Source organism: Amblyomma americanum, chromosome 4, assembly GCF_052857255.1.
Source record: "Amblyomma americanum isolate KBUSLIRL-KWMA chromosome 4, ASM5285725v1, whole genome shotgun sequence".
Lineage (NCBI taxonomy): Eukaryota > Metazoa > Arthropoda > Arachnida > Ixodida > Ixodidae > Amblyomma > Amblyomma americanum.
Genome location: NC_135500.1, coordinates 147,863,537 through 147,928,760, shown reverse-complemented (window position 1 = coordinate 147,928,760; position 65,224 = coordinate 147,863,537). Strand labels below are relative to the sequence as shown.

General features: G+C 47.5%; 1 protein-coding gene and 1 non-coding gene across 2 annotated transcripts; one reads left to right on the top strand and one right to left on the bottom strand.

Moving 5' to 3' along the window:
* Window positions 1-5,147: 5,147 nt before the first annotated feature.
* Window positions 5,148-5,221, bottom strand: TRNAS-UGA (transfer RNA serine (anticodon UGA)). The gene has a single exon. It is a non-coding gene; the product is annotated as a tRNA-Ser (tRNA).
* Window positions 5,222-18,866: 13,645 nt separating this feature from the next.
* On the top strand, window positions 18,867-48,433 carry LOC144130400 (dachshund homolog 1-like). The gene is made up of 11 exons (XM_077664326.1): window positions 18,867-19,228; window positions 22,793-23,001; window positions 34,054-34,217; window positions 35,518-35,731; window positions 39,541-39,641; window positions 42,121-42,237; window positions 44,932-45,156; window positions 46,390-46,473; window positions 46,824-46,964; window positions 47,640-47,705; window positions 48,161-48,433. The coding sequence occupies exons 1-11, from the start codon at window positions 18,911-18,913 to the stop codon at window positions 48,220-48,222; spliced, it is 1,701 nt and encodes a 566-aa protein (XP_077520452.1). The 5' UTR covers window positions 18,867-18,910; the 3' UTR covers window positions 48,223-48,433.
* The last annotated feature ends 16,791 nt before the right edge of the window (window positions 48,434-65,224 follow it).

Sequence of the window (65,224 nt, the reverse complement as noted above, 5' to 3'; positions counted from 1 at the left end):
GGCTGATATATGCACTGAAACACGTTACCTAGAAGTAAACATTAACAAAGCCCGCTCGCTAACACTGAGCTAACAGATCCTTTTCTGCATGCACTGGCTTTTACGATTGAAACTCCTTGTTTTCTCATAAACTTTGATAGTTGTTATGGACTTTGCTGTGTTCAACAGCACGAAGATTAAAATACCACAGATTGCTTCATATTGTTCTCGAGCTGCGACAGTACCCCACAACTCTCTCCGACTCCCGGGCGCTCCTTTAATCGAGTTCTTTTCTCTCTGATGTTGAGACGTAGCACGCGCGCTCCCAACGACTGCAAAGGCTTTAGATATTGTTTACCCGCGAGCACAATGCAGATTTAATGCACGTTGGCTTAATGCCAGTCGCATTCGCGAACACCCGTAGGACATGAAGAGTTAAAGAGCCGCTTTAGAGAAAAAAAAATTAATTAAACCCCCCTCGCTCTCCAGTCGGCCAGATTGAAGAGCAAACCTGCGAGCGACTGCGTCACAAACCTCCGGGGCTTGCGCCATGTCTGGGAGAATAGGACTAGAAAGCCTTCACAATGATTAAAAAGGAACAAAAAAACTCTGAGGGAAAAGACAAAAGAAAACACCGTCCTCCTTCTCCCTTATCAAAAGGGGGGGAAATACTCCTTTCACATGTAGTGAGAGAAAACGACGAAAAAGATAGAAAATGCCGGGAATTGAAAAAAAAAAAGGAGGAGCGACATCCACTCCAGCGCTCAAACAAAAGAAGTGTTACCAACTCGCGAGCATTCGCCAAACAAAGGGGGGCCCTCGGTACGTCGCTCGCCGGGCGTATCAGTCGCCTTATAGCCTGGGCGCGGAGAACAGCGAAATATTTTAACTAATTAACGAGGAGTGGTGAAAACTAATTAGTTCTCCGAGACGTAAAGCTGCTTTTGCCTCTATCTTTTTTCCACCCGCGCACACACGCTCACACAGATGCACACACACACACAGTAGTGTTCTCTCCTTGGCGTTGTTCATTACAGACAGAGAGAGAAGCGAGACGCGGACGAGGTGACAGCGCAAGGCCTCACCTACGTGGACCAATCGCATTCCCTCCTCACCCCTTATCCTCAACCCCCTCTCCCATTTTGATCTCCCTCTTCTTTTCTCCCTCAGGGAAGTAACAGAAAAACGCGCGCCAGAATCAACGCAGAACACGGGCTGAGAAAGCGCCAGAAGCGAAGGAAATGCTTCAACTCAGATGCCGCACACATACACACACAGCAACAACGGCCTGAAACAATTGGCCAAGCGAGCGAAAGCTTTCATGAGACCTGAAATGAGCCCTGCGGTATCTCTCTCTCAGTGTTGGACGCAGATCCCGTTACTTGTTTTTCTCCAGTGAGACTCAAGCGTCCGGGAAATTGGGAATAAAAGAATAAGGAAAGAAGGCAGGAGATATGCGAGTATACTGAAATGTTGATGGCTTAACGTGAAGCGAACTTCTTGTGTTTTATGTGGAAGAGTTAGGTGTGCATAACTGCAGTAGGTGACTGCCGTTAGTAAGGTTAAATAACAGCCGTGCCTCGAGGCAGTTTGGTGCTTACTTTTTTTTTCACATGAACAGGAAAACGAAAGGAGTTGGAAAGAAAAGCGGAACACTTTTTGCGAGAATATTAGCGTTGGCGCAACTGCGTATCGGAACCAGTGGTATAAATTTTTTGATCATGATGAAGAGCTCTTTGACAAAACCAGTGTCGGAGAAACGGGCAAGATGAGGTGCTAACATCCAGGTTATTTAGATTTTTTTTATGTAATGTGTGCACCTGCTTCATTCCCGACTAATTAGGAGCACATCTGCTAGGCTTGCGAGCGCAAGATATGTAATGAAGAAGAATTATTAAAATTAGTTAACAGTGAAAAATAGCATGGCGTAAATTTTTGTACTATATCGTTTCCAACAACGCCCACTGTCGTCTCGTCAGTCGATGAAATTATGCCTGATAGATAATCAGGCTCGAGTATCAACCGGGTGCAAGCACCGATCGCACACAACACAAGCAGCGCAAGCGGAAGTGTTTGTCTCGTTCCCTTCGTGTCGTCTTAGTGCTGTTATGTTCTTTATATACAAGTTGTCTGGCCGTCTCCGCCTGGGCCCCTCTTCCCATAGGTGAAATAAAGTGCAAAGAAGCTGCTGCCGCTTTGTTCATTCAACAGAGCCATTATGTTCCTTTACCGGACTTGAATGTCTAGCCGCTCCTCGTGCAGCTCTGCAGTACATCGATACACAAATACCCCAATAATGAGCTGTGTCCTGGGATTCTAAAGCTTCTCTACAATGTCTCAGTTCTGTTTTAGGCAATCGCGACCACGATCAACTCGTAGCAGAGATAAGACATCTTCAACACCAGTCACTGGAAGAGGGTCATGACATCATCTTCCAGTGGTTACCGGGACACAGTCGCATTGTCAGAAACGACGCAGCTGACGCTGCAGCTCGATCGGCCCACGGCAGTGCCAACGTTGTCCAGATTCCACTGACAAGAGCCGACGCAGCAAGACATCTGCGAGTGCTTGGCCGAATTGAGACTTTAGTGTCATGGTCTACTAAATGCCGTTTGCACCACCTCTACCTCTTACTTCAACTAAATCCTACGTCAGGGCTCTTAGGCTTGCGATGCTACGCCCTTGTGTCGCCTGTGACTGAGAGTGGCGTTTAGGAATGCTTACTCCCACTTAATCGCAATGGCAGACTATCCTGAGTGTGAGAACTGTGGGTGCTTTGAAACAATAGAACTCCTACTTTGTTGTGATTGCCCTCTATTTGAGCGTGAGCGTGTCCTCCTGGCTGCAAAGCTCCGTCGCTCAGATCCTTGTCCCCTAACAGAAGCCAAAATTCTGGGTCCATGGACTAAACCTTCATCTCAGAAAAGAGGTGTGAAGGCGCTTTTAAAATTCTTGAAAGACTCAGGATTGAGTTCAAGGTTGTGAACTTTCAATGTGTGCCCTGTGTACCGTGTTAGTGATGGCCTACGAACGCGTGGAAAAGTGATCTCCCTTTGTTCTCTCACCTTTCTATCTCTCGCTCCGTTCCTCTTCCCACGTGTAGAGTAGCATACTGGGCGTCGCCTAGTTAACTTCCGTGACTTTCTGGTCTTCTTCCTCTCTCTCTCTCTCTCTTGGTGTCCAACTTTGAACGTGGCACCTTTAGTTGCCAATTGCTTTCTTCCGATTCTGTTAGCCACGTGAATGTAGCTAGACCTTTGCGGCGACTGTTGTAGGCCTGCTTAGCGGACCTATACTTCAAACGTGTTCAGGCCTATTGTAAATAAAGATTCTGCATGTCGAGATACATGCTCTCAATAAGAACAAAAAAAAAACTAAGCCAATCTCCATGCATTGTACCCAAGAAGGTTCTCAGAACGCTGACCTGAGAGTTGATTGATTGATTGATTGATTGATTGATTGATTGATTGATTGATTGATTGATTGATTGATTGATTGATTGAGCCGGTAGCCGGAATGTTTATTTCAGAGCGCCGGCGGCTATCGCTGCCGCCTTGACCCAGTTGCGCTATCTGCTGATCTTCCAGATCACAGCTGAATAGTGCTGCCTACCACTGCTCGAACGATGCGCGCGGTGTTTTTGGATATCATAGTTTACCACTAGTCGTGAACGCCTCTCATCTGAGGAAAACAGACGCTCTCGGGCATGGTTTTACAGCAGCGCAGGGGACAAAAAACGTGACAAGTGCACAGACACGGCACTGACGTCATGTCCTTTGTCCCCTGCGCTGCTTAAAACCATGTCACACCAACTTGCCCAAGCTTCTACAGTATCAGCTCTCACGCACTAAGCCTTGAAAATTAATGTATGCTCCACCAACCTCCCATCTGATCCCTGCTCCGCTGTTCTCACCTTAGCACCCTTTTTAAGGAAGAGTACACGTGTCCTGATTTCCCTTCGCTCACCCCCCCCCCCCCCCCCCACCTCCGCGCTCCATCATAGATAGGGCTCAAACTTTTCGGCTTTTATTTTGTAGAAAATTTAGCGAAATTTTCGCGGTTCTCGTTTCTTTTTTGGCGAATATTATTTCCTACGGATGAATTAGTGGCCCTTTCAGCGATATATGTGGTATTCTTGAGTGGTCAAAAGTCATTTAAGTTTATTTTTATTTTTGTTAACCTGTTCATTCGATTTATCAGTAATTAACACACAAATGTTCGTCACTTACTTGTAAAGTACTTGATGCAAAACACGTTAATTACTACTTGTAATCAATGTATCAAATGCTATCGATGCTAATGATGTCCTGCTCCAAGGCTCTTAAGCGTTTTAAATGGCCACAGTGATGTTGAATAAATGTTTTCGCGTCGTACGAGACCGACAGGTCTTTCAAGGACGCAGAAGTGCTGCGTGCAGGATAATGAGAATGTTAGCGAAAAATAATTTTATTGTATGAGGAGAAAAAAATCTTATCTGTTAAAGAGTTTTTTTTTAGTGCAGCCTGAAATATGCGTGTTGTTTTGAAATAATGAGCAGAAAATAGCACATCTTATGTCCACACTTTTTTAAAAGAGCTGTTGTCGTAATTATTTTTTCCCGCAGAAAAAGAACCCGAGAAAACCCGAATTATGCAATTTTTCTTACTGAATAACGCGAATAAATTTGACCTAAAAATATCGCCCGATTTTTACACCTGAATTAGGAAAAAAAAAGTCCCACCTTGGCAATACGACAGCGTTAGAAGATGGTGATGCCTTTTGCCGCACGTAGAAATAAAAATATGCCTGGACTCTTTCCTATCTGTAGATCACTCCGCATATTACTACGTACCACTCCGCCGATGACAGAGCGGCAAGCCGGCACTCGAATAGCTGAAAGGCCTTCCACGCGTTGGTTCATTCTTCCTATATATATATATATATATATATATATATATATATATATATATATATATATATATATATATATATATATATATATATATATATATATATATATATATATATATATATATATATATGAAGGGAGCCAACAGTCACCGAAACCAAGGTGCATAGGGGAACGTTAATTTTTTTTTAATGTGTTATGCTTATCAGTGGGATAATAATACTTAGATTAATAAATAGCTTAAAGAAAATTACTTATAAAGCAGCAGAAAAAACAACCATGCCGCCGGTGGGATTCGAACCCACGACCTCCGAATATCACGTCCGGTGCTCTTACCAACTGAGCTACGGCGACGGCTGTCCAATGTCGTGGGTTCGGATCCCACCGGCGGCATGGTTGTTTTTTCTGCTGCTTTATAAGTAATTTTCTTTAAGCGATTTATTAATCTAAGTATTATTATCCCACTGATAAGCATAACACATTAAAAAAAAATTAACGTTCCCCTATGCACCTTGGTTTCGGTGACTGTTGGCTCCCTTCATAAATTTGTCAAACGGGCCCCTCATTTCCTTTAACTTGTCTGCTTATATATATATATATATATATATATATATATATATATATATATATATATATATATATATATATATATATATATATATATATATATATATATATATATATATAATGTGTAAAGCGGGAGCCGGGACGTTCAATTCGATTTTGTAAGGAAGTCGGCCGCACAGGGCAATGATTCCAAGTTTCTAAGAATGCCTTGAGCGTGTACGTCGAGTTCCCGCGGTAAAAAGGCGAGCTCAGAATCCTCCTTAGCGCACCTTTGAGTTACAGCGAGAAGGCGCACGCGGCGCCGTTGCCGACCGCACACACAACAGCGTCGTCAAGGTCGTGGAGGACGAAGCCCGAGCAAGCTCGCTGCAAACGCTGTTTACAGCCGTTACGATGGGGCGGCGTCGGCGGTTACATTCCGCGTACTCTCTTGAGGCAACGCGGGCTGGGTTCCCTGCCCGCTCGTTTAGTTTTTTCGAATTATTCGCGTTTCACCAGTGTCATAGCATTAAAAAAAAAAAAACGTCCCGAACTCGACCTTTTATCACATCGCCGTAAGCTTTCACTTCTCACATTTATCCATAGACTGCGTCATCACCCGTCGCTTCAGGTCCACTTCTTCCAACTACCCTCAGTCGTCTTTACACGTCGTGATCACTCCTACAAAGTAAGGCGCATAATGTGCCACACATTCCGTTACTCTAAGTTATTTATTCAACGCACAATAGTTGATTCGAATAACCTGCCATCTACCATTGCCACCGGAATAAACACATCTAAATTTTTAGATTGGTTTATTGGCTTGGTTTATGGTGGTTCAACGTCCCAAAACGACTCAGACAATGAGGGACACCGTAGTAAAGGACTCTGGAAATAAACTTCGACCACCTGGGGTTCTTTAACGTGCACTGACATCGCGCAGTACACGGCCTCTAGAATTTCGCCTCCATCGAAATGCAACCGACGCGGCCAGGGTCGAAGCCGAGCAGCTGAGCACCATAACCACTGAGCCACTGCTGCGGCTAAATTTCAAGAACTTATTCGCTCAGTTACTGGTGTTTAATGTCTCCCACAATTGTTGTTGTTTGTGTTGTACTTTTTTGTATTGCTGCATATATTGTACCTTGATGGATATGTGATCGGTTTTCTATAACCGCATTGTTATCACATTATTTTTATGTAATAAGTATATTTATGTGTTATGCATTTTTGTATTGCCACCCCCTCCCCCACCTTTTTTTTTTCATGTAATGCCCTCCTTCGAGGGCCTCTGGGGGTGTTTTGAATAAACAAATCACATAGTACTCGTCTGCTGCTAGGTCCTTTGAATCTTTGCAGCCACCGAACCTTCATAAACAGTCTGTGGTTTAATTAGTTACACGTTCGTGTCCCAATCGAGAGTTCCAGCTGTCAAGTTAGGGTTCATGCTTTCACTTTAATTCCCACGGCGACTTTCTCCTGGAGGCGCACACCGATCGGTCGATGTAATGGTAGGGGGTGTTTAGCTACAATGAAAAACGGTCGCACCGTCAGAGCTTGTCTCCCGAGATGTACGAAGCCTCAGCCTCTCCGCAAACTGGCGAAGCGCTTTTCTCAACTAAACGCAAGATTGGGGCGTTCAAGCGAAAGCAAATGTGCAGTCACACAGCCAGCGCCGTCCTCCCTAGCTGCAGAAGTTTGGCTCAGCTGCATTTGAATAAAACATTTTCTTGGACTAAATGCACAACGGCCCGAAATGGCAAATGATAAGTCCTGATGAAACTCGCTTGTGGATGTAAAATCGTTTTACGTTTCGAAAAAAAAAGCAGCTTTGGTTACTCTGCTTGCGGCTGAACCTTCTAGGCATTTGTGTAGACACATCTTGATACCTTAATCTCAGCTTTGAGGTTTTCATATGATCAAAAGATAGTCCGAATATTATCGCTCCTCAGAAAGTGCAAATCACTGCAAACTTTGCCAGAATTTCAGAGCCCTCCCGGCAGGAAATAAGTTTGACGAATCGATCATGTTTATGGCGCAAGGGCATCTGTGGCCAAAGAGCGCCAAGTGCGCGAAGCTGTCCGCTCGTTTTCTTTTACAGCGACAGCTGCTAAGTGCCCTTTCTTGGGTTTCGCGTTGCAGTAGTGGTATATCGTAGTCGTCGGCGTAACCGGTGGGTGGTTACCACAGGAACCATTCGGAGGGGGGTTACCGTGGAAGGATGAGGCGGGTCACCATGGAAGAAGGGTTTATGGAAGGCGTAATCAGAGGCTGGTTACAACGGTAAGCGCACGGAAGGTGGTTACCGTGGGAAGAGGAGGGTCTAGCGGAAGCGGAGAAATACTCATTCGGAGGGTTATTACCATGGAAGGCGAATGGTATGGCGACGGCGTTAAAGTTCAATAGAGTGTTGTTGCGGGCTAGTAGGTTTAACATTGCTTAAAAGGGAACAGCGCAAACACAGGACAAGGACAGGAACGTACAACACAGGCGCTGACTTACAATTGATGTTTGTTCGAAAGGTGCACACACGTATTAAGTAGTCTGGAGAGAAGCTGTCAGCTGAGTCAACGCCAGGGGCGGTGTAGAGGGCCGGATAAAAGCGATAAATTCTTAAAAGGTATAAAAGTTTTAACAAGGAACGATGCCTTTGGGAAGGGTGACATGAGAGAGTTTGGGTTTATGGGTTTATGGGGGTTTAACGTCCCAAAGCGACTCAGACTATGAGGGACACCGTAGTGAAGGGCTCCGGAAATTTCAACCACCTGGGGTTCTTTAACGTGCACTGACATCGCACAGTACACGGGCCTCTAGAATTTCGCCTCCATCGAAATTCTATCGCCGCGGCTGGGATCGAGCCCGCGTCTTTCGGGCCAGCAGTCGAGGGCCATAACCACTCAGCCACATCGGCGGCCGGTGACATGAGAGAATGAAAACAACAAGATGCAGGTGAAGAATGGATAATGGGCATGCATGCGGTCGGGTAAAAAAAGAACGTGGCTAGCACTTTATGTGAAAGAGTTAAGAAGTTAAAAAGCGAGATAAAATTACTTGTGTAGATAGGCAGTCTCCTTAGACATCAGGTTAATGGATGGACTGCTGACACACGTGTCGCCACGATTCCGAATTAGTTAAGCTTCATGTATCTCCCGTGCGCGCTTTCCGTAGTATCTTTTCAAAATCTTTGTCTTGTAAAGGGCTGGCACGCAAGAGCATCTCTTCGTCCTGTGTTTGCGGTGTTCCCTCTTAAGCAGTGATCATTAAAGCAAGAAGGCTATGGTTCTTCGGGGGTGATAAGTACTATTTTAGTCCATCTTCAACACTGGCTTAAAGGAAAGCAAGAACTAACAGAGCGTGTCACATGATCAAGGCTGCACCAAGAATCTACGGCGTAGGGTTGAAAGAAAAGAGCTCGAACACACTTTTAAGTATTATGCTCTTAGTATGAAACTAGTGAAAATGCGATTTTAAATACGCGCCACGCGTAATCACTCCAGGACAGCAACGTCGACATGCAGCCGGGACAAAGCTATCACGAAAATGGCTTAGAAAGACAGAAGAGACAAGAGAGAGAGATCGGTAAATGACGTTACTTCATTATCGACAGGACGCTCATGGGCGGCGCGCGCGAAAGAGCCTCTGCTGCGCGCTTGGCCGAGCAAGCACAAACCTGTCTGCGCCCTCCACGAGCGAAGCAGCCTGTCGCCTACATCCAGCCTAACGAGTTGTGTGCACTTCTGTAAAGACGGGTCCGCTGCTTAACAAATAACGATCTACTTCTCTTTGAAGTACTTGTATCTTTTATCTTTTTTTTTTTTGCCGCGAAGAGTGCTTTGTCATATTCCTTGTTTCTGACCTAGCCGGCAGAAAATATCTGGAGTCGGAAAACAACCTGAATGCAGAACTAACCCCGTCTGCGCAGAAATGTTGGAAGATGTTTTCCGTGCGCAGACCTGTTCGACGATGCACCGTACTGGACTTGTGCAGTGTGAGAAGGCAGTATGGGCGACCAGGTGTTGGCAAAGAAAACGAATAGAAACGAGGTGTTGAGACAGAACAAAAAAAGATAGAAAAGAAGGTATAAGCACGTGAGCAAGGTTCACTGAATTAGAAGAAAAGGCGGGATTTGATCAGGCCGGCTCGTTGGAGGACGATACCTCAGCGCCCTCTAGAGACCTGTGCAAGAAACGTGTCAATAAGAGGGGTTCAAGCGGGGAGAGCCTTAATCTAGCGGCCTCATTCAGCGTAATTTCCGGTTGGAGAGTAGGAAGAAAGCGAGCCGTGAGCAGATTGATTTCCAAAACAGGCGGCTCAGATATGGAGGATAATTAACGTTACGCCAGGCGTCCATGAAATTCATTAAGGCGCACTTGTTTGACGCGCCGCGAGCGCTAGGCGATGTCAGCGCAGGCTGGTGGCGGAGTTAGGAAACATGTTCATCTCGACGGTCGCTGACTCAATAACACTGATGTCCTGTTCCCAAACTTCGAGTAGTCAAACACGAGCATATACGCCTGAGCACGTTGTACGATGGCCTGAGTTCCGAAGCCCTGTTTGCGGTCTCGAAGTCTCCTGGGTTTGCTTTATTTAGGCGAATTAAACAAATTCGGAGATACTTACTCATTTCGTAGTGATGACACGTTGATGTCCAGACGCAACATACGTGATGGACACAGATAGCTGCATGATGGCAAGGGATGTGAAAAAGCACAAGTCTTATAGTGTCGAAAATCAAACAAAGTGGGTCCGTCCTTGTCGGTTAATTAGCTTGTAGAGTGCATACCTTTAATGAGACAAAAACAGGAAAAAAACGACCAGAATAAAAGCGGTGTTAATGGCATCTGAGTCAGTTTGCACGCCATTCATTCCAGGTGCTCACACAAATTCACCCCTGTTTTGCAGCACGTCAGAAGAGGCTGCGTTTTGTTCTTCACTACACGAATCTGTGGATGCGGTCTAAAAGCATCCATGGCAGTGTCAAAAAAAAAAAAAAGATTAAGCGCTAGCAAACGGATACTACCCATATGTCTTATACGTTGCCTTTCACAAAATCTAACGTTCGTGCAACATGTTGCAGCACATTTGCTGGTCTTGGAATGAAACGTGCATTAAAGAGGCTCTGACGACACATTTAAGTTGGCTTGTTTGAACGGATTACCGCACTCTAAAGACATAGACGCATTTCTACCGAAAACGGAGCTTTTATAAACCAGGAAAGGCTGGAAAATTAAATACAGCTGAACTTCGTTATAACGAAGCGGTTTATAATGAAATAATGGATATAACGAACGAATAAATTCCCGTTGCAAGCTCGGTCAACACAGGCTAAAGCGAAGTTACGGTTATAAAGAAGTAATCGCTGGGCCTCTTCAACTTAGTTATAACGAGATTCAACGTGAAGGTGTCGCCGTCACCGGGCAATTTCACAAGTAAACTGCGGCGCTTTGACACAGCTTTCTGCGTGCGAATCCCAGAGGCTAGGCTACATCACCATTCAATTCGAGTCAGTGATCACGGAGCCTTTTTTGATGTAGACGTCAATAATTTGAATCAAGCAGCGGGAAATTTTATATGCAATTTTCTCAGCAATAAATGTGTTATTTGCTACCGGACAAATGTCAACATGGGCGGAAAGTGTCGTAGAATCAATCATTAACTAGATCGAGAATTGGATGGAGTTCTCCACAGTGTCTCAGTATAAGGATCTTACCTTTGTATCTTTCGTTATTCTTAACCTAAGCGTCTCGCTCTCTCGCGTAAGTCGTCTGAGTGCTTTAGCTCGTTTGAAGTAAAGCGAGATCTGAGTCGCGGAAAAGTTGCATCTGTGACTTCTCGCAGCTATCCTATTGCATTATGCCTGCAACTACCTCAGCAAACGACACTAAAAGTTCATTCAGAGGTGTTTCCGCTTTTTAAAACAGCTTTAGCATCAGCGCAAAACGGACAAGAGTGACTGGGTTATGACCAGCTACCGGTGTCAAACAATGTTCATGCTGACGTAATGTCTAAGGTCGTTCACAGCACGAGTAATTCCACGGACGAATTCGTCGTTTGTGCTTTCGAAGCACGCATACGCGTCTGGACAGCTCTCTCCAGATTAGGCCACAGGTGTACTATGCAGTATCTCTGTATACGAGGCTGGAGATTAGCCATCTTGCGATGATCAAGAGTGTCACGTTACAACACGACGTTGAAGTAAAAGTGTTATGCTAATGTTGGTCACAACATCGCTAGATATCCACATCCTTGAAGCCTTAGGTGCGAGTTTTTTTAATAATGAACATTATTGGAATCTTTGTTTTGTTCATCGCTCAATAATATGTTTAACCTGTTCTTGTCCGAATGGCGCCCGCACATACCAGAGACGTGCGAGTGCATCTTGTAGACAAGATGCGGTGGCACTGTCGTCACCAGCTGTGTACTGCTGGAGACAACAGTAAGATTATTTTTCAAAGAAGTACATGTAAAGAAACGTTTTCAAAGCAGTTTTCTGATTTCCCATTGAAACTATCACAGTGAGCGAAAACAGAATAGGTCCTAGAACAGCATGTGAAAGTATGTCAGGTACTTTCAAAAGGGTGAGGGAGTCATCACCAGCGCAGGGTAGTCACCAGCGCAGGGTAGTGGGCGGAAGCGGAGGTCATTGAAACATGTAAAGAAAACTTTGCCACATATTTTTCTTCTTTGAATTGAATTGAAGTTTATTTCGGAAAATTTATACAATGCATATTTGAACCAACATCTGGATACCTAGCTGAAAGCTAGTTGGGATCCACGCAAAACAAAAGAAGTGATACTAAGTGCAGGCATCAGAACAATTTACAATACACATGGTGAAGGCTCTTGCATTCAAACAGGAAGTTGAAACCTTCTTAACCAAAGAAGGCATAATCTGAACAAATATGTGTATACATACATATACAACGTCTCTACAAAATCCAGCATACAGAGAAAAAACAAGCAGCAGAGAAAATACACTCTAATCAATCTGATTTAAAGTATTTTTTAAACAGGGGTGGAAAATTTCTGCTTAGCTTCACATCATCTGTAAGGGCATTCCACAGCTTCGTCCCCACATGAGTTATGGTCCTTTCTCCGTAGACATTTTTTGTCTTCGGAAGAAGGAAATTTCCACGCGTAGCGTTACGGGTGCGATTAGGGTACCTACGAAGGCGGCTGCTCGTTACCAGTTGACAAGGTCTTTGAAGAAGAGTTATAACAAAGTGTTCAAAGGCATTTCAATCTGATAACTTTTAAAACGCCACAATAAACGTGTGTTATGATGCAGGAAATTCCCTCAACAGGCGCTCTGTCAGCTGGGTGGTTCCCTGAAACTTACTATCTTCTCATAAAGTCAGACATGCTACCGAGTGCGCGACAATTGCTCACTTACCATAGTCGCTCAGGCTAGACAGCCTGGACATGAAAAAATTGTCAGTGGCTTAGCTGAGCTATGCCAGGATATACGTAGCAGAGGTACGTTTCCCTGGCTGAGCTTGCTGTAGTCACTGTATGTTCAGAAATGAGAGACATCGGGCTCCATCTCGGCAGCTCTGCGCTGTCTATTACTCTCGGCAGTCTAGCATCTCCGTTTGGCAAGGGGTTCCTCTCTGTTCGGGCGTCTCCGCTGCTCTCTTCGCCTTCTGACGCTCATTCTCTCTTCGTTGAGTAGCCAACTTCCAGGAGACAACCTGAGGATAGGAAGAGTTAATATTATTTTCTATATACCGCCGTTTACCAGCGGCTGGAGTATCCTTTTATGCATGCATATCAAACGTTGTGATTCGACTACGTATTTTATACGCAATGCTGCGCATGCGACGTGCGGTTTGGGTGATAGAGCGGCGTGCGGCGAGGCGACGACGAAGAACGCGGCGCAGCTGTGGGGTCTCCCTAGTTACCATGGTATCGGTGCATGCGCACAACTGCTGATCCGCGTGACGTCACGCTCGGCTCCGACAGTTGAGCGGGCGCGCGGCCGCGGCTTCGGCGAAGTGCATGCCGCACCTTGCTCCTCTCCGGTTGCCATGGTAACGGCGCATGCGCACAACTGGACTCTACCATGCACCTCGAAATGCTCGACTGGTAGCCCAGTGTAGCTCTCGCTACAAAAGCATTCTCAAACTCCATGGTAAGTGAACGAAAGCGAACCGCGCACTGTAGCAGACGACGGCGCAGACGAAACGCCCAGCCGCTTCCGAAGCTTCCGCGAGCTCCCCCTATGTTTGTAAACGGGCGGTTTTCGACTGTAGCGTTAATGCAATTACACAAACTCTTATTTAATTACGCCGTTTTATTTTTACAGCACACTACAAAGTACGCCCAACGTGGTCTCGCCGGCACGCATTTACGTCCCACCACATCTGTTATCCGGTTCAGAGCAGCCATTCACGCGCCTTTAACTAACTTGTTCGGAATTTTCCCGCAGCACGACAAGCTGGAATAAATTACCCAGCGAAAACACGACGTTCACATCAAAGGTTGCGCGAAATGCGAACTTCGGTATATTTTGAAGGGGCATGTCAGGGAAATTAGCTGAAAGCCGCTTTCCGGTATTTTTCGCTTACTGCCGTCTTTTGCCAAACGCGGCCTCCTAATTCTCACTAATCTGCCCGTAGACAAGAGCTACCAGACTTACCGCTAGATCCGCAGAGAAGCATGGATAGCGAAATATATGTTGGAATTACGACTTTCGGCTAGCCGGTTCGTACTGAATTGTAAAAACGAAACAGCGCAAGAACTGACGGGAAATAAACGAGGCACAAAACTGACGAATAGAGCTTTACAACGCGCCTGCTTTTTCTCGTTTTAAGCTTGAAATGTTATATGCTTTGAGATACCATTCTCGGCAAACTGAGGTGAACATTACTCCTAAATCACGGCTATGTTGGCGCCGAGCTGACCAACCGCCTCCATAGCGGTGCAATTTTATCGAGTTAGTCGAGATAGCAAGTGCTTTCTAGAGAGAGGATGCTATGCGAGTTTGACAATGGGGCGGGAAGGGCATCGACTATACCATTCCGGCACGGCAGCTTTATGTCACTTCACCAGAGTCAACGCACCTCGGCCGCTCACACAAAGGTGAGAAGGCGGCCAGGGCGACCAAACGCGTTGCTAAGGCTGAAGAAAAAAACTGGTGAACGCTGCGCGGCGTCAAGCAGGAAAACAATTAAGCGCGCTGCCCATCGCGGTTGCATGTAAAGCACTAAAAGCGGCGCGGGACGCCGAGCGCGCTTTACAGCTGAAAAAGAAGCGGTTGATGCTGATGGCTCCTAAAGCCGCGAAAGCAGCCGGTGAGACCAAGCGAGAGAAGGTGGCGGTGCGTCCTTTAGATTTTTTTTAAAGCGCGAAAAGTTTTAGCACTAATTCTTGCCAAACTCTGGCGAGTACCGTCCGAAGCTAAACAGAAACATGAGGTCAAACCAAAAGCAGAACACGAACTCGAACCTGCAGAAGAACAAGAACTAGACCCTATTCAAAACACTTCAATCTTTTTCATCTGGATGCCTGGGAACAGAAAGAAATTTATCGAAAATATGACCCCGAGCGGGATTTGAGCCACAGGATTCGCTTCCCGCTGCCTTGGACTACTCGAAAATCACATCTTTTTTTTCCTAGACATGGTGCTGAATGTGGTATTGCATTAAAGACGTACCTAAATCCTAAAATAAGGTCAACACGAGTGTGGGAGGTTCCTCTAATGCGCGTAAGGTTGGAAGACAACCCATGGAGCATCAATTAAACATGCATTTTCAGTGCTCTATGAAAGCACTGCAAGGCTGTTATCACATTTCTGACCAGGCCCAGTATACGGTAATTTGGGCCACACGCATTGTTAGTCTCCTATGAGTACAACGTAACGGTCACAGTGTAAAAAATTCCCCCCAAAAGCTGCTCATTGCACCATCTTTGAAAGCATACAATTTGATCAACCTCCGCAATTCGCCGTAATACAACTGAAAGTCGCAACATACAAGGCATCCCTCTTCGTCGACTCGGTACATAAGATCAGAATAAGAAAGTCTCTTTCTTAAGAATAGCAAGCAACCTGCCGAAAGACGTGACACGCAGACATTGTAATCTGATAAGAAAGGCCGCAAGGCCCTTTCTGTCCCTCGTCACTTTCTTAGTCTCCTCTACGGCAACAAAGACCAGCCAACTGCCGGCAAACAAATGGTGCAGCTGTGCCTGCTTCTTCTGAGACCGGAGCCCATAAACCTTCAATATTGCGATGATTAGCCACTCGACGCTCGCCACGATGACCACTACAAATAGCATTTAAGCCAGCCATCCACAATGTCTGGAGGCGCGACAGAGGGTGAGACTTGCATGGGGGCAGCATTGTTTTTCTTTCATCTCGACAGCCGAGATGCTTCTTGCCCTTAAGAACTATCAAGGCTTGTGTCTGGCGGGTACAGTGTCCTCAAGCTCCTGAGACGAGGCAGGACTCGGCGACACATTGCGCTTCGCGGCCATCACCGCAGCCTTTCGTCCCCCGTGTTTATGTTGTTCTCGTGGTATGCTTTGGACATAACCGTCCTGGCCTTTCATTCGTTTGTTCTGCGGAGCGTATGTTCACCCAGACCGACAACAGGGAAATTGGTTGTGAGTCAAGGAACGGCGCAGTAACTTTCTCACTTCTCAACGAACACCTGAAACGTGCCTTGAGAGTGGGGATGAAGAAAGGAGTGAAAGAAGAAAAAACTCGCTGGATGGTTACAAGTGTATAGCGCGAATGTCTGAGAGCTATGTGGGGTGCGACATCAAAGAAAAAAGCCGGGCGTCGGGCCAGGAGACTCTTGTACCCATCTTTGTACGGCAGTTGGATTTGAGCCAGCCACGTACCGCAGTCGATACGCACGCACAAGCAACTGAGCCACTCGTCACCTGCCATCGCCTAACCCATACCTCATCTTCCTCGTATCCCCGAAAAGTGGAGAGAGGTTCCCTCTTTCCACTTTGCCACCTGCCAAGCGAGGCAGGTGGCGCTGCGCACGCTGGCGTCGACTATGGCGCGAAATTAGGGAACGAGCTAGTAACAGCTAACGCTCTTATTAGCTATAAAAGAGAAATTAAGTGTCGCAGTGAGGATATTAGAATCGGAATCTTGCAAGAACGCGGTCCTCAGTTTAAGAAGGGGGACGCCAAGAACTTGAATTACAAATCGAACTGCTTACTGTCCGTTGTTTATAATGTATATACTAAGGTAATCGCTGATGGAATCAGAGCAACATTAATCTTCAGTCAACCAAATGACCAGCCTGGCTTTCGGAAAGGGTACTCGACAATAGACCATATTCACACTATCAATCAGATGGCAGAATAATGCACAGATTATAATTATGCGCCATATACCGCCTTACGAGAAAACATTTCAGTCAAAATCGCCGCAGCAATGCAGGCATTGCGGAATCAGGGGTAGAAGAGGCATATGCAAAAATACAGAATGATATCAATAGCGGCTACCGTCATCATTGCTCTCTATAAAGTGATAAAATCCCCATCAGAAAGGTTGTCAGGCACAGAGACACAATACCTGCAGTACTATTCACTACGTGCCTGGAGGAGGTATTCAGATAACGGGATAGCAAAGAATTAACGGGGGCCTAGACGGGCAAAGGAGAACACTGTGGCTAAAAATTAATATAAAGAAATCTAAAGTAATGTTTAACAGCCTCGGAAGGAAACAAAAGTCTACGATAGGCAGCAAAGGACTGATAATAGTATGAGAATGCATCTGCTTAGGGTAGACGGTGACCGCATATTGGAGCCACGAGACTGAAATAACAAGGAGAATATGAATGGGTGGAGAGCATTTGGCAGGCACTCTCAGATGATGAATAGTAGCTTACCAATATCCCTTAAAACGAAAGTATATAACAGGTGGGTCCTACTGATACTCACTCACGGAGAAGAAACGTGGAAGCTAACGTGTAGGCTTGATATTGAGTTAAGGACAGCTCATTCTGCTATGCAAAGGAAAACGATTAGCGTAACGTTGAGAGAAAGGAAGACGGTAGAGTGGTGCAGAGAGCAAACGCAAAAAAAATAAAGATACACTAGTCGAAATCACGACGAAGAAATGGGAATACTCAGGGCATGTAACGCGAGGACAAAATAACTGATAGAACCCTTAAGGTAACGGAGTGGGTCTCGAGAGAAGGCAAGCGTAGCAGGGGGCGGCAGAAAGCCACGTGGGCGCAGGAGATTAGGAAGTTAACGGGTATAAGTTAGCCGCACCTGGCACAGGACAGGGTTGATTGGAGAGATAAGAAAGAGTCCTTTGCCCTGCAGCGTACTAGGTCAGACTGATGGTGATGATGATTAGTAGAGGATTCCGAATTAATTTCGACCACCTGGAATTCGATTGCACAAACGTGACCACATTTTCTTGAAGTTGCGTCGACGCACGGGTCAACGGAGCGGAGGCGGCGGCGTTCAGCCGAGGTGAACGTTCCAGCATTCTGTGCAGCACGCGCTGGCGCCACCACCTCCTCTTCAGCACGTGGCGAGCGCTGATCATGCGGATCGCCACCTACAAAAAGCGGCGAAGGAAGTTGAGCACGCCTTCCTCACTAAGAATACCTTTGAAAAGTAAAGTGTCTCACGAGGGAAGCTACTCAAGACTCGAGTGAGGCAGCAGCGTGAACCGACTAGAATACGCTAGGCCTTCCTGCAGTGCATTTCTTGCTTACATCTACCCTCAGCGAAAGGATAGACGGCGAATTTTTTGTCCCCGTCAGTTTCTTGTGCTGTTTCGTTAAACATGATGATGGTGATTCTCAGCACGCACAGGCACCTCGTAATAACACGTACAAACAGCCAGAGCGCCCTATTATAGCATTCGCCAACGACATGACCTGCGTGCCAGTGAAGAAAGGCGTGGCAATGAGCAATACTCTGCACTACCGTGACCACAATATGGTGGGAGGTTTAGGCGCAAGGAACAGAACTGACGCAACAACGATCTCCTCGTCAAGCGTCCGCTGCGGCCTTCTTCCTTCCAGCGGCCATTTGTCCCGTCACTTCCTTCTTTTCATTCCCGCCCTCCTTTTTCCCCTGCCCTTGCGTTGCACACGAAGGGGCGAGACAGATGTAGGCCGGCATTATTTCCAAAGGACGGCTGCCCTTCCCGCTCCTCGATACGGCCGCCCCGGTGCAGGAAAAAAAAAGGAGAGGAGCGCGCTCGCCAACATCCCGCCATCCCGCGACGGGACAGGCGCCGCTCAACTTTGCCAGCGCACCGATCACTCGCCGGAAGAAAGGGACGCGAAGGACGTCTCGGCGCCCTCCTCCCTGCGATCGGGGCAGGGAGCATCCCCGTCGGGAGAACGGGAGAGGGGGACGGAGGGAAGGTTCCCGCGCGCCCCGCCCCCGGGCCGGCCCCGCCGGCGCGCGCGCGCGCGCGCTATCGCGAGCCGCGGCTCCGACCCTGGGCCCGGCGCACGGAGCACGTGCCCGCCTCGTCGAGCGCGTCGCAGGCAGTGCCGGGCGCCGATGGAACCTGCCGGCCACGCCGCCGCTGCTGCTGCCGCCCCGGTGGACCTGTCGCGCTCGGCGTCGGGCCTGAGTCCCCCCGTGCTGAACGGAGGCGGCCCGGGTCCCGCAACGACGCTGAGCGGCGTGGGACTGTCTCCCCCCGGCCTGGGCGCGGGACTGAGCCTGTTGCCGAGCCTGTACGCCGGTGGCCGGACCGGAGACTACGGGGTACCGAGCAGCGGTGAAGCCACCGAGTGCCGTCTGGTCGAGTACCGAGGGGAGCGCGTGGCGGCCTTCGTCCAGAGGAGCGGGGAGCTCCTGCTGTGTCTGCCGCAGGCAAGAGGCGTACAGTCGCTTGCAGACTTAGCCAGAACGGGCTAATGGGCGCCTTTATTGGCTTTCTGCAATGTGGCAGTGAACATTTGAACTAGCACGCGCATGACACTGCCATCAAGAACGTTTAAGCTCCGTACGTAGGAAGAGCAAAAAGGTGCTTAAAACGTGTTCCTCTTAATCTGTGCAAGATGAATTTAGCACCGTGTATGCTCACAGGCGGTGTCGCCGATAGGTTTCTTATGCCTTATGCTTGGTTTTGTGTGAACGAAGCAATGTCCTCCTAGGCGTCTTACGATAAAGGCGGTGGGTCAGTAAAGTTCAGGAAAAAAGGATAGGGGATTCATGTGGTATTCAGTGACTGGCCTTTCTACTTCATTGTTTAAATAATTTGCGTCTTTATTAGAAAAGAAAAGGTGAAACCACTATTTTACACGGCCGTCAAAAGCCAGTTCAAATGAAGTTGCTATAAAAAAGTCCAATAATTTTCATTTTTTATAAGCGCCTATTCGTGTAGTTCCTTGTCGTTGTCATACCAATGAAACCGACCACTCATGCACTAGAAAATTCAAATAACGTGCTTGCGTATGTCGCTGTTAGGAAAGGCGGAAACAGCAGAAGAAATGCCGCAGGCAGCATAACCGCCTCCGTGCGCGGGAGACTTCTGGAGAGCCCAACAAAGTGGGTGTAACCTGTGACGTCACAACAACTGGACGATTTTGTCTTACGTTCACAGTGCTGAACATCCAACGGCACCATGAAAAAGAAAAACGTCCTTATAGAGAGAAGAATGCCGGTGTCTCAGTTAATTCCGTCCTCAGAATACTCGCACGTGACAACGTGCACGACAAATTTACAAGTTTTTGCCCAAGAGATGACCATTTGTAGGACTGAATCAGACACAGAAAGGCACGAATAAAACAAATCTAACACTTCGATGATGCCACTGAGCTGTTTATAGACACACGATGTAAGCACAGTTAAAGAAAACAGCAGAGATACTGTTCTTTAGCCGCAACATATACCAGCGGGAAGCGTTTCTCCTATAGAATACAAGTCTCTCCTGAAGTCTTGCTTATGTGTTCTCAAATCAGTAGAAATTTCCAGCATGACTTCGTGATAAATATGCTAATAATTCACGTTTCAGAAGGAGAGCGCAAAGTGAATTCAATCAGGCTAACTGACACTACCACTAAGCTTTTTCTGCATTATTGCTAAACACAAGAACGTGGCCTAGCGCTGGCAGTAACAAGGGTCAGTGAAGACGCCCTCGGAATGAAACAGTGTGCAAGAGTGCGGTCGGTTAAGGAAACTTGACGTTATTGCGACTCATATCACTCTACGTATCAAGTACTGCGAGATTACTCGGCCTACTATATGCATAGTGCTGGTAAACGAGGTGTTTCTTCAACTTGTCCAAATAGGTACGAGACTCTCGGTTGAAATAGATAGGGTAGAGTTACACCTATTATTTTTCTCCCCATAGCTCTCTGCATTGTCCCGAACTTAAGCTGACCCCTTTTCGTTAGCCTCCACGTTTCTGCCCCGTAGGTGAGTACCGGTAATATACAGCTGTTGTATACTTTTCTCTTGAGGGATATTGGTAAACTGCCATTGATGATCTGCGAGAACCTGCCAAATGCGCTCCACCCCATTCTTATTCTTCTTGTTATTTCACTCTCGTGATCCGGATCTGCGGCCACTACCTGCCCTAAGAAGACGTGTTCTCTTACCACTTCCCGCACCTTGCTACCAATTTTGAAGTGCTGTTGCCTTGCGAGACGGCTGAAGATTACTTTGGATTTCTGCATGTTAACTTTGAGAACTTGTAGATGCGTAGAATTACTAATGACTAAACTAAGTTAAAAGGGCGAGAATCTCCATGTCTTAGACTTTTTTATTACGGTGATACATTAAAGGGTTGATGTCGTTTGTGGCTGCGATTAATTAGCGGAGTAGTACAGCACCCTGATGCCCATGGGCTTTGGCTGTCAGATCTTTTTTAAGTTGTATCCTACTATAGCATACATTCTAAGTAGACAATCAAAGTTTTCTTAATGGACTATTTCAGAACGCAGCTTGGTCGCGCCGCGGCGCTGAGCGTCATGAGAACTCACCCTTTCCAGTACACCACATCACGGCCACGCTTCTATCAGAACTGGCAGAGCCGCCGCTGCCGTCACTATCGCCGAAGCTCAGCGCGTCGCAATTCTCGCAAAATGGGCATAACTAAACTATAGATATGAGAATCAGGATTTGTTTACGAACGTTAATCATGGTGCAGGACGCAGCAACTTCCAGCTACAAGCCCAGTAGGTATACGAGTGACAGGCGTGAGACTCACAGACGTGTCGCGGGAAGAAAATACACAAATAGAGTTCACGTAAAATGTCGCAGCATTCGCGAAGTTGCGAAATCTAAACAGGAACCCCTGTGAGGCCTCGCTGTATTCGTGGAATGGCGATAAGCTCCGACAGGTGCGCCGATGCGGCCAGCGGTAGATGAGAGTATGCTCCCATTTTTCCCACAACCGAATCCGATTCGATCCCCGTGGCACCTCTTCGCCTAGAAGTGGTCCTGTTTGCAGCTGTGACCGTGGCCTAAGTGCTTCCTCTGCAGCTAAACCCCCGCACTTGGACAAGCCCTTGGACAAGCACTTGGATGTCCCTTTATTAGGTCGCGTCAACCACATTGTGCCGTTTCAGCACATTTAAGAATTCCAGTGTGAGCGGGGACCCACTAGAATTACAGAATGTGGGCATATAATGCCTACTTGGAAGCTATATTAGCTAGACTGTGAAGCAACCGATTGCCATGACATGTGCGCTGAATTCTTTGAAGTGCCTCGAGAAAGCAATGACAATAAAAGCCGGAAATACAAGTAGCCATTGGGCATATCAGTGGCAAATGAATCGCTGCCTGCTCTGCTAACGCTCAACTTGCTAAAGCTGATAAAGCGCAGATTGCTAAAGCTGAGGGCGTATCACTCACTCACTCACGCACTCACTCACTCACTCACTCACTCACTCACTCACTCACTCACTCACTCACTCACTCACTCACTCACTCACTCGCTCGCTCGCTCACTCACTCACTCACTCACTCACTCACTCACTCACTCACTCACTCACTCACACTCACTCACTCACTCACTCACTCACTCACTCACTCACTCACTCACTCACTCACTCACTCACTCACTCACTCACTCACTCACTCACTCACTCACTCACTCACTTCATCGATCCATCGAACTTCGCCTCCTCTTTTAAGAGACTAATTCTCTCGTTCTCCCCTGCCTCCTTTAAGAGACTGAAGAAGTTGGCGCGGAAAAACGAGGACAAGCGAGACAAACAAAGACGGGCGCTTTGTCTCGCTTGTCCTCGTTTTTCCGCGCCAACTTCTTCAGTATGCATTTCAAACAACTAGCCCAACTTTCTGCTCTCCTTTAAGAGAACCTATTAGTTCCATAAATCACTCGCTTCGTGTTCGCTCCTGATTTCCCATATCGCAGCGCGTATATCCTCGAAGACTAGTCGAGCCGTCTGTCGGTCCCCTCTGGTGCAGGCCTTCGAGCTGTTCCTGAAGCACCTGGTGGGTGGCCTGCACACCGTGTACACCAAGCTCAAGCGTCTCGGCATCAGCCCCATCGTGTGCAACGTGGAGCAGGTGCGCATCCTGCGGGGGCTGGGAGCCATCCAGCCCGGCGTCAACCGCTGCAAGCTGCTCGCGTGCCGGGACTTCGACGCCCTCTACCGCGACTGCACCACGGCCAGGTGAGGAGGCCGCTGCTGTTCGCTGGACTGCCGTTAGTCCTCCCACACCTTGCGCGAAGGCAGGTATGCACAGCGCAGGTTGTCCGCCCATGTACACCATGATTTGGTTTAGACCGGTGTTCCCACACTCATTGTCAGGACACATTTACAGCGTCCCATCCCCGAACGCATTACATCTGCACATGTGTCCGGATACACTGTATACTGGAGCAGCATAGTGCAGCGGCAGTTTTCGTGGTCATCATTTTCAACACGGGCGCCGCCGCGGTAGTTCAGAGTTATTGTGCTCGGCTGCTTACCCGAGAGACGCGGGTTCGATCCCGGCCACGACGGTCGCATTTTGGTGGGGGTGAAATGCTAGAGGCCCGTGTACTGTGCGATGTTATTGCACGTTGAAGAATCCTAGGCGGTTGAAATTATCCGGAGCCCTCCATTACGACGTCTCTCATAGCCTGAATCGCTTTTCGACGTTAAACCCTATAAATCAAAAACTATTTTCAAACGCTGGCGAACTGGCGAGAACAGTGAAGGGGAACGTTAGGAAGAAAAAAAACCTTGCGGCTGTGCACACTTCCTGTCAGCATTTATTCCATGACATGTAGTTGTATACAGTCTGCATTAGTAGGCATTGAAGAAGGCAGGCTTCTGTCGAAACTGTCGCGGCGCCAACTTTCTACGAGAAATAAATGCCTCTTCTAGTATGTCTTGCCGCCATATTTACTAAGCTCAGGAACTGGCTTGCTTAATGCATAGAGTCAGCCTTTTCGGCCCTTCTTCTCGGAGACCAATACAGGGGTTTCCTTTAGAGTAGTTAGGAATAACAAAAGATAATATTCGTCATTTCACAGTCGATGGTCAGAGGCGACAAATGCGCCCACGTACCCTTACCAGGTGGCGCTCCCTATCTGACACGCTGTTATGTCTTGAGGTAGCGCCTTTCGCGTGGTGTCCGTCAATAACATCAATAACAAGCAAAGGAACAATAAACAGGCTAGGTATAATGTGGACAAAATAACCACCAGAGAGTAAATAAAAAATCGGGCGATAAGAAACAATATAATAGAAAGAACATGTTTAAAGTAAACGATTAGGCATAACGGAAACGAAAAATACTACAGTGTACGTATTAGGCACGAAAAGAACAGAAGTAATCGCAAAAGTACAGCAATTGAAAAAAAAAAAGAAATCATTCCAAAAATTCCGAAGATTTCAGACATTTCAAATGCCAACGTCTCTGCGCATGAGAGCAAGAAATGTGGAGGCGTTAGATTCAATGGCTATGTGCGCTGGTAAATTGTTTCATTCTATGATAGTGCGTGGTATGAACGACTTGGCAAATGCAGATGAACGGCACTCGATGCGTTTAACTTTGTGCGGATGGTCGAGACACGGAAAGAAGGCTGATAGTGATTGTCAAAAATCGTGGTGAAGCGAAGGATGGTGATACCGTTTATGGAAAAGTGCTTGTCGTGATAGTTTACGGCGGTAAGACAAGTCTCCTAATTCGGCGCGATTCTTTAGGGCAGTGGCACTGGTAGTATGTGAGTAGTCTGAAAAAATAAAACGCGCAGCACGGTTCTGCAAGGACTCAGTGTTAGCTATGAGATAGGCTTGATCAGGATCCCAGATGGCGGACGCATATTCAATCTTCGGACGAATGAGTGTGATGAACGCAAGTTTTTTTCAGGTGCGGGGGAGCCAGTATGAGGTTATGCTTTAGTAGGCTGAGGGATCGGTTGGAGGGTGCTTAAGTTAGATTAATGTGGTTAAGCCATGTTAAGTCTGATTGCAGGTGAACTCAGAGCTACTTATAAGTAGTTGTAATTTCGACAGATTCGTTATTTAGGAAATAAGTTGTGCGAATACGAGAACTGCGAGTGAAAGACAAAAGCTTAGTTTTAGAAGTATTAAGTGGCATGAGCCATGACGTGCACCATGCGGTTACTGCATCGAGTTCAGTTTGCAAACATTGTTGGCCAGTGACAGAAGCAATGTTGCGGTATATTACGCGGTCATCGGCAAAGAGCCTAACTCGAGAAGACACAGCGTTAGTTGAATCATTCATAAATATATTAAAAGAGGAGGGGACCCAGAGAACCTCAGGTAATCGAGATATATCCGGAGCACTCCACTACCGCTCCTCTTTCTTCTTTCTTTCCCTCCCTCCTTCCTCCGTTCCCTCACAGCGCCGGTGGCGTGTCCACCGACAAGTGAGATTTACGTACTGCATCTTTATTTTTACAAAAACATTTTTCATAGCGAAGAACGAATGAATGATAGATGACGAACACGGCGATATCCAATGCGAGGTGTGAGAGGCCACCACTTGATAGCACAGCGTGAGAACCTGCGGTGATGGCCGAGTGGTCTAACGCCGCCGGTGGTTCAGATCGCGCTTGGGATTGAAGATGTTTCCTACTGGATGCCGTTCGGGCAGAATTGTTCAGAAGTTTTCAGATAAGTTCAGCCTCCGGTTTGGATTCACTGCAAAGCCACAGTGCCTGCATAACAAGGCAAGAGCGGATGCTAGTTGGTGCTACATAGATACCACATACACAGTGCAGGAACATACGAAGTGCGTTCGTCTCTTCCTGTGTATGTGGCCGGTGCCTGCATGTTGCTTAGGCTGCGGCCGCGTCTTGCTGTATCCCAACGTTGCGAACAATACTTATACGCACGCTCTGCCGTGGAACGGAAGGAAGATGGCTGTGGCCGTGAACTCGCCGCGGTGGCTCAGTGGTTAGGGCGCTCGACTACTGATCCGGAGTTCCCGGGTTCAAACCCGACCGCGGCGGCTGCGTTTTTATGGAGGAAAAACGCTATGGCGCCCGTGTGCTGTGCGATGTCAGTGCACGTTAAAGATCCCCAGGTGGTCGAAATTATTCCGGAGCCCTCCACTACGGCGCCTATTACTTCCTTTCTTCTTTCACTCCCTCCTTTATCTCTTCCCTTACGGCGCGGTTCAGGTGTCCAACGATATGTGAGACAGATACTGCGCCATTTCCTTTCCCCCAAAAAACCAATTATTATTATGGCCGTGAACTACAGCAGCTTAGCGAAAACACGCGAAAAGTACAAGCGGAAGAGAGAGAGGGAAAAAACTCTTATTATCGGCAGAGGTTGGAGAGGGCCCCCCGGTTCGTGGAACCCTTAGTCCAGGGCTCCATTTGCTGTAGCAATCCGGGTGGGCCGGGCGATCAGGTCACGCTGGTCGTCCAGGGCTGTGCTAGACAGGGCGGTTTTCCAATGAGAAGGTGAGGGGTAGGGTATGGGGGGGGGGGGGGGGGTACTGAGGAAAGATTGGGGCATTCCGATATGGAATGGTAGAGATTTGGATGCGCGCCACAAAAAGAGTAATTTGTGGGGTATCGTGTGGGGTAAAATGTGCGCCTAAGCGAAAGTTGGGGAAAAGTGTTAGTCTGGATTTGGCGCCAGGAGGTCACCTTCTCTCGTCGGAGTTTTGTGTGAGGTGGTGAGTATGTTCTGCGGGAGAGTCGGCTATGTTGGAGCATGTGCGAATAGGTGGGTGGGTTGGACACCGGCATGTCTGGGTTGGGACAGCCTTTCACTGTCGCCCGGAGGATAAGTTCTTAGGTTGTCACATAAACGCGCTCACTGCCGGGGAGACACGCATGCTTAGGTGTCCAGACGTGGCGGGTTTTGGGAGCTGATTTGTGGAGTGTAGAATGCTATGCGTGATAGGGGAGATACGTGCCAGTGTGTAGTTGCGACAGGTAGATTGAGAGTCAGTGATGATAATTATTAATTAATCTGGTGGCCTCGCTCGTATTGCCAGGGCTATGGCGCATTCTTCCGCCGCTGTGGTATTTCCAGTGCGTTCTGTGGTTGTGGTGACTGTGTCACCCTTCCAGTCAGCCTTCGCCAACGTCGCCATCATTGCCGCACGTTGTGTTGCGGCGTCCGTGTATACACAATTTCTTCATTATTACCAGATCTGGTAAAGGGCTTTTGCCCTTGCTTTGCGTCTTCCCTCGTGGAATTCCGGATTCATGTTTCTCGGTATTGGAGCGACGGAGATGTTGAGTTTTAATTCTGGGCGATGCCTTTAGATTTGCCAAATTCATGATTGGAGGCCGGGTACCCGAGTTGCTGTAGTACATGTCTGCCCGTGGGGGTGCGTTTGACTCTTTCAAAATGGTTTATTTTATGGGCTTCAGTGCACTCGTCGACAGTAATGGCGCAAGGCAACGTGATCTAAGCAAACGCACCGGCAAGCGATCACGAGGAAATGAGTAGGCGTTTGCGTTCATAAAAAAACACCTTCACGCATGAAGGTTTCTGCATAGGCACATAACTTATAGGGGGCACTAAAAAAAGTTATAAAAATAATATAGCCCAGCCCGCGCCGTCTAGGACACAACAGGCTTATGCATAGATGCGCTTTCTCTGAACTTCTCGGGGTCGGCCTTCAGTGTACGGAAACCATGCTCACCGCCCGCTTGGCTTCATTTGCGAAGCCGCTGTCAGAAGAACGCGGGCCACTATGCGAACGGCCGGATCATGCAGAGGGCCTTCCGTGCCGCTTCCGAAGCTCTTGTTTCAAGTGTTTGGGAACGGCGTCCCTGTAGTGACACTGTAGGAAACGCACTGCACGTCCCGAAGATGCTCCGTCCTCTTCCGGAAGAGGCTTTCATTCTTTTCTCAGACTGTACGCCCGGTAAGCACCAGTTAGGATACCTCTCACAAAGTACAGAAGGGAGGGGAAAGTCTCAATGTGCTTGCCAACGTTTCGGCAAGGGGACCTGTCTTCGTCTGGGCCAGTGATGAGTGGCTTACCTTTGCTGCGGCATTTTGCATTGCGCTCAGCCTGTATCTGCTTAAACTTCAATAAATAGAAAAAAAATCAAAATTTGTGAAATATTCATTTAACTTCTGAATTCAGAATGAGCCTTTTATTCGTGGAAGTAGTTTTCTCAACACCGGCTTTTCAGACGTGAATGCTCTACCTATTGCATGTGGTAAAGCTTGGAATATTTGACATCGACTAAGTCACATTTTGAAGTCTAGCTTTCGTCGACATCACTTTTAATTGTGAGGCGACTATGGAATAATGAAAAGATATGTGAAAAAAATTGCATTCGTAAACAACCTTTAGTTGAAAAAATGAGCTTGGACAGAATTTCTGGGCATGTCATCACGCCGGGCGGTTTTCTCATGACGATGCGGAAATGTTGTTTGCTTTTTTTGGGAAATCACACTATAGTCGATGCGGAAGCATCTTTTCACAGGTTCCTTAGAAAACTGTCGGCTCTTTCTCAACGCAACGCTTGCACAGGAACAGTTAAGCTCCTCAAGAACGTACGCTAGTGGGAGCAAGCTTTTGTACGTTAAACTTTTACAGTTAGTGAGCAAAAAAGTGATGTCCTGTACATGTAGGACACTAGGCATATATAAGAGATAATTCTGTCCAGTTATCAGTCATTCAGTCTAGTTATCAGTCACTCAGTCGAGCTATCAGTCATGCAGTCAGTCAGTCGGGCTATCAGTCAGTCAGTCAGTCGGGCTATCAGTCATTCAATCGAGCTATCAGTCATTCATGCATTCAGTCGAGCTATCAGTCATTCAGTCGAACTATCAGTTTTTCAGTCATTCAATCGAGCTATCAGTCATGCATGCATTCAGTCGAGCTACTTAGTCATTCAGTCGAGCTATCAGTCATTCAGTCGAGCCATCAGTCTTTCAGTCGAGCTATCAGCCATTCAGTCGAGCTGTCCGATATTCAGTCGTTCAGTCGAGCTTTCAGTCATTCAGTCAGTACGTCATGCTGTGTACATGCTTTCTACATGCTTCTGTATGTTCACTAGAAAAAAGCCAACTCAAAACTCAAACCAAATAGAATAAATGATGGGTTCAGCTGTATATACCAGCCTCAGAATACGGCAAATATTCGCGCCAGATTAATGGCAATTTTAGAGGCCGCGTCTCGGTCTTTTATACCCACATTAATTTCGGCTTGTTATCGAATCCGCAAACTTTGTCCCCTTCGATGTCGTCGTCCGGCGGCAGTTAGCAGCCGCTGAACATGCCCCGGTGACAAAACAGTGCCTGCACGCCGCCACCGCACCAGGCGAGCTCTCCTTACAGATTGACTAATGAGAAGGGAAGACAGGCGCAATTTAAGCCGCCGACAATTTATAACTCCGGCTCCCTCGAACCTCCTTCAACGCAGGCCACGCCGCTCATCCTTTATTATTATCTTTCTCTTCTTTCGCCGTCTCGACTGTCTTTTCAAGTCGGGCTCTCGAGTCAGAGCAGGACCGCAGCAGGGCAGGCACCCACGGCAGCGGCACATGTCTTCACCGCTAAACAACTCGGCAGAGCCACGCTTACTTTAATCGCAAGTGAACGAAGGCGAAAGGATGAAAGTTGAGTTGAGTGCACCCCCCCCCCCCCCTCCCCTTCGCAGACAAGTAAAATATTCGACTAGCAAGAAGACCAATTCCACGAGTGAAGAAGGAACCTTGAGCGACTCGGCGGGGACAATTATGAGAAGAGAGAGCGACAATTTTTCGCTGGCGCGCCGGTTGAACGCACATACTAGGAAAAAGAGACGAGGAATCGCTCCCCCCCCCCCCCCCCTCCTTGCCCCCTTCCCCACGCCCGCTAATAAATGCCTACCCTGGCTTTTTAACTCGACGACTGGGGTATACCAACTGCTGCTTCTGCTGCCGACGCTGCACGCTAGCGAGACAAAGGCGTGGAAAGTCTGCGCAGTGCCTGAGCGGGAACCGCTCTCTCCTTGACGGCTGCCTTCTCTGTGTGCAGGCACCCCCAGCCGCAGCATGAATGAAACGATCCGATCATTAGAGGAAGGGCGCTGCTCTCTAATGAGACGGCGGCGGAGAGTAGGCCAGATCAAACGGCCGACTCCCGAGGGAATTCGGAATAAGAAAAGAGAGGAAGAAATGAAGGAGGGAAAGGGGCGCCAATGTGGCGTCCAAGACAGAGTGGGAGACGGAGGGGGTCGGGCCTTAACGCTCCTTCCAAAAATTGCTAATTGAAGAAAACTGAGTTAAGTTATATAGGTTGGTGCAGCCGGTGCGGCAGCATGAAGTCCCTCAATAATATCACAGAGAAAGAAAAAGTATATTTTTTTTTCTCTGACAACGCTTCATCGTGCCCGTTGCCCTGTTGTTATTGCGGGAATTAGTGATGAGACAATGCAGATATTCTGGCCTGAAGACATGGGCGTAGCTCCTGTTGGTTTGGCTATGCCGTTTTAGCTATTATTACTGCGTAGCAGGGCTAAAAGATCTATAGATACATAAAAATGCTGATAGTCGCTCGCAAGGGCGCACAGAAGAAACAAAATGAAAAATATTTTGTCACCGAATATCATTCCAAAGATAAGAAAGTATATTCAGCCTACGGTGCGAATATCATTCCAAAGATAAGAAAGTATATTCAGCCTACGGTGCGAGCCCAGCCGCGGTGGCTCAGTGGTTAGGGCGCTCGACTACTGATCCGGAGTTCCCGGGTTTGAACCCGACCGCGGCGGCTGCGTTTTTATGGAGGAAAAACGCTAAGGCGCCCGTGTGCTGTGCGATGTCAGTGCACGTTAAAGATCCCCAGGTGGTCGAAATTATTCCGGAGCCCTCCACTACAGACCTATTCGTTCCTATATTCTTTCACTCCTTCCTTTATCCCTTCCCTTACGGCGCGGTTCAGGTGTCCAACAATATATGAGACAGATACTGCGCCATTTCCATTCCACCAAAAATCAATTATTATTAATTACGGTGCGACACTACAGAAGTAACAATATTGCGAGTTTTTGATGATATCGAACGTATGGTACGTACGTGATAGGGCGTGGGCGTGCTGTCAGTAACTCTAAACACGAATAATCCTATATGGGAGAAAAAAGGGAGAGAAAATAAAAGTGGGTGCGGTAGTGGACAGCTTACTTTCTCTCTACTCCTTTTTGTAGAGTTCAGTTGATTAGGGCGTCATGTTCTTTTTCATGGGAACAAGGATGTGAGAAGTCATTCCTTAACAATTATTAATACACGAATGTCTTACTTGGGTAATTACAAGAGATCGCCAGGATGCCCGGGCTATAGTTCTTGCCGGGACATATACGCAATTTAACGACGTTACAACTGCGGCGCGCCGTTAACACGATTTATTTATTCGTCCCGGTATTCGCTAGTAGCGCCGGCAATTATCAGTGCGCGAAAGTTGCAGAAATGTCGACAGTGCGTGGAAGGTTGCGGCGCTTTCTACGGCTCTTGTAGGTAAACAACAAACCGGTGCGCTACGAGCGAGCTGTTCAGTTAATTAACCACGGAACTGTGCCAGCGCGGCATCGTTGGTGCATTTTCTGAGCCGATGAATTGCTGTTATTAGTTGTGCCGCTGATGGATGCCTGTTTTCAAATGCAATTAGGAGAGAGAAAAATTCGGCAGAGACACTTTAGACTGCTTACGTGTGAGAAGGCGTAAGCTTGCCTGCTCATTTTGTGAAGGCAGTCGCCGCGCGCTGCGGAGTGATGTAACCCCCCCCCCCCCCCCCCCCCGCCCCGCAGCTGGCAATTCTACCTCTGCATGGTTCTACCAAGCCGCCGCACCCCTTCTGATCTGCGCGCTAACTTCGTGAAGGCAGTCGCCGCCCTACCACAACCCGCCCTTCCCTAACCCGCCAGCTGCCGCATCGGGTTGCATTCGGATGCGCCGATCATCTGAATGAGGTCATTCTCTACTTAACATTCGTAGATCCCAGGGAGACCTCATACCACTCCTGGTGCAGTGGTGCAGCGGATAAAAGATGCGCCACTGCCCTGTGATGACAGGTGCTGCCACCGGTGGAGTTTGTGCGATCCGGGTTGCTTTTCCAAGCAACCACGAGCGACCAATCATTAATTTAACAAACCACCTGCCAGGTCGCATGAGGACGCCATCTTTTAGAGGTACCATCGAGTGGTAAAACAAAAACACGTGCTCGCACATACACACACACACGCACACGCACCCCACACACACACTCACGCACCACACACACACGCACGCACACACACACGCACGCACGCGCACGCACACGCACACACACATGTACACACGCACATGCACGCACACGCGGGTTTTCACTCAGTGGAGGCATACGCCTTAAATATCCGGAAAATTGTGTTCGAGCAAGCGTACCTCTTACATTGCGGAACTTGAGGTTTGAAGCCGGAAGTGCTTTTTGGCGAGAGAATGCTTGCGTGCTGTTACTCTGCGATTGCGGCACTTGAAAAACCCCGCTCTCTTTCGTAGTGCCCGCCCGGCAGCAAAGCCAAACATATATAAAATTAATTTCTCGTGTCCATTAGTCCCGATTCTACAAGTCTTCCGTGTGGATAAATCTCTCGCGATATTGCCAGGTATTCGAAATTTAAGGGACACAAGTTTACGTTAAGTTTGCCTGGCTCCCGACCGAAGGTGCAGCAATTGGGTTCCGTATGACCCCCTTTTTATCGTTTACTCGAAAAAAGTGGCAGGATTTTAACGCAGCTAAACCGAGTAGACATGGGAAAGCGTATGTTTAGCCTATCTGGCTCATGGTTTAGCTTTGCTGGGTCGTCGGCACGTGTGGCGAAGATATTATGGTGACTTCCAATCGCGGAGTTGGAGCACTTCGGGAGCAACGATTTCTGCTCTTTTCGAAGCAACTGTATTCCAAACGCAGATCTGAGGCACGGATCGCGTCTTCCAATCGTAGACAGGGAGCGGTTGCCGAGCCGAGATTGCTCCGTGGAGCAGTCGGGACTGCTCCGCCGAAATCGGCGGAGTCGACCGGAAGTTTACGTGACGTTCTTTTTAAGCGGCGATAGCGGCGCCCTACATGCTCTGGCGAGAGCAAGTGTACTCCAATCGCAATTTCAGGTCGCGCGCTCTGCGCCGGATTCAGGCGCTCTGTCACAGAGCGTGCAGACCGCTCCGGGCCTACGATTGGAATTCACCATTAGGCTCAGCTGAAGCTCTGATCGAGGTTAAGTTTATCTGGTCTGTTCGCCCTGCAGATAGAAGTTGATGAAGACCGTCGACGATGTGCAGTGCACAGCGCGAGTGTGTGTTGCAGTTTAACACGAAGCGTGATCGGCTGCGGCGATGGCATAGCGCTCTTGTGTTAATCAAAAAAAGACAGCATAGTGCTCTCGTGCGATGGTCGGCGAAGCTGATCTCTTCGCGCCGCCGCGGGTTCGAGTGCAAGTCGAGGCAATATTTATTTATTTAACAGCATAGTTGCAGCTTTGGTCATGAAGTGGAGCTTTTGCTCAAAAAAAAGGATACGTCACCTGTCCCAAGCGCACTCGCCAGCAATGATCGTCGATGTTTGCATTCGCCGGACACACCAATGTGGACAATTGAAGCTTCCGTAGCTAACGCCTTTAAGTCGAACACCGAGGCAGTGTTGACGGAGAATTTTTTTAAAATATTTGGCGCAGTAATTTTAAACGCCACAACATCAGGTGTAAAAGGCTGGAACAAGGCCCGGGTTCGTTGCCGAGGCATGCAGAGTAGGATACGAAAGTGAAAACATAGTGCATGCGGTGCGGCATCGTGACAAAGGAAGAAAAATAATTAAGAAAAAAGTGCGGCACGCGCGGCCAGCGATGCTCATTATTCCTAAACCGAAAGGGTCGGAGATCTGAAACTGTTTTGAGGGCGTCTCGGAACTACACCGGCAAATGGCCTTTGCTTGCGAACCCTTCATCGCTATACTCGCTGTGCTTTCGCGATATCGATTATAGCAACCGTCGTCAGTCGCACCAACAGCGTCAGCATCCTGCTCACCATAACTGTCATATTATCATCAGCATACATTTCAATGTGCTCTGAAACTGACGCTTATTACTGGCTTTGATAATCTCAACAAGCGCTTGTAGTTACGACTACGCTACTTTTGCTGGGTTATGGCTGTGCTACGTGTAAGTGAAACCTAGAAAACGTTTTTACATGGGCCTCACACTCTCAGTGCAAAGCAGGGAAATTAGACACGCGTACCGTTTAGACACGTGGGTCTCGCCACTCTATTTCCCTCTCCTGCCAGTTCTCGCCCCGGTCGGCCGCCCAAGCGCTCCGGCATCCTGCTGGGCCTGGCAGGCGCGGCGCAGCACCAGCCGACGGGCTCCGCCATGCCCACCCTGCAGGCCATCAAGAAGCTGAGGCCCGACGGTGACTTCGCGTCCACATACGTCAACGGCGAGGCCTACGGTGAGAGAGGCGCTACGCTGTTGCTCGCGCCACGAACGGGGTTCGGCAAACGCTGCCCGTGGGTGACCTTCAACGATCTGCGTGATGACGTCAACCAGCGTGATAAACCACTGCAGGACACCGAACTTTGTCCTTTCTTTTTCACTCGTTCGCGCAAAAAAAAAAGAAAAAAGATAGTAGCTCAAAAATTCTCGCAGAGCGATAATATGAGGATTCGGGTGCATTTTTTATTCTAATGATTACGCGGCACCTCTGATGATTCACATTTTAAGACGACAGCCTCATATTTACTATTAGCAATGAGACCCGTAGTCGCTGTCGGCGTCCAGGAGAAGTGGTCCAGGAAACCCCGAATGACATCATCATAAAAGTTTTGCAATCCAATTCCGTAGGTGTGGGGACCTGAACCAAGTACCTTCTGAGTGCGAGACGAGCGCGCCAGCCATTGAAAGCAAAGCTGTTTTTTAAGGAAAAAAATTAATTTCATTTATTACACTTAAATAATGTTCTATTTACATGAACTATTTACAAAGCTTTTAAGAAACGGCACGATAGACACCTAATAAAGGAAGAGCAGCACTGCACTAGACTGGAGGCAAAGCTGAGCACGCCACCAAAAGGTAGAGTCGCTTTGGTTTAAAGTCTCTCTTTTCATACACTTCTCACAGGTGAACAATCATTTGGCAGAAATTAGATTTCAGTTATTTAGACAACAAAACCACATTCCTCCTTGGCGAATAAATGTGAACCTAGTATATGCGTTGCCTTACGACTGTATGCTAATGAGTAGGTGTATCATTAGAAAAGAAGCAAAAACAGTCATTCAAAAATTAATGTCTTCGTCTTCAAACCAAGTAAGTAGTCGTAAGTGTCGTTCGCAATTTTTTTATGAAAATTTGATTCACGAGCAACTATCGATTCATAACCTTACAAGAAACGTTGAAGAAGCATTTTTTTAGTCATATGCTTCTTCGATTGCTTTTTAGTTTTTTAACGGTGCTTCATTCCGCGCTTTTTACCATCATCTTCATAGCTGATGTCCTTTTGGAACAGAGACTGAGGGGCGGAAATTTTTTGCAGAAAAATATACAGCCTTTGACAGCGATATCTCTTATCCGTCTGTATTTATCGGATTAAAATTCGACACCCTGCCATGCTTTATTTGTGACGTCTAGCGCTCCTTCCAGTGTGCTTATGCCAAGTTCTGCAGGAACAGGAAAATGTAAAAGAGATGCTAGTGATCATAGAGGCGCTCACCGGACCTACGGGTTCTTTCTCCGTTGCAAAAACAACGGAGCAGACGACTCCGTGGACAAGACGACGCTGTTGCTGAACTGCCTGCGGCAGCAGATGGCCGACCCCCTGGGCCGCGTCCAGGTCCAGCCGGGGGGCGTCCAGCCACTGCTGGCCAACGGGAGGCCCGACAGCGCCGGCAGCAGGAACGACGCCGCCTCCACGCCGTCGCTACTCGAGCACCAGCGCCCGTCCGCGGCCGCGCCCGTCCCTCACAAGGCGTGAGTGTCGGGCTCTACTCGTTGCTTCTTCCTCCCTTTCGCTCCTCCTTTATTTACAGCGAAAGCTGTTATACGGAGCCCGTCGAGGCCGGAGGTGTACACCGTCGGTTGTGTTCACTGACTCTCTAGTCGGATGCAACTCAAGAACGAAGAGGCTGTTCCCCGTCAATGGACCCACTTCCAGCCAATGGCGTCGGCCGATTCTCATGACCGTGTTAGCGTGACAATACAGGGAGTTGCAGATGAAAGAGGATAGTCCCTTCTTTGCACCGTCGCACAACTCCCCTGCGTAGTCACGCTAGCAGGTTCATGAGAATCGGCCGACGCCATTGGCTGCAAATGGGTCCTTTGACGGGGAACAGCCGTTTCGTTCTTGAGTTGCATCCGACTATAGTATTCATGTCTGGCAGCGCAGTCCCAGCGCTCATCACGCGCCCGCGGTCTCATCGTCTTCATTGCGGCTTTGAGAGCACGTCACGCGGGGAAGCATTGAGTTGTATTGCTGGCCACTGGCATGGATAGCCTTGCAGTTTTTCTGCCGGTATTGCTGCATCGTAGTGACACCTAAACATTGATTGTAACAGTTTTGGCACAGATTTGTGACCTAGCAAAATTACGCCACGCCCACAAAGAGTGATAAAAATAATCATCAATTGCTCCTGTCATCATTTTCAGCCCAGATCAGTGCCCGGAAGAAATTTTAAAAGAAGGCAGAAACTCTTTTGTTCGTAATAGAGAATTTTGAAAGAGAATTGGACCACCATCTCCATTAATTTTGTGAAAATTTCGTTAATCGGCAACTATCGGAAGTTGCTCATCAATGAAAAAATCTTCATAAAATGTGAATGAACAGAGATGGTGGTTGGCGGAGGTTGATCATGATGTCCTGCATAGTAACACCTTACATGCTTACCCTGAATGTAGACATGGCTTACGGCTGTAGTTAACGGCCACGGCAGGACACCTTAGATTTAGATAATATGAAGCCAAAGGCCACGCATTTCAAATCTAAGTCAGGTTTCCACAGTTGGTATCGAACGTTGTTTGGGAGTTAGATAAGCGTTCATTTCACAAACAACAAGGAGTTCCTTCGGCATTCTCAAGAACATTGTTCGAAAAGAAGATACGCTTGAATTCATAGATTAAAAATATGAAAAATAAAAAAAATTGACAGAGAAAATATGTAAGCTGCAAGAACAAAATGTCTTGAATACGTGACGTAGCAATACAAAATAACATTAAAACATTTCTGCATTCAATAGCTGGAATCTCCCAAAACAACTGCGCCACAATAACGCATTACTGAGTACCGTGATTTTACTTTTAGGTTTTCTTGAGTTTAGCACATTACACAGCAGAGCGTAAACGCTAGAAATGTTTTTGTTTATTTTATTTTTCTTCCTTTTTTCTATCTTTCACCATAAGCGCAGCAGTTTCTTGTCGCAGCTGTTTGAGCACTGCGGTCTTTTCCGCGTGCAGTTGTATGCAATAGCCACTTGCGCTTTGAGTTACAGGCCACAGTGGGGGAGGTTCCAGATTTAAGTCAGCGCGGGAAAGCATGTATTCTCTTAGTCCACCGCCCCCCCATTCGGCCGTTTTCATTTTTCATATGTTGGTGGTCTGGTAGCCGCTGAATTGTTATGTGCAAGTGAAGGTGAGCGGTTAGATATTTCTTGTGCCACTTATTTTTTCCGTCGTACCCAGCAGGTATCAGCATTTCGAGGTTTGTAAAAAAAATAAAAGAAATGTGCAGATAAGAATATTCATTGCAATCATTTGACGCGCGACTAATCTTTCATATTTTCAAACCATAAACTGGCAAGGGCATTTTTATCGTTTTTTTAGTGTACGTATGCCAAGTACAGTCTTGGTCAAAAGTCTTAAGGTCACAGCGCTCAGATGCAGCGAAATTAATGTTCATAGAATGCTCCGTGTACCGGATCATTCAAAACAGAAGTCAAGCAGGAAGCTTCTCTACCGCAAGGAGAAAACTTCTGCTAGCATTTCAAGGTCATTCGGTCTTTAATAGTGCCGCAATGGCTCTGTTATGCGGCTCAAGCAAAAAACCTTTGGCCTAGCCAAGACTGTACCTACCCTCGTTTTACTTGGAGGTAAGCCACCTTGCAAAAAATTATTGAAAACAAAAATACAGTTGGTGTATGTCCAGCGGGTATTTCTTCTCGCAATCGTTGCAGCTTTGCACAGCGTCTTTACCCTTAGACAAAAAAATTGACGCTCAAAATAATCGATACACCTGTGGCTGCACCCAGCGAATTATTCACAGTCTGTTTCATCCGGCAAATATGAAGGCATTGCTGAACGAGATGTCCAGACCATACGTTCCTCGGCCAAATTGCAGGAAGAATATTCTGGTCGTGCTGAAAAGAAAGCAGTAAGGAAAGCTTAGAAAGACGTCTCAGAATTTCAGCAAGAGGCTAAAAAAAGTACACTTGTTGCGAAAAACTTCTCTAACTTGTATGCATGAGTGAGTAGGCGAAAGAGTTGATTTATTTCTTCTGCAATAAGAAACAAATTCAGGCATGAATAAAAAAAAAGACGGCGGTGGGAGGGGGAGGGGGATTCGACACCCGCAAAATTTTCGGATGCAGGCAACGCGAACACTATGGCCATTTCTGGGGATTAAAAACGTATAAAAAATGCGTCTGGATACGCGAGAACGGCAAAATGTACATTCCAAAGGTAATATATGTGTTGCTTTAGAAGATATCGATGAGAATGCATGATGTTAGAAGTTTGGGTAGATTTGACAGAACGCTGTGGATGAAAGAAAAGTTTTCTACAGGTTGGAGGAAAGATAATTTTTTTTTTTGGCGGGGGAAGTGGCGGGGGGGGGGGGATTGTTGGGTAAAAATAGGTCGCGTCGCTTCGCAACACGTACACGGGGTACTTATCTAAACCTCTCAACTACATACTTACTAGAAACAATCTCCTTCATCGCAGTCTCCTATTGTATGCACATCACGAATATTATAATAGTAACTGAAGAAATTGGGAAATGCCGCTGCGTTCCATCCAAGCTACCTTCGCCATGCTAGAAAGGTGTACATGATGGTCTACCTCTCTACTCATATCGGAGCCACATTCGTTGCCAGTTGGAGCAAGTTTTTTCCTTCATGTCTCACGGTTCACACATCAAGGCAGAAAGCCCCAGAATGTTCCATAGTACAACCATTCATTTCTTTTCAATCCCATTGTTTTCCAATTACGCTACCGTACCGATCCTTGAGACAACAGAGGCGGAACATCGCTTGAGGCGATGACAATAGGCAAAAGCTATTGCTAATGTAAGGAATTGGAATTGACGTGTTCTATTGTTCGATACCAGGCGCCATGCATTACAACGACTGCCTCTTCGCCATTGGTAAACCCTGCCTTAAACGCCACATCTGGCTGGCGACTGGCACTACTTGTTAGGCCTCAACCGTGACTTCACAGGCGGAACATCTACTAATGAATGAGCGGTCAAACAATGAATTCGACCCTGAGCCCATCACTTTACCATGGGCCCATCTCTGACACTGATCACACGCGGGACGTACACCTACTGTTATCAGCATCGATTGCCAGGCCGACACACACCGTCCCGCGCATTATTGGGAGCACGCACCCAACTAGCGCGACTTTACATAATAGGTTTCTGTTTCAGTGTCTGAACATTTCATCGCTGCTCTGCATACAAGAATTACGACAGTCAGTTTGCAGTAGCCCTGAACTTATTCTGTAACAAAGCGCAAGAAGTCGTTCAGCCATGCCAGTGCTCACATATTTCTTTCCTTTCTTTGCGACAGTGCGACCGTGCCACCCGAGCTGGGCATGGACGACAGCTGCTACATGTCTATGGAGCAGGGACCACACGCCGAAGGGAAGCCCGCCGCTGGGGACATACGCAGTGAGTGACGACACTAAAGCGTTACACAGTCACAGACAAATAAACGAGAAGTGATGATGATGATGATGAATTTTTATGGCGCAAGGGCACCTGTGGCCAAAGAGCGCCGTGGCACAGGGTTGATTGTATAAACGAGAAGTCTCGGCGATCAAGCTGGTGTGCCTGTTGGTGCAGCGCGTATAGAGGACGGTCTTAGACGTTCAAGTGAACAAGAAAATCAACTTGGTTTTGCTCTCTTCAACTGACGACCTCGAAACATTGAGCAGGAGGATATGTGGCGTCAGGTTAAAAGGTGGGTATATTTTTGCTTGTCAAATAAAAAAAAAGTAGCTACTTAAGAGTGAATTTTCTAGAAATATATTTAATAAGTAGATTAGCAAAACCTCACCAAGGTATAAGTGAGGAACGGCAGTACACGACTGGCGTGAAAAACGTTACTGAGCTCGCATTCTGCTTTTACACAGCGACAGCGTTTACGTTAGAAACAATCGCAACCCGAGTAGACTTATGCTTGGCTCAATACTTACCTATCGCTGACTGCTGTAGCATTAGCTCTCACTTTTTCGCTATCGTTGCGCTGATAGTCCTAGATAATCACGCAATGTTGTTCATGTCTTAAGCGATAACCCTTTAATACAATATACTGCGGAATTGTAGCGTGTGCCATCGCTTATTTAACAACAAGTGAAATAAGGATGCTAGTGGTACACGATGCGGTACCAGAGGCGCGGGGAGACAACGGACGGAAAACATTTTTTTGAATCTGCAACTCTACAAGACTGTTTTTAACTGTTTTTAACGCATGCCAGTTATAGCGCGACCAAAGGGTGACATCGCGCAACTAATATCGTCGCTACGGCGTCGTAATTTCACGCACTTTTTCGAGGCCGTATTTAACCACAATTTCTGAAATTCCCAAGCAAACGCAGAAGCTAAATATCGTAGGCTGAATGCAGGTTCAGAAGTGTGGCTCAAGGATAGAGCGCCTCATACGGTGTCAAAATAGTTCTTTTTCTTTGTTTTTTCTTTCTTATTGTACGCACTATAATTCTCGTCTCGACGGCGGCACCATTATGCTGCCATTTTTACAGTCGCCATAGTTATGAATTTGTGTTGAGGAGTTTTTTTTTCTCAAACATCTCAAACATTGTCTCAAACATTGGTGGAAGAGAAGTAAACTTACTTGATGCCAGTACCAGGGCCTGGTGATAAGGAGTGGTTGCTCCGCTTAGGCCCGTTGTGGTTGGTAATCCGCGGAGTCCGAATGAAGCCATGAATTGCAGGAGGCAGAGGGTTGGGTGCCTAAATACTCTGACGGCAGCTGCCACAGTGTGCTACAGGGCTCCGACGTACATTTTGCCCATGTGATTCGTAACGTGTATCTGTGATACCGTGTTTCGTTTTCAATATGCTCCCTGTATGCATGCTTAAATAGAGACCAGCAGGCTTTAATTATTGATAACAACTTACATTTGCTGTTTTTATTCCGATAGCCTGAGCCAGGCTATATATCGAGGCACGTAGCATTTTGGTGAAAGCCTTTTGTTCCCAATTGCTGGTTATTCGTGACTGCATAAGCAAACGCTACTGAATGAAGCGATGTATCTGCATTTGAACAACTGCTGGTTATTGCAGAGATTTTTGCAGCGATGCCATACTTCTCCCCATTTTTTTTCCATTCTTCTCATCGGTGCTTTTGCGTTTTTTTAACCACGGACTACATTGTTAGCTCAATTTTGTACTGAGTGTTGGCACTAATATGGCTACCAGTGGATAAAAGGACTTTCTTGATGCTACAGAAACCTTAGGGACATTGGGCACGCTTAAAAAATAGCAGACGATAATACGCTCGAACGCTCGCAAGTGTGACTTGATGTTGCTTTTGCGTTCATGGTCCACCTAACTATGCCAGCTAGGGACATGAATTTGAAGTTAACGCGCAGAAAAAAATGCCAAGCAGTAATTGCATTTACAAAAATACCCCTGAATAAATTATTTTTGAGATAGTGAATGAAGTCACGCTTTACTTCGCATAATAGTTCATTTAGTACGTTGTCATGGTAATTTCAGAAGTTATTTTCGAGTTATTCTATCTGAACACTAAAGGAACTTTTCGTAAGCTTCAGAAATATTTCTTGGAAACCTTCGAGGCATCTACAATAATGCGCACCTGCTTTTATTCAACAAAAGCAGGTTCAACAGAAAGGTTCAGAATGCGTACGCTTACATCTCAGAAAAATGTGCCTAAAAAAACTTTGGCTTTTTTCATAGGTGTGGTGTCACTAGCCCCTCTATTCCCTATCGTTGTCTAAAATACAATGTTATTTTTAAGGACGGTATTTTTTAAAGCAATTTAAAAGTGATGCAAATACTTATGTCGTGTGTAATTTGTCATTAGGAAAGGTAATCGGCAGTGTAATTCAGTTAGCTGTTGAGAATAATTTTTTACGTATATGGAAGAGCCGTCCGCCCTTTTCAGCCGGATACGCCTTCGAAGCAGCTGCTCCGCATGCAAGTCTACCGCCGACTGATCGTGGCGCCACCAGCGACGGATCCGGAAGAACCGGGCAGCAAGGTGACGACAGCCAGGACGAAGGTAACTGGCTTAAACTACTGATTCCCTGACGCGGTATCTACTATTCAGGGACGAGTAAACGGGGGTCAACATTGTCCAACTTTCGGGTCTTTAAAAAACATAGCACCTGCGAACTTTGACACATGCTTCTCACGCTCGGTCAAAAAAGGAAAAGAAAAAAAGGCACTGTAGCACGGGCGGGGCAGAGGTCACGAGGCATGTGTGCTACGCATTTAGTGTACTGGTGGGCGTTGCTGTGGGCGTGATAAGGTGCGTGGTTTTCGCAATGCGCACGAGATGAGAATAACTTGTTGAGGCACAGCATCGAGTGTAATCGCCTTTTCAAAATTATAGGAATTAATATGGCTACTAGTAACGGCCAGCTACGAATTCCTAATTGAAATCAGGCGCGTAACTGCAATAGTTAAGAACCTAACTCTTGTAATTAACCAACTCGTATTATTAACATGATTCGCCTGTTTTCTTATGTCCGCTGAGACGAGCATTACAATGTCTCAAAAGCCATCTTGATGGCTTGGAAAGCCTACATATAGAAATGTCTTGCGCGTTCGCTGAAACACCCGCCACTCATGCCACACCCGGCAGAAATGCCCCGCAGGACGTGCCAGCCTGCGCGACCGACAATGAGGAGTGGAATCTAAGAAAAAAATCGCTATATTACAACCCATCGAGGGTTGTATTTTGTGGGGACCTTTTTTTCCCACTTTATTTTCGCTCGCAGCTTTGTCGCTGGTTATTAGTGCTCGTGACGTTAGGGTAAACAGCTGGCAACGAGAGATGTCGATCAATTTCAATTCGAAACTGTGCCAAAGTCGGGTCTGACGCAAAATAATGAATCTAAAAATGAATCCCTACAAGATACGGCTCGATAGTTTGGGAAGATAAGAACATTATAGGGCCTTTGTGACGCTACGGCACGAGAGCTATAAAGCAGATCGTACATGCCGATGCTACGTCCGTCGCGCACCTCTTGCGTGAAGAAGTGTCACCGAAAGCGGCATAGTAACGCAACCGTTTAACGCAATCATGGCTACCTGGCCGTGCGCACAGTGGCCTCTGTGTTTTGAAAAAAGAACAAAAATGGCGGACGGTTTAGCGTGGTTAAGTTAAATGCGAAGCAGGGGCGCTAGCACTGGTTTTCACTTCGGTTTCGGTTCAGGGCTCTGATTTCAAGGTCAAGCAGACTTCAGACAAAGATCGGCGAAATCGACTTAACCTTCGCCATAAGGGTATGGTGCGATAGCGTAATGGGTTAATGTCCATATATTGAGAACTGGTCATTCTCTACTTTACATTCATAGATTGTTGGGAGTCCTGATGCCAGTCCTGGAGCAGTGATGCAGCGGTTAAGCGATGCGCCACTTCCCTGCGATGGCAGGTGCTGCCACCGGGTGGGGCTTGTGAAACCCAGGTCGCTCTTACCGAACAATCCCGAGGTCACGGAAAGAGGCTTTGGACAGACAAAGATAGGCGAAATCTGAGATTGAGGGTTTGTGCTAGTGCACTAAAAAACTGCAGTGACAAGTTGTTGGGTAGCTGATGTGGGTTCATGGAGCTTATGTTAGTTGTGGGTTATGAGCGTTGACCACTGGTTTCGATAACAGGGACACACCTGAGGAAGTATTCTATAAGGATCAATTTAAAATGGATATTCATTTTTCATTTCATTTGGAGTGACGTCAGCGTGACATCAGACGAAAGCAGCAAGCGGCCAGTCACACAAATCACAAGGTAGCGGTTCCCCACGTCGAAGATAGCCTTCGCCACTCAGCGCGCGCACCGTTAGACCATCGTCTACGATATGCAGCCAATGAAGAGGTCCGGTCGCCAATGAACCAATGGTTCATTCGCTTTCTACAAACGCTTGAAAGCCGCAGCTACGTCACTGAACAGCAGTGACCGATACCAGAATACAGAGAAATACAGAAGTGGCTTTACTTTTTTGCGTGTGTGGAATAGAAGGTAAAGGAAGCCGTAAAAGCGGAAGCGCTTTTCGATAAAGATGAGCTGATAAGGAGCTGAATACGCACGGCACACTTTCTCCGTCTGCTTATGTTCAGTCTTCTTTTTAGCAGCGGTAAATTTACAAAAGACAGTAAATTAATGGCAGCGAGAGTATGGGCACCAATGTTTCCTTAAAAATCACGAAAGCCGGTCTTCGTAGAAATTTTGTTTCTTCGGGCATTCTAAGCTAGAGATATGTTTTATCTAGACTGAATTCTTGGATGAAACAGCGACAAAATAATGGGAAGCATTCATTATGAGCCACTGTTTATATGCATTTTAGAAAGTCGGCACCTGGACAAACTCAACAGTAATAAGACACGGCGGTCTTGAACTATGTGCGCATAGTGTTTCGCGCGACATAAGCGGCAAATCCAGAGACCCAAAATAAAGATACATGTTGTAAAAACACAACCCGCTTAATGAGATCCCTATAAAGCCGGTCGTGGTTTGGAAAGATACGCTATTGTTGGAGGCAACCGGGTGCAAGAAAGGGATTTTTTTAACTGATATTATTCGTAATAACCAGTTAAGACTAAGTACGTAACTGCTGAGCTACTGAGGTGAAATTGTTTAATGTGACAGAGATGCCGTGTGCAACGACGAAAAATATGAAAAAAATTGATAGTCTTAATTTTATTAGCTCCGTGCCCGTAAACACAACGTGTGGGTTTCCTGGGGGTGCCGCAGGGGATTCGAGCAAGGGAAGCTGCTGCCGCGACGAGCTCCTGGGCCCGGGGGAGGCCGCGGCCACGCCCCCCATGGCGGGCTTCCCTGAGTCGCTGCAGGAGGCCGCTCTGCTTCGTGCCTACGACGTCTACTCCATGGAGGCCCTGCTCAGGAACATACAGGCGCTGCTGCGCGTCGCTGCCGATGGCGCCAGGCATCACGAGAGGCAGGTGAACATCGAGAAAGGTGCGCCACAACTTGGTTCCTCTTATTCACTCACATTCCGCGGAGGACGGCGACAGACGGTTGCTTCGCCGTTGCTTAGAGGCCCTGAGTCATCGTGAGGTAATCTGCCACAGTAGTCTGCCAGCAGAACCGGCTGTGTTGTGATGACAGGCGCTCGTGTGATATCACGGGAATCCCCGTCACATCCGAGTTCCTATTTGTAACGACATACCTTGAGATAGGACAGGCCTTTACGTAGTTGCGGGAAAATTTTTCTTGTGTACTTTATACTCTCTCAGGTAGTCAACATTGACAGTATATTGTTAATTTGCTTTCACGCTAAATATTCACTACAATAATGTTAGCGGTGACCTGTACTGCAATTCGGGGTTGCTTTTTTTAGCGATGTAACTACAACCATGTCAACGCATAATATTCACGAGAAAATGCGTCACGATGGCTACAGGATAAACGTGCTCACAGATAAAATAAAACTGCAAAATACAGTGCATATGAACATTTCTGTCTTTCCCTTTACTTCTGTTTGGAAGCAGACATCCTATTGCACTTCTGCCAATGTGTCCTAACGATTTAACGCAAGCGTTTGCCACTGCGTAATTTTTTTGCATATGATTTTCGAAATGTCTGTACACGTTATTGATCGCTGTCTAATATAGTGATGTTAACACAGTTCTTCCGCAGGGCTTCCAAGACTTTTATTTTCCACCCTTACCGCTGACAATTTACTCACTCAATCCCCGGCCCGACAAACGCGCCGACCAAGACTTGCTTGTAAAGCGTGCTTCACCACGGTAACGCTCTTAATGCAACAGAGTGCCATTTACAGGAGCCTTTAACAAAGGGAAGTTGAAGCCGCCTTTTTCCTTACAACAGCAGAAGAATTAACTGGGGCAATAATGTTGACCTTATTGTGGAGGTGAGCTATGCAAAAACAAAAACAATAGAAATACAAATTAAGGGCGTTAAAAATTAAGGAAAAGATAAGCATGCCCTAAGTGCATCTGTGTAGGAACCGCCTGTTTTGTCCACAGGTGGCAAGCGTCTGGCACAGCACTACGGTGCTGACAAAAGGGGATACTGAAGAAGAAAAAAAAAATTAGTGACAAGACATGCGCACACTTCCATTTTGCAGACACGTTCGTTCAATATGATGCGCTCAAAGCCTGTTCGTGTGCAAAACACGGGTACTCTTTATACAACTTTATCCTTTTTTTTGTTCTGTTATCCGGACAGCCGAGCTGGGAATGGAAATTCTGCGAGAGCGAGAACTACGCGAGAAGGTGGAGAAACAACTCGCCGAGGAGCAGAAATTTAGAGGTGAGGACAGAACTTTCCTGTTCATTACTTACTGCCACAACAGAGATTCACCTGGAGACATTTTAATATTACGCATGCGAGACATGGGTATTTAGGGAGGAAAGTCAGATTTTAAGTAAACAACATTCAACTGGTGGTTAATCTCACTGAACTGCAGTATGGTACTTTAGTTCCCTTTTAAACTGTGTGAGGACACCGAAAATTAAGCCTGTACTCACACAGGGTGTTTCGAAGAACGTGAGCGAGGGAACTTCTTCAAGCGCACATGGGTAACATTTTAAGAAGTTGCCCTACTGAATGAGTTACGTTATAATGCACCCCCCCCCCCCCCCCCAAACTACCACACGCAGTTCTGTACCAGAGGCGGCTTCGGAGGGAGCGCCGTTCTAGGCGCAAAGTGCAGGAGCAGCTGCAGAACGAGATTAAGCGGCGGCTCAAAGCGGAGGAGAGCCTGCGGGAGGCGTCGACCGACTCCGTCCGCTTCGTGGGAGGTCAGTTCCTTCTCTGACGTCTTCTCTGACGTTTACTGTTACGATTGAAGCCTCCCGCGAAGTTTTCTTTAATACTTTCTCTCTACGTTTCTTTTGTGTCAGCAGGCTCACCAAAATCCGATTGCGTCTGCGTATGCTGCGCTAAAAGTGAGCCCTGCCAATTCACGCCGACTAAGGGAAATTTAGAAGCTATCTTAAAGGCTGTTTGCCAAAACAATACCAATTTATTCAGGCGTGCACTACCGAGGCAGACGGCATCAAAACATGAGATAGCTAGCCAATTTAAGCACCCTTGAATTTCCTTAGACAGCTCAAAAACCTTGAACTGTGTGAAACACTTAAAACGTACTGCACGAAGTAATCAGGCTGAATTCATTGCAAAAGCGAGCGATCTCATGGACTTCCGATATATGCAGCAGTAAGTGCACGTTGCGAAAGCCGCGACACTTTTTCGGGCCAGATACATCAAGATTTTCTGTGTTAGGTTTCACTCTGCTTATTTAAGCATGTGAGAAACCATGCATGTTATTATCATCTTTTTTTACGTATTACACGGATGAAGACGTTGTGCCTTAAACCAAGTCAGATGTGTTATAGATCCCTAGCGTATTCCTTCTGTTCCTATCCGGAAAAAAAAAGTTAAAACTGTTTTTGTCCTATTATGCTCTCTTTCAGAGTCCATGGAATCAAAAGAAAGTTCGGACCCGGAATTCAGACTGGACGCTGAGCAAAAGATGCACGGTAAGGAGACAGTTTACAAAGTCACTGTTTTCGTAAGGAAGATTCAGATTCGATGACAGAAAGCGTGCTGCGCTGGATACGTTTTCCTAAATACCACTTTTCTGTCAAGAATATTCAGTCTTTGTCTCCGTTTGCGGACTATATTTTCGATCTTTTATTGTGCAATGTATGCTAAGCGAAAATGCAGTTCTTCTTTCCCCGCCTCTTTCCCGCGCGTGCCCATTATCGTATAAAAAAAATTAAAGAGAAAGTCAATAGTCAGCGCTTGTCAGGAAACGCTGATGGCTAGACAATAGCAATAATGTTCCGTTTGTCCACCCTGCATGTCCAATATCATGAACGAGTGTTGCCTCGCCATCCCAGCGTTGTTTTTACTAAATGTCTCCTTCTCACCAAACCAAGCATCTCTCTCCCTCTCTTCACTTCCTGCGCTCCCTCCCCGTTTCCGGTGGCAGATTGCGCCATGTCGGTGTACGCCCCGGAACCGCCCCGGTGCAGTAGCAGCCCCGGGAGGTAGCGCGGTCGCGACACCGAGCGGTCCTCGCCGCTGGGTAGCGGCGGCGCCTCCTTCGCTTGACCGGGCACCGACACCCGCCGCTAGGGGGCGGGTGCGGGAGCGACGACACCTGGCGCCGAAGCGGCTGAGTTCGCATAGCGGTTGGTGAACAAAGCACAAGCAGGGAACGCTGACGAGTGTACGCGGCCCTCGCTGTATGCGCCAGAAGGAACGGCAAGTCGTTGCATCTGTTTCCTCGTAGTTTGTCAATAAAACGACGTAGCTCGTGCTGCTGATCCGAATGGTATTAATTACAGAGCAACCTCGCTCATTCTTTTCTACGGATTTAACACGGAAAGACCCATGCTTCGCGACAGCTACTAAGGCTGTTTAGCATCTTTCCTGCGGTGACCTGAACTGTTTCAAATACAGCAACCGGTGGGGCTTGAGACACAGGCTGCTCTTCCCGAGCGACCTCTCGCGTCCAATCGTTAACTGCCACCTGAAACGGCGGACAGTCTGCTCATAGTCCGGTGGGCAGGCAGGTTGGCGTCTGCCATGGTGGACAGGTTGTGATGACGTCACAAGATCACGTGATCCAGGCGGCAGGTGTATCCACGTGCTTTCCACCTCCCAACGCCGCCGACGACGCCGGATTTTGTTAAGATCGAAAGCATGACTGCTGTCGCGTCAGTATCGTCATATCTGGCATGAAATTTGCGACGCTTACTATATGATGACGTTTTGCGATATGTGCGCTGTACGGGCCCGTAAGTACATTTTTATGTGCTGCTTTCTCACCTGGCTCCTTCGCGCTATGTACCAGGTGCGAACAATCTAGCAAACATTCTATTTTTTTTTCAGCAAAAAATATAGCCCTGTGCACAGTATAGCAGAAATTACGGTAACATTCATCGACTATATTGCGCACGTCATTTCTGTTGTCATGTTTACTTAGAGAAATATGCTGCGACAACTTATATGCTCATAGACATATGCTCATTTTGATCGAATAATACTCTGAGCATGCATATGTTCGATTTTACTATGTCTTGCAAAAGCAATCGAGGTTATTTTCTCTTTTTAGTTAAACTCTCTCGATAAGATGTTCATCATTTCATTTGGAACGGACACAAACGGCGTAATTCTTGGTACAAACGTGCAATTCGGTGCTATAAAACAGAGTGCGACATGAAAGCGTATGAAGTGTAAAGACGGTGCTGGCATATTTAAAACAGCTAATTTTTCATTCGTAGTATTACAAAACTCATAAGCGCCGTATCATCGCTGTTGAAAATAACTGCCTGAAACACTGAAAAAAGGATAAAACGCGACAATAATTGGTTCAGCGCGCTAATCGAAGACTTGGAACCATTTCTTCAGCGTTTCTCAACACATGAATTTTTAGGCATGAAACACATTTAGATTCCATTCTCAGCAAGCCCAGACGAGCATCGTCCCGAAACCGTGGCGAAACCGAATGAGGAATTTAAGCCGGAAATTTCCGAGACATTTCGGAAATTTTTCGTGTCATGACCAGCAGCCAGGAGACCTGGCCGATACCTGAGTTCGGCCACCGTTATCGATGTGTCATCCTGGAATGCGCTAGCACTTTCTGGCAATGCATTTCGTGATCATATCTAATCTCGACGTCAATACAGACTCTAAATTTTTTATTGCATTTTTTTTAAGTTAAAAGACACAGATTATACTTTAGTACACGTTTTGCTAGAATGTGGCCCCAATTAAGCTTCGCATTAAAACACACCTGAAAAGCGTTAAGCGTAGGGCAACTTTGGCCACAAGGCTAGCAAAAACTGACGGTAAGAATGACACAAGTCTTGTTCAAACGCGTGGATATAATATTTTACGCCTGCAAAAAGTTTTCCTCCTCAAAGCGTTCACGCCGTTCTGCAGGCTTCACCTGGTTACAGAGCGGCCTATGGAACAGACCAGACAACAGAACTCTTCTCATCAAACATCTCAAGGGCGCCGCTTTAACGCGGCAGCTATTTTCAGTAGCGAAGCGCCTACTAGCCGCCTCAAAATAAGAGCAAGACATCGCTGGTCGAAAACCTTTTTTCGGGACTTGAAAGTTTCCAAATTGTTTCTACGTGACAAAAGTCTTCCTCGGCGTGCTCTAGGCATTGCGGCAAGGCTGACTTACGCCTGAATTCACTTTATTACATCGACGGCAGGCGAAGTCCAAAACAAAAAAAAAAATGTGATACGTGCCCCTCAACCTGCGCAGTCAGTTCCGTTCTCCACCGCTGCGTTTGAGTATCCTCGAAAACTAAGGCGGACCCGCAAGAGACAGAGACGCAGTTCCACCAACAAAGCTCGTGGCCCTCAGCACGCATTTAATCAACGCTATACCGCGGAACAACAGTTAAGGCCAGAAGAGAAAGCGTCGCTCTCCTCTGCGGAAACTCCGGACGAGAATTAAGAAAAAGAACGAACAAGCACGCGGGGGAAACACCGATGCGAAACTCGAGCGCCTCGAGATCAAAGGGTTGTGTATTCAACGCCGCCGTCGACTTGTTTGTTCGTCGCTGCACGCGCGGAACGCGGCCAGGGGGCGCTCAGGTAGCCTCTTGCCGACTCGTTGCTAATTGCATTGCTCGCTGGCGCCCTCTGTCGCAACTCGAATAAACTAACCCCCTGCGAGGGCTAGCGCGCGCACTCGGTTATCGTCTGCTCGCATGTATAATGCCCACGCGCTACGACAGAGGAGGCGCAGGGGGGAGCCAGTCTCACTCCGTGTCGTCTCTCTTCGCGCTAAACCGGAGTGGGGACTGGCTGCATAGGGGGGGAAACGTCGGCCGCTACGCCAGGAAATCCAATTGGGTGGAGTCGTCGTTGTAATTGCGACTGTCTCCCGTTCGCGTGGGCCGCGCCGGCGCGATGATCCCGATTCAGACTGACGTCTGTCGGCGGCTCTTTTGAGTCGAGCGCCGATGGGATTAACGCGGCAAGGGGGGGGGGGGGGGGGGGGGGGCGGGGGGGGGGGCAACAATTAGCCCGGCTTAGCGTGAATCGAAGAACTCGCCACCACGCCTCGGGATTCTCGCTTGCCCGTGGGAAACTCTCTCTCTCACTCTCTCACATTCACTTTGTCTGCCTCCGCTTTGCGAATCGAATTATTGACTTCGTAAATGAAGCCGACACGGCAGGGAAAGAGACGGTGGAAGTCATTCGGAGTTGCGCTTTCTGAGTACTGGGATCCACGATCTCCTTCCGCTGCCGCCGCCCCATCCTCCTTTACAGATATGCGCGGAGAAGGCAGCTTTAGCCGAGAGCAACGTTAAAATGCCGCAAAATTATGCACGGAAACTCGTAGAGCCCACGTCAGGTACTGTACCGTCAGAAACGTTTCTCAACAGAGGAAAAGCGATTGCGCACGGCGGTTGCAGCGTTTATTGCACTGATTTGGTCTAGTAGCATCGTTATCATTACCAAATCAGCCACTGAGCAGGAGGACCCCGGTTAAATCCCTTCGGCGGCGGCGGTCGCGTTTCGATAGAGGCGAAACGCAAAAGATACCAGCATGCTGTGCGTTGACAGCGCACGTTAAAGAACCCCAGGCGGTCTAAATTACCTCCTGATCACTCCTGAGCCCTCCACTACGGCGTCCCTCATAGCCCATATGTCGCTTCATGATGTTAAACTCCTCAATTTACAATGTGCGAGGCCCGGCAGAAATGTCAGTGAATGCGCTAGACCAGGAAGCGCCGTTAAAACAAAATCAGTAATATTAGAATAAGTAGTTGTGTTACGGTTTGTCTGGGTAATTAGCCGAGGAAGCCTGAAGTCTGCACTCAAGTTCATGAAGCCAGTGGTGTCGGATGATGAATCCAGAGTGCAAGGCAGTTCAACGAACCTGTTTATTTTTGGCGGGTTAAAATTTCAAGTAGAAAAATTGGCAAAGATGGAAATATAACCAAACATTTGTTTAGTACATCGCGAAGGTCGCTTCAAGATAACGATGGAGCAAAAAACAAAAAAATAAAACAAGGGCAGCAACATGCACAAAAAACATTGTGTCTAGATGATTAATGCGTATACAGGTTGCAGACGATTTCTAGCGAGGAAACAAGCGGCATGTGTGAAGTATGAAGATAGTCTACGATCGCGAGTAGGACGGCTCCTCCTGTTCTGTCCGCACGGTCGCATTGCTATTGTAATTTGCAAGGCCCTGCAGCTCCGGGGGTACTTTCAGCAGCACCACACAGTGGGCGAGAGGAACTGGACCGAGGTAGCACCGAAACCTTACAATGATGTTGCTTTTTATTTGGCTCAAACGTTGATATATTGTTCTTAGTGTGTTATTTTTTCTTCTAAACGCGTATGGAACGTAAGAAACGAACGTTTGAATATCCTAACCCTAATTAGACATTAAAACAGTACAAATGCAGCTTTCTTTAAAATGACTAAGCAGCCTTGCAAGACCGTGCACGCCCGCCAGTTGCGAAGGTACAGAGCTTAATCAGTGCTTTGCCAGGGCCAACGTAGAGTGCGATGCTTGAATCCTGCAGCACAAAATAACAAAACATAGAACTCACCTCCTCACAGATAACATGAAGATAAGTTTTTGTAGCCGTTGTTGAAGAGTGTCCCATGTGTGATAGTGATGAATCGACAATATGAAACGTTTTTTTAACATAATAATGGGCTGTGAAGAAAAGTATACAACAGCTGTATCTTACGAGTACTCACCTATGGGGCAGAAACGTGGAGGCTAACGAAAAGGGTTCAGCTTAAACTGAGGACAAAGCAGCGAGCTGTGAAAAGGAAACTGATTGGTGTGACGTTAGGAGACATGAACAGACCAGAGTGATGAAGTGAACAAACGCAGGTTAATGGCATCCTAGTCGAAATCAAGAGGGGCAAATAGGCTTGGGCAGGACATCTAACGCGAAAGCAAGGTAACCGATGTTCGATAAGGGTAACGAACTGAATTCCAAGAGAAGGCAAGCGTAAGAGTGGGTGGCAGAAAATTAAGTAGGAGGATGAGATAAAGAAGTATGTGGGGATAAAGTGGCCGCTGCTGGCACAGGACAGGATTAATTGGGGAGATTTGGGAGGGGCCTTTGTCCTCCTGCAGTGGGCCTAATCAGGCTGATGATTATGACAATGATAATGAATGGGGCTGTGCATGCGATCTATGGCAGGCACAATGTGAGATTAAGTGCAAACTACTGACAGTTAAAAAACATCATTACTGAAAGAACAATGGGAAAAGATATGGGGCACAATGCTTGAGATATATTTGTAATGTTTTATAAGTAGGATTTAAACATTATATTATTATTTAGAACACTCTATTAGAACTTTGAACGCCAGGCTAACAATCACGATCCAACATAAAACATTCTATTTTACTTTTTAACACTAAAACACTATTTAGAGCACAGCCTTAGCAACATGTCTACTTTGAATATTAAACTAATGTTTTATAACAACGTATAATACTATTTGCAAATTTTGGACTTTAAAATAACGATCCAATGTAACCAGCTGCAACTTACATAACAATTTTATACTTATTTTAATGTTCGGTGATGCCTTTTGCTGGCGTGTATATATCTTACAAGAGAAGAATACGTCGGACGGTTGTACGCCTAGCTCGCACTGGTGCACCTGAGTTTAACGGATATTTTCAGCACAGTTCTGGCGAATTTTTTGGCGAGGGTTATTAATGTAGACGTCCCAATTCTAAGACTGTTTCTAGACAAGCTAAGACAGTTAACTCTTCTTTTTTTTGGCGCAAATCAAGAGTTTACGCCTTCGCTCTTAATGAACAAGTCATGCTTCACTTTCGCATGATTTCTTTTTTGTGTGTGTGGATACTGCCGCGAAGATGTTTAATGTTTGTCTGTTGTTGCCCAAGGCTGCCGGCAAGCGGCTTTACCACTGCGTGAAGCACGAAGCGTCCAGGTCTTTGTCGAATGACAGTAGCTGCGCGCAAGAGCTTCTATACCTGTATAGCTCGAAATTGGTGTAGTCAATTTTTTGCGCCTTATCTCGGAGGCTCTTTGCCCGCTTTAAATTCAGCACTGCCGAGAGATGCGGGGATTCTGCTCTTCGACGACCTCCGAGCACATTGCTTGTATTGTATTGGTTGCACATTGGTTGCACACTGGTTGCTATCCGCCGTCGAGTTGTTCAGTTATCTGGGGGCTCAAGTCAGCGCATTAAAGATTTCGTTCAAGAACCGCTTCAGCCTGCTCGTTCATCGTAAGGATTTTGCAGTATACACTGCATTCAAATCTAGTTTGCAAATCGATGGCCGCCTAGTTCTCGCTTGTGTCCCTTTCCTCTCCGCTGTGGACGACGCTTCCATTCCCCTCCCCCCTCTCGCCTTCATACTCCGTCGAATTTCTGCTCCTATGCGGGCTAAACAAAATGAGCTCGTGTGCTGTGCGAAGTGCTGTGGAGCCCTCCACTAAACACGGCACCTCTTTCTCTCTTCGTTCTTTCCGGCCCCTCTCTATCTCTTCCTTCACGGCGCGGTTGATGTGTCCACCGAGAAGTGAGAGAGAGTACTGCGCCCTTTCCTGTGCTCGAAACCTATCGTGTATCCCTATAGCGCCGCCGCGGTGGTCGAAATTATTCCAGGTGGTCGAAATTTTTCCGGAGCCCTCCACTACGGCACCTCTTTCTTCTTTCACTCCCTCCTTTATTCCTTCCCTTACGGCGCGGTTCAGGTGTCCAACGATATATGAGACAGATAGTGCGCCATTTTCTTTCCCAAAAAAACAATTACAGTATCCCTATAGCTGCTAAACGTTCGTCACCTTCCTCTTTGCATCTCGTCGTTCGCATTGCATTCGCTTGTACGCTTCACTACACACGCAACCGTTCTGCTTCTTTCCAGGCTTCGCCACCATCTCTCTAGGCTTCACCCTCTTTCTCATGGAGCTTAAATGGGTTCTAATAAAAACCCGTACACAAGTACTACGCAACAAAAAACTGACTCTCAAGAGAGTTGATCGTTTTCCTCTTACTTATCCTTATTTTGTCAGTGGATTTATTCGTGCACTTCGAACCTTCCCGAACAATGCGCAAGCTATCGCCTAGCTGCGCGAGTTTGGCATCTGAATAACGTTCTTTACTGTTGCTCTATATCGTTTCCTAAACCACTGACTTACCGGATGCGCAGAAAAGTTTACAGGATAAGGTTTACAGGATAAGATACGCTGCAATAATATGACTGACTACGATCATCTCCATGCTTTTGCCGCCGTCTCCGACTCTGCTCCATGCTACGCAAATCCTCACGCTGTCACCATTACTAGAATGCTGACCAATGCCGCGACAAGGCTTCAATGCTCGCACAAAACTTCGATGTCGCATCTTTTCTTTATCCCATGCTAACATCATCTAACATTATTTTTAAACAGGTTGCCTCCTTTCTTTCAGACCTCACAGCATCAGCTACACTGGATCCCCTGTGTTCCGCGCACTTTATAATTAAAACCAACCAAAAAAAACAAGAAATAGACGCACCGGGTGTCACATATCCAGAGGCAGTTAAAAATGGAGCGTCGAGGGAAGACGGTGCACCGAGAGAGATTTCAAAGGACCACGACGAGCTCACAACGCGACGGGGAGGCGTTTCTCAGCGCCCGGAAACTGTATACGGAACCTGCAGAAAGCGCAAAACTCCCGGAAAGTCAAACAGCTAATTACTGCGTTTAATCAGCGTTTCACGCGACGACAGCAGGGAAGGTTCCTTCCCCACTCCGTACCCACTCGCTCTCGAAGTTTACACACACAGAAAAGCATAAACACACAAATACCAACCCTGACGGCATCTCCCGCAGCAGATGACTCTCATCCCTGTGCTGCGCACTTATATATATGGCTGCGCGTACAGTGGCGGAGAAGGGGGAGGAGGGGGAAGGGTGGAGGGAAGCGCGCAGGCTCGATGCTCTGAGCAACAGGACTCGCCCGGGGAGCTCGCGATAAACACGATCGGCCAGCGACAATGCGAGCCTTGGCTCGCCACCAACCCGGCAGCAACAGCAGCAGCAGCAACAGAACCAGCAGCGGCAGGGGAACAATAAGAACAAGAAGAATCCCGAGACAACGCGAGCGCGCGCTGCAGCTTCCGAAAACGGCTCCATTGTCACCCTCGCCACTCGGCAGCTGAAAGTGACACCCGGAGATTTTAATGAAGCCGCCCCGGCGGCGGAACACCGACAAACACAAAAGGCCGAGGCAGAGAGAGGACAGATCCTCTTAATTTTCCCCCATTGTTTTCTACCTCGTCGATGATTCGATACACACACACTGCGCGGCGCGCTTACGAACTCCCATATAGTATACACGGGCGAGATGCTCCTCGCGTTGCTGCGGCCGCCGTCGTGGTGGCGCGCGCAAAACAAAGGGATTTCTTTACGACGGAAGACTCTGTTTCCTTTTGTGCGACGCGCGCGCGGCCCCCCCCCCCCCCCCCACCATCACGGCAAGCCTCTCTTCTTACATGCCCCCCCCCCCCCCCCTCCATTCATCTCCCTGTATTGCCCCCCTCCGCCACAGCCACTTCACCCAGGAGCAGCCTCTTACATCCCTCTCTCCAACGCCATTCTTACTTCTTGCTTTGTCCCAATAATTGGGAATTAAAAATACCGAGCCGCCCGCGCCCAAGGCCTCCTGCGCGCCGCTTGTGAACGCGCTTTATCTATTTTCCCTCTTTCGCCGGCGGTGACGAGCGCAGCCCCCGCGTTGTCCTCGTACCCAGCAGCTGCAAATAGATGGATATACGCGAGTACACAAAACGGCATCAAATCGTTTCTCTTTTCGTCACTCGCGAGCAATGGCACAACGCGCGAGCATCGACGGAGGATGCTTCATGCCCGCGCCCCGCAGAAGAAGCAAGGGCGCTATTATGATTACCGCTATTATTCGTCCTGCGTCGCCGCCGCCGCCGGAACTGTTTTCCGCGGCTCGCGCTAACGAAAGGGAACGATGACGCCAAGCGGTGGACGACCAAAAACAAAAATAATCTCCTTTCTCCGCACTCTCTCTCTTCCCATCTCTTTGCCACGCTGCGACAGGGCTCGCGGCGGCGTCGACGCAGCAGAAATAATTAACTAACAACGTAATTAGTTTTGCGACGACGAAGGAGAGGGGGCGGGGGGACGTCCCTCCGTTCCTCCCCATGCCTGTATTTCGCGCGCGCGTCCCTGCGCCTAGCGAACGGGACGGTGACCGGCAGTAGCAGAGTGACGGGAAAGCTGGGGAAAGTGGGGACAAAATAGAAAAAGGAAGAAGACGTGCCTGTTTCTGTGCGTGGCGTTCAAGTGGCAGTAGCTCGCAGCGAACGCATGTGTACCGGATGGTGCCGAGAACGGTGGGAAAGAGAAAGTAGTATACCCTGCTTTTGCGCGAGACGACGATGACAACAGCGCCAGCGACGGCCCGACGACATTGTCGAGAACGAAGGGTATATAGTAAGCAGCAGTAGCAGCAATAGGTGCTTGTTATAGACTCTGCACGGCAGTGCCTGGCGGACGAGCCGGTAGGTGTCGTCACCGCCGCTGCCACGACGCAAAGGCGAGGAAGAGGGAACGGCTGCGCTTGCAGACGATGCCTTTAATGAGCTGATCCCCTTTTCAGGCCGGCCTGCAGATGAAAAATTTTACCGCCGCGCCGCCTGCATACACACGCACACGCACGTCGGACGATAAAGCCACGCTAGTTTGCAACGCTACCTGAACGACGTCTCTCTCTCTCTCCCGTCAAAGCACATTCTGCGTGGGACAGCTTTCTAGTGTGCGTAGCAGCCGGCTGCCTTCCTCCAACGCCGCCTCGCGGTAGCCGAACCGCGGCGCTCTAGACGGACACGCCGAAAGTGTGGCGGAAAAGAAAAAAAAACAAAGAGGAAAAATAGGGAATAGAGTTCGGAAAGAAAGGCTTCCCAGCGAAGAAGGGGTGCACCTGACAGCGGAGACGGCGCTGCTTGCCTTGCATGCGCCGCGCTGTGCAGACGACAACACCGCGTCTTTTGTCTGCTCCCGTCTCTCGTGTCGCCTGCTTCGCGCTACTGCAGTGCCTGTTCGGTCGGCGTGCAGGAGATGCTCATGCGCGTGTCGAACGCTTAGAAGATGTGTGCTCCGTCTTTTCTTTGCCCTTTTTCTTATTCATTCGCCAAATAAGCGTATTCCTGCCTCGCATGGGATATTATTAAAGCCGGAAGCTTAACTGAGCACTGCTGTAGAGAGGAAAGTGAAGTCAGCCCGACATTCGTGCACAAGTACGTTACGTGTAATTGTTTAGACCCGCCGCGGTGGCTCTGTGGTTAGGGCGCTCGACTACTGATCCGGAGTTCCCGGGTTTGAACCCGACCGCGGCGGCTGCGTTTTTATGGAGGAAAAACGCTAAGGCGCCCGTGTGCTGTGCGATGTCAGTGCACGTTAAAGATCCCCAGGTGGTCGAAATTATTCCGGAGCCCTCCACTGCGGCACCTCTCCATCCTTTCTTCTTTCACTCCCTCCTTTATCCCTTCCCTTACGGCGCGGTTCAGGTGTCCAACGATATATGAGACAGATACTGCGCAATTTCCTTTCCCCCAAAACCAATTATTATTATTATTAATTGTTTAGCCGGAGATCGCAACCGTGTGGGCCGTTAATAATAATAATAATTAATAATTGGTTTTTGGGGAAAGGAAATGGCGCAGTATCTGTCTCATATATCGTTGGACACCTGAACCGCGCCGTAAGGGAAGGGATAAAGGAGGGAGTGAAAGAAGAAAGGAAGAGAGAGGTGCCGTAGTGGAGGCCTCCGGAATAATTTCGACCACCTGGGGATCTTTAACGTGCACTGACATCGCACAGCACACGGGCTCCTTAGCGTTTTTCCTCCATAAAAACGCAGCCGCCGCGGTCGGGTTCGAACCCGGGAACTCCGGATCAGTAGTCGAGCGCCCTAACCACATAGCCACCGCGGCGGGTCGTTGCATTTGCAGAATTAATTGAGGTTCAGGGGTGCAGCTTTAATTTCGATGTAGGGCTGTGGAGACTGCAGGTTTTGGCGTTTGTGGCGCCGATGCACGGCCGAACTGCTAGACGCAAAAGTGTGACGTACAATCCTACTTGGCAACCATGCAAACCTGTTGAGTCATCGCTGCCAAGTGTTACTCAGAGAATGTTATTTGTGTGCTGTTTTGAGCCCAATGCCTGAAATATCACGTCTCTTGGGCCGCACTCACCTCCGCGCCAAGGACACAAACACCATGCGGCGCACTTGCAAGAGGCACGTAAGACAAATGTGTATTATTGCAACGTCTAGAGGAATCGCCCAAGGTGGAATAGATTTGTAGTAAGGGAGTAATTACCCATTAGCATCCACCCAAGCGCAGCCATACGGATGCAAAGAAAAGCTATACACCTTTAAAGGAAATCTCTCTAATCCTTCACGGAAACAGCGTTATAGCTTTACACGTTGTAGGAAATTTGTTAAATCTGTATATAGCTTCCCTCTGTAGCCGTATGGCTGCGCATGGATGGTTGGTAGTGGGTAATTTCTCCATTATTACCCATCTACTTCACCTTGGGGGATGCCCCTAACATTGATTGGACTATCACCGTTCCCACTTCGACTTGTTGATCAGTTAGCTATCGCCCTACCATTGGCTAGCCGTTCTGGTTAGCTTAGTTGTTAGAGAGACGACACATACAGACGGTGGTCCCGGGTTCGATCCCCTGACCAGGATAAATTTTTCTTCCGCTCTGAAGTTTCTTTGCACGTTGTACAGTTTTCCCTTATAGCCGAGTTGCTGAGCTTGGGTGGATGCTGACGAGTAAATACTCCCTGATAATTAACTTTTATTGAGCATGAAATGTTTTTAGCTTGACTCCTGGCGTTCTCTGTCAAACATTCTCCCTAAATCGCGGCGAATTTGACGCCGAAACTGAAGTCGATTAAGTCTCGAATTGCCGTTCGAAATGTCGTCATAGACATGAAAAATAAAATATTACTGCAACCAAGTACAAGTCACGAACGAAGCGGCAAATTCCCCTGAAATGAGGACGTCTAACCAATAGCATCAATCCGTTATCGTGACGTCACGACCAATCGCCCTGCCCGTCTCACGGCCGCTGACAGGTGCACAATAGCTGGTGCAAGGCAACTGACCGCGACGTCATCATAACGGGTCGACGCGATTGGCTAGACAGTCTCTTCCGACGGCCGTCTGCCGTTTCTTTCTGCAGTTGCCCCTATAATGAATCGTACCATATGACGAGTCCCATAATTTAATATGTTTACCATATGAATCACATGTATTATATATATGGATCAAATAGAAACCATATGGAAAATACGGAGTTGATATTAGCTACAGGAGCTACACATGTAAAGACATACAGACTCTGTATGGCGTCATGCGAACCATTTAAAATCATACAAAACCCATACGGAAAGGATATTGAACCGTACGGAGATGGTATGGAGAAAGTATAAATTTCCAGTATTTTTCATATCTTATGAACTCCATATTCCCATAATTCCAGTGGAGTGCCTCATGTGGAAGGTAGGGATATCTGACTGTATGCTCTCCGATCTGGACCACACGGCGGGAAGCCAGTAGCTTGCTCCTCTCAAGCCTTTGACCGTTCGGCCGTCGGCGCAAGCCTGCCTGCAGTGTTTTGAACGCGTATTTGTTTACCTGAACTATACCTTCTAGAAGTTAGATAGTCTTACTAATACCATATAGCACTCTGTGAAAATAGCTCCTCGCTACAGTATCGATTGTCGCAACAATAACGCGTGGCCACCCTTCCCTTACAAAAAAAATTGCAGTCTTTCTGCAGAAATCTTGTAGACCTTGATTCACCAAGGACGCAGAATATGTGAAGACTGGTGACAGACTTTCTGTCACCCTCTGTCACCTCCCAGCGGTCAATTGGGACACTCTTTCTGCAGAAAGTCTGCTGAGCCTGTGTAGCCGCAGGATGCAGCTCGTCCGCAGAAAGTCTGTAGAGACTGTGGTCACAGGATGCAGCACATAAGCAGACATTTGAGAGAATCTGTGCAGCCCACGTATCGGGATCTGGCATGCATGCACACAGGCAACGTAATAAGACACTAAGATTTTTTATTTGTTCATCTCATTGTTTGCACCTTACAAATCTCTTCCAAGGAATGAAGTAGTGAGTAAGGAACAAAGCAGAGGCCTTAGTGTATAAAGTTTCATCATTCATTGTGCTGTGACAGGCGCTGTGAAACACGAAGGTAGTGGGAAAAGAAACACAAGTGAAGCGAAAATGCTAACCGGGATTGATGAATGAGAAGGATTTATACTCATGGCTGCTATCACCAGCACAAGAAAAGGAAAAATAGTCAAAATGAATCGGAAATGAAAAGGCGACCCACTTGATGAGGTAGTGACTCCGACTACTCGCCCACGCATGCTTCAGCACCAGCCGCAACCATGCAAAATGCTTCCAATATCTCTCTTGCCACTTTGTACGTCCTTGTGAGCAGGATTTCTGTACTGTCAAAAGACTGTGCAACTGCACCTACTGTAGTGCGCAGCAAAGTTGTCCAAAGAATTTACTGGCTGAGAGCATATCTTCGCTCTCAGAGTTTTTGATTCAAACAACAGCCCGTTTTTTCAACTTAAGCATGGCTGCATGTGAGCATGCAATATCATGCAAACAACTCCCTCTACACATACAACTAAATAGGGCACATGTGTGCGAAGAGGGAGTCATTTACAAGGCACCACTCACAGGCATCTGCACTTACATTGTACACAAGCGTACAGGTGCTGGAACCACAGGCTCAATGATCACAGATTCGCTCTTAGCATAGTAAATACACAGGGCAACTAGCCTGCGCACTGCACGAAGTGTGGTTGCAGTCTTTTCACAGTGCGGAAATCCTTCTGATAAGGAAGCACAAAGTGAGGAGAGAGATATGGGAAGTATTTTGCACGGTTGTGGTTGGTGCTGAAGCCTGCGTGAGTGAGAGCCGTCTGTGTCACCATCTGATCATCGAACTCACTTGTAACATAACATCGCCGCCAGAAGATTCAAATATGTCGCCTTATCAGCTCTAACTCATTCCGGTGATCTTTTTTCTGCTTTTTTGCACATGTAACCAGCACCTGATAACAGATACGGGTATAAATTATTCCTTCTTGTTCAACAAACTTACCGTATTTATGCGCATAATTTGTGCACCCTTATCTTATCACCCTGGTTTTTAAAAAGAAAATTTTTACTCGCACATTTTACGCACCGTGCTGCGCTAGACCACCATCATGCACGCCGGCTCTACCCTATGGCTCTACCGAGCAGCATTCGCCTGATTCGGCTATTCCGCGTGTTCGGAAGGCTTTTTGAATCTTTTGTGCACTGGGCGTTCATGGTAGCGTAGGGGGCCACTGTTACAATTGCGGCGGCACCAGCGACATCGCCACTCGGAACGGCCGGCAGCGCTTCCAGGGTGGATCGGCAGCTGATAGAAGAGCCGACATCGCAGTTTGTTTGGCTCACGACCTACTGTGGTTTTTCTTGGCGGCTCTGATGGCTTGTGTTTTGTTGTTCAGTCGTGTCTTGTGATGGGATATCAAATATATGGCGTTTCAAACTGCTTGTTAGCGCCTTATCATGGCGCGAAGCCAGTGAGAATAACCGCGCGCGCACAAGTTTGCCCATAGATGACAAACATTGTGTCCGCAAACTTGTGCGCACGTAGCTACTCTCGCTCACTTCGCCGCTCTGCGCCGTGATAGGACGCTGACAAGCAGTTTGGTCGACGCTCGCGTGGTACTGTCGGCTGGGTGTACATCTTGTGTACGGTGTGATTATTGATTTGCGGCTGCTTTCCCGGACGAAGTTACGAAAGAAAACTTACGGAATCCTGAACTACCGAACAATTGGCTGGGCCGCAAGTGATGACACTGTTTTAGCATCATATTGAGCTTTTGAGCTTGGTGCATGCACCTTCATGCCATCCCGCAAAGGAAGGAGAGGGGGTGCGCGGCCTTTCATTTAGAATGAACTTTTTTTCGGGGGGCAACCAGCGTGGGATGCGGGTTCGGGTGCTGACGTATATGCAGCAATACACTATACCTATATTGTGCGTTGTGACCTTTGTGTTTTTTAAGTCGCGCTCGCGAAATCCCCGCGTAATTTGTGCACCCCCTTCTTGAAGCCCTAATTTCTGAATAAAAAGTGCGCAAATTGGGCACTCCAGTTTTAGCAAAAATCATGTTCAACCCTAGTTTAAACTTAATTAGTGTTCTACTGATCAAACAAGTTTTGGTAGATGCAAGCAGGCATGGTTTGTAACTAGCATCTGGCGTGAGACTGAGTGCAGAATAACCGTTATATATGACTTGCTTCCACACTGAATTGACCAATAGTGCAACTGCTGCATTTAATGCAGATTACATAGCCACTACCTTATTTCAATTAATATTAATTGCTGTCGGTTGCAGGCACTCTCAGACTGTGTATCCGGCGGGAAAGTTTAAAAAGGCAAAACTAAGGATAAAATGTGTCTTGGTTCAGTATACATGCATGCATACATACTTAAGCACATTAGTCTGCAGAACATCTAGACCTAGTCTGCAGAAAATCTGCAGACTAGGTCTACATGAAGGTGTCTGGTGGGTGACTCATAGGTGACTGAAAGGTCAAACCGATTTAATCGTAATTATAAAATGTGTCATGGTTCAAAATATATAAATGTATATATATATATACCTACGCATACACACTAGGCGCGCATATTAAAGACTAGTCTACTTGAAATCCGCTCGGCATCTACAGACATTCTGCAGACTAAGTCTAAAGGAAGGTCGAATCTACAGGTAGGTGACAGGGGTGACTCGTGGGTGACTCATGTATGACTGAAAGGTCAAACCCATTTTTGTAAGGGTTTATTCATTACGGTGTCTCAGTGGTTAGGGCGCTAGGCTGCTGAGCCGAAGTATCCGTGATCGAACATAGATGCGGCGGCTGGGTTTCGATAGAACGCAAAAGGCGCCCGGGTGCTGGCGCCTGCACACGGCAGTACAGTGCACGCTAAATATCCCCAGGTGGTCGAAATTATACCGGAGCCCTTCAATACGGCACCTCTTCTCTCTTTATTCTTTCACTCCCGCCTTCCTGTTTTCCCTTACGGCGCGGTTAAGATGTCCACGGAGAAGTGCGACAGTTACTGCGCCTTTTCCTTTCCTCAAAAACCACTATTTTTTTTATTCATTACCTAACCTAACTGCATTTGAGGTACCCACTCTGAGTGAATCATTTTTATAGCCTGATCTTGCAGTGATGGAGGATGCAGAGCGCCGTATGAGCACTACTGCCAAATACAAATCAGTGAGTGGCCCCACAGTAGCCGTGATGTGCGACATACAATTTTAACGCGATAGCGCTGAGGAGCCCGTGCCCTAGAAAATCCGGCGAAAAATCAGCGAAAAATCCACAGAAAGGCAACCTAGGCGGCAGGTGGGCCACGTAGGTCACGTGACCTTATGGCACCATCATCACAACCTACCCAATGGGTTATGAGCCAACTGCCCACCGTGACAAGGTGGCAGTTAAATTAATGATTGGTCGCGAGAGGTTGCTCGGTGGTGGTAGTGGTTTTATTAAAAATAATAGTAAAAAGGAAGGAAAAGATTTTTGCTAGCCCCGGCATCTGCCATCGATACTGAAGCACCTGAGCTGGGGCAGCGGAAATAAAGGACAGCAGGCAGAATGGAGAAATGAAATGAAAGAGGTGAGGGGACAGGAATAGAGGACAGGGGGAGAAGTAATATGTACAAACTATTTACACAATAAGAAATGTGTCCAGGTTGTGCGCGTGATTAGTTCATTTTAGAGGAATTAAATTACACACGCGCACAGCACTGTGTAGGTTACAACTGGAGTGGGGCGTCCAGTTATTAATCGTTCAAAGAAGCGCTAACTCGCGGAGCGTTCGGTCACTGCGTGTAACTACCTGACGGAGAACAGACGGGACTAGCAATTTTGGTCGCACAGGCCCCACCGGTGGC

Coding starts and splice junctions, on each gene's coding strand:
- LOC144130400 (XM_077664326.1), top strand. CDS start 18,911: ATGGAACCTGCCGGCCACGCCGCCGCTGCTGCTGCCGCCCCGGTGGAC. Junction 42,238..44,931: donor TGACGACAGCCAGGACGAAG/GTAACTGGCTTA, acceptor GGGGTGCCGCAG/GGGATTCGAGCAAGGGAAGC. Junction 47,706..48,160: donor CGCTGAGCAAAAGATGCACG/GTAAGGAGACAG, acceptor TTCCGGTGGCAG/ATTGCGCCATGTCGGTGTAC.